The sequence below is a fragment of the Primulina tabacum genome, chromosome 6 (genome assembly GCF_025594145.1).
Source record: "Primulina tabacum isolate GXHZ01 chromosome 6, ASM2559414v2, whole genome shotgun sequence".
NCBI lineage: Eukaryota > Viridiplantae > Streptophyta > Magnoliopsida > Lamiales > Gesneriaceae > Primulina > Primulina tabacum.
The window spans coordinates 10667928-10740016 of NC_134555.1; the positions used below are offsets into that span (position 1 = coordinate 10667928).

General features: G+C 35.8%; 1 pseudogene; it reads left to right on the forward strand.

Moving 5' to 3' along the window:
• The first annotated feature begins 9426 nt into the window (after positions 1-9426).
• On the forward strand, positions 9427-51585 carry LOC142550039 (putative DNA glycosylase At3g47830; annotated as a pseudogene).
• Positions 51586-72089: the final 20504 nt, after the last annotated feature.

A 72089-nucleotide genomic window follows, 5' to 3' on the forward strand; every position in this document is an offset into this window, starting at 1 on the left:
GGATGTGAAAACAATGGCAATGAGAGAATCCAAAGATCTCAACAAAGTGGAGTTACACGTTCTATTTGTAGATCTAAAGGCATACAAATTTGAACTACAGACTAGAGAAGGAGAACCATCAACTCCACAAACCACAACTAATCTCAGTGCAATGAGACCTGAACCAATTGGTTCAGCTGAAAAATCTGTGGAACAGCTGAGCAATGACACTATGTCATTGTTCGTCAAGAAATTTTGAAGATTCATGAGAAGGAATCAAGGCTCATTTCAAGGACAATATCACAGGAACATCTCGAAAGAAGAACCAAATATTTGCTACAACTGTGTCAAAAATGGACACTTTATTGCTGATTGTCCTAAACCAAAGAAGGATAGTTGACGTTCAAATGAAAAAGGAAAGAAGCCATTTGAGCACAGGAGAAGTGAAAAGAATGATAAAAGATCATTCAAAAAGAAGCATGAAGTCCTGATAGCTGAAGAAAGCAAATCCAAATGGGCAGAAACTGATAGTGACGAATTAGATTCTGAGAGCTTGAGTAGCTCCAGTGATGAAGATGAAGCAAAATGTTTAATGGCAGAACTGGAGTCAAACAGTGAACATGTATTTGATTTTAGTTCAATTAATTTTACACGGGAAGAACTTATTTCAACACTCCATGACATGGTAAATGAGTATCATAAACTTGCTCTCTCTTTTGAGAAGGCCAATGCAAAGCAAACTGATCCCCAAGACAAAAAAACTGAAACGGATGAATCATTTGAATTGTTGAGTTATTTTTCAATATTTACTTGGGTTATTTCAAGATTTACTTGGGTTATTTTTCTCAAATCAAAAGACCAAACTGCTGCAAAACTGATTAAGCTTTTCAAAAGATTATTAAATAAAAAATCAGTTGAAATTGACAGAATTAGGTCTGATCCAGGGACTGAGTTTGGCAATCAAAATCTTTCTCAATTTTTATAAAATACCGGAATTAAGCATTAGTTCTTAGCAGCTAGAACACCTCAGCAAAATGGTGTATCTGAAAGAAGAAATAGTACTCATAAAGAAGCAGCTAGAACAATGCTTGCTGATTCCGGAATATCTTCAATATTTTGGGCAGAAGCAGTAAACATTGCGTGCTACACTCAGAACAGATCAATGATTAATAAAAATTATTTGAAAATGCCATATGAGATCTAGCATGGACAGAAAAGTGCGGTGTCTTATTTTGGATATTTGGTTGCAGTTGTTTTATCCACAATAATGGCAAAAATTATCTAGAAACATTTGATGCTAAATCTGATAAAGTAATATTTCTTGGATATCCTTCAGTTAGCAAGGCTTACAGAGTATTTAAAAGAATCAATTCATGTTGTATTTGATGAATATGCACTAACCAATAAGCCAACTGATCCAATTGAGCTAACTGATCGCTTAACAGAAATTAGCTTGGAAGATGATAGTGAAAAAGAGGTTCAAATCAATCGCAACATCTTTCAAACACCAGAACCAGAAGTCGTGGATCAAACAGTTGAACATGAAGCTCTTTCTAACAATCTGTTGGTTGAACAACACCATAATATTAAAATACCAATTGAAATTGTTACAACTGAAAGTGAAAGAAATGTTCAGTTACAAACTGAAACAACTGCTGTAATTGATCCAACTAGTTCCAACCACAGGTGGAATAAATCACATCCACAATATTTGGTGACAGGTAATCCATCTGATCTGATAAAAACTAGAAATCAAATGTTCAATTTATTTGTACACTCATCATTTGTTTCTAAAATTGAACCAAAGAAAACTGATGAAGCTCTAACTGATCCTAACTGGATAAATGCTATGCAAGAAGAGTTGAATCAATTTACCCATAACTATGTCTGGAATTTAGTTCTAAGACCACTCTAAAAAACAATTATAGGTACAAAATGAGTTTACAAAAACAAACTGAATGTAGATGGTTCAGTTGTGCACAACAAAGCAAGGTTGGTGGCTCAATGATACATGCAAGAGGAATGAATAGATTATGATGAAACTTATGCACCAGTTGCATGAATGGAAGCAATAAGAATGTTCCTAGCCTACGCCTCCTTCAAAGACTTCAAAGTATACCAGATGGATGTCAAAAGTGCATTCCTAAATAGTCAGTTACATGAAGACGTTTACGTCGAACAACCACCAGGTTTTGTAAATAACTTATTTCTTGATCATGTTTATCATTTGAACAAAGCAACATGGTCTAAAACAAGCTCCCAGAGCTTGGTATGAGACATTGTCAAAATTCTTAACTAATCATGATTTCATTGTTGGAACAGCTGATAAAACTGTTCAAATTTACCAAAAAAAATCATACATTACTCATGCAAATTTATTTTGATGATATTATTTTTGGGTCAACTATCCCCAAATTATGCGAGAAGTTTACTAAGTTTATGCAGGATAAATTCGAGATGAGTATGATGGGTGTGCTAACATTATTTCTTGGTCTGCAAGTGAAGCAACTGGAGACTGGTACATTTATCAGTCAAACTAAATATACAAAGGAACTGCTTAGGAAGTTTGGCAAAGAAACATGTTCAGCTGCAAATACTCCCATGAGTTCGTCAATCAAATTAGATAAAGATGAAGGGGGAATATCAGTTGAGATGACACTTTACAGAGGTTTGATAGGTTCTTTACTTTACCTAACTGCTAGTCATCCTGATATTGTATTTGTTGTTGGCATGTGTGCTAGATTTCAAGCAGATCCTAAACAATCGCACTTAATAGCTGCCAAACGAATTTTGAAATATCCTAAAGACACACAAAATGTGGGCTTATGGTATGCTAATGACTCATCTTTCAATTTAGTTGGTTATTCAGATGCAGATTATGCAAGATGTAAACTTGATAGAAAAAGCACCAGTGGATCAAGTCAGTTTCTGGGAGAACGACTGATTTACTAGTTTAGCAAAAAGCAAACATCTATAGCAACTTCCACAACTGAAGTAGAATATCTAGCTGCTAGAAGCCACTGCACTCAACTGCTATGGGTTCAACAACAACTGAAAGATTATGGAGTTGTTGCAGAAGAATCACCAATCTTCCTTGATAACACAAGCACCATTGCAGTCACATAAAACCACGTTCTTCACTCTAGGACTAAACATATCAATTTCAGACATCACTTCATCAGAGATCATGCTCTCAAGAAGGAGATTAGACTATAGTACATCTCAACTAAACAACAAGCAGCAGACATCTTCACCAAGCCATTACCTCAGACTAAGTTTTCTTATTTTCGAAATATTCTTGGTTTAATTGATTTGTCTTAGTCTTGTTAACATGTTGATATGTCAATTTGTTGTCAAGATTGCGTGTAGAAAATAATAAAAGCAGTAAAGGATAAACAAAATTGACTAAAATAAAAATTTTATTGATAAAAACGGGTTGCTATTACATTGTTTATTTACCTCTCAACAACATTCTACCATGAGGACATCCACACGGCTAACCTGCCAGTGGTGGTCCTTATGAATTCTTCTAAGAAGTCAATCCTTCCCAGAACCCTCTGCTCCTTGAGGAGCATCAGGAAGTAGACACCTTCATATGTGAAGGTGTCTAAAGTATGAGCGAAGCAGAGACGCCGATTATACTTGTTTTCAGTTGCCATTCGTTTCCTCGTTGCAACTAGTACCTATTTTTGGAAGGACTGCAGTTCCTAGATCTTGGTCCAGGTAGAAAATGTCTTATAAAAGAATAAATCTTCAATCTTCAGCTTTCTAGCAGTCTCTATGGACTGCTTAAACTCTGCCGCCAAATCTTGTTGCTGGGAACTGCTTGCCTCGTCCATCGGCTGCTGTCTTGTATTATCTTCTGAAATGATCCAGTGATTTTGTTACTAACTAGCTTGTTTTATTTATAGATAGATTTGAACCATCTGAAGAGACGCAATCATTACCTCCGACGATTCATCTTCTGAGGATAATATTTCTTTTATCTTATTTATTGAATATATTTAGGGGGAACATCGAATTATAATTGGTTAACTGATAAGACAATTATCAGTTGGTCTTAAACTAAACTGATTTTGTTTTCAACTGATCGTTCAGTTCTTGACCTAACTGATCTTATCATATGTGTAACTGATTCTCAATTTGCTTGGGACTCCACAATAAATTTTGTGACTTTAAAATACTGCATTAATCATGATATTCATTGTTTTTAATTGGACGTTTGATACCTAGCAGTTTAATCGACTCATTTTCCATATTTACATATGAAATACACGTCATATATTCAAATTAATCTCGGACTACCACGTGTCCAATATTTGAACAGTCACAAACATAAATAATTCTGCTGCCATTATTCAGTTTACTTTACTACTTTCTAACTCTCGAACATTCAAACTCTTTGAACAATCTCTGTTTACAGAAAATCAAAGCAAATGGCAAACCAAATTCCAGCCTTCATTCTCAACGTAATGACCATCGACTTTGACTATGTTCTATCTATATCAGATGAAGCTATTAGAAGCGTATTTCTAAAGCTTGAAGCTACTGGACTGAATAAATTCTTGGGAATTGCAACCCAAGTAATTTATCTGAAGGAAATTCAAGAAGTCTATACCAACAGCAAGATTTCTGATGATGGCAAGATTATAATGACATCAACAATCAAGTATTGACTATGGACGAAGAAACCTTCAACAATCTCTTCCAACTCCGAACTGAAGGTTTGTCTCATTTTTTTGAAGTTAAACTAGCAGATATTGAAGAAATGCAGACTCTATTGTCTGCTGATGGGAAGAAGATCAAAGTATCGGATCCCAATAAGATACTGAAGTCAGAAATCCAACTGCTGGCTGATATTGTTGCAAAGGGCGTCCTCGCCAAGGCAGGTTCATTCGCTGCCCTCACTTTGGAAAAATTTCAGATCGTGACTGCCATCATGAAAGGCATAATATTGAACTGGTCAACCATTATTTTCAATATCTTGAAGAACATGATTCAATCTTCCAAGCAGTCAAATGACTTCAATCTGCAGCTCAGCTATTTGCTGAAAAGCTCAGGCCTCGTTGATGACTCAGCTGACAAGTCATCAAAGTTCAAGGTCTTCAATGCCAAAAATGTTCGGCCACCCAGAACCAAGCTGGACATCTCCCCAGCGAAATTTGTGAAACTCAAAACTGAGATTGGGACGTTGGCTGCTCCAAAATCTATAAAGGCAGCCAAAGTCAAGCAGATGGCTAAGAAATTGACAATCAAAAGGAAATTGATTATCAGTGAAAGTGACTAAAAGAAGACACCTTCTCCAAAGATTGTGAAGAAACCAAGGTCACAGAAGACAAAGCCTATCATTCCTGAAGCCATACCAGCTGGTTGACTGATGTCTACTAGAACTGAAACACTGATAATTGCTATACCTATTCGGTCAGTTCCAGTTGCAACATCAGCTGAAGAGACCCAGCTAAAGAAGCCAACTGATCCTCCAAAGAGGATCGTCACCGAATCTGGTGAAAAATTAAAGCTTGTTGGAATTCGCACAACACCTATCACTATCATCAGACCAACTGTTCTACCTCTTGCGCGACCAAAAGGTGTGGTGATATGTGAAAGAGTGGATGCCACTACCACATGGCTTAGTATCTCTCATGCCCTAACTGATCCAAAAAGCAAGGGCAAAATGATTGAAGAGCCCAGGCCAACCAACCCAATTCAGACTCATTGATCTTATTTGGAATGAAATAAATGAAATTTCTGAGTCCAAGTTGGAAAACTTTGATGAATGGGTCAAATTTAGGACTGAGGTGTTTGTCAGGCGATTGAAGAAGAAATCAGTGTTAAATGAATTTATCGCTCTAGAAACAATGATCCTGAAGACATTCAAGGCTGTCAAAATAACTCAAGCACTGGAAAGGAGGATTTACTTCTTTGATCTCATGCGCATGAAGAAGCTGGCTGAAGTAACAGCTCATCTAAAACTGAACTACGATCCGATCAGTTCAACTGCTTATAATGACAGAGCTGTCTTCCAGCAACTGGACTCAGATCTTTTCTCTCTGCAACTAAAGATCAAATAATGGAAATGGATCAACAACTGTATATACCAGTTGATTCCCAAAGTCCAACATCAGCAGAGCAAGTTCAGCAAACTGGAGATCATTCAGAACCAATCAAAGAACCATTTGCTGAAGAATTTTTCAAACCAACAACTGAATATCTTCCTGAGTAGATTCAATCACTTTACTCTCTGCACCTTCATCATCTAAACCAGTTGGACAAACTCTATACACTGACTCTGAGTTGTCATTGACCAACATTGATGAAGTCATCCAATCAGTTGCCACTGACGTCCAGCTGAACTCTGAGCCAACTGAGACAGATATAAGTCAAAGCCCGCCAAAACAATTAGACGTGGAGGCTATGATAAAACAAGTTGAAGAAATGGTTCAGTCAGTTGATATGACTGAAAAACAAGAACAACAAGCTGATGTGGCACAGTTTCACTCTAAATCGATAGATAATTTGCAAGGGACAACTGATGTGCCATCTACCTCAACTGGTGCTCAACCTTCTACCTCAATTCCAAACACTCAGCAGGAAGCAGTTGAAGAAATTATTAGAGAATTAGAACAAACTGAGACTGATTCACAAAATTTAGCCATGGTAATTTTCAATAGAAAATACAAGGGCAAAGCACCTGCTGCATCTGAAATCTTATCTCTTGAAATACCAATAGCATTGATATCATGATTGAGGAAATTCAGTCGAGTTTTGATGGGATCGTATCAGGGCATCTCGAGGGTGCCTCATACACAATATTCTCAATGAACTGCAGTAGCTCGTGTTCTAAAAATGTAAGCACCGATGAATTAAATCGAGTTTGGTTTTAAACCAATCGGAAAATACTCGAAGTAATTCTTCATTAAGAAAACCGATCAGTTTAAAGCTTTTAGCTTGTGTAAACTGATCAACTGAAATACGGGGAATCAATTCTGGCTTATATCAGTTCAGTTATGGTGAGAACTGAATTGATCAAATCAGTTTAAAACAAAGTTAATAAGTTAATACACAAAATATGTTTATGGATGTTTGGAGACTTCAACTACTCCTACGTCACCCCTTCTACCACCTCGGGTAGGTTCCACTAGAAAACTTAGATTTATACAAATCCTTGTACAAACCCTACTCAGCTTAGGACTTATCCTACTACCTAAATGAACTCCTAGCATAGACTGAAGGCAGCACCTTCCAGCCAACACTTGTTTAACATCTATGTGTCAAAGAATACATACACAAGTTTATTGTCGTTGTGCAAGACTCACTCAGCTATTCAATAAGCTTAACCCTCTGTATATGTGAGTGATTATGTGAGAACTGATATATGAATACAACACGAAGGTGTTCTCACTCACTAAGGGAAATGTGCTTCTAATCTAAGCTGATAACACTTTATAGTGTTCTCTCAAATCTGGGCCGATTGCTTCTTGTAAGTTGATATGCAATATGCATGCCCTCTCTTCTGTTATTCTCTCTTGCACACACTTATTTTTGATGGTCTTGGTTTGTCACTACAAGAAAATACACATTCAACAACACTTCAAAGACAATGATTTTTATTAAAATCGTTGTGTTTTTACTTTTAACAACGATTTTAACAAAAATCGCTGTCGTAGCCTAAAAAAATCAGCTCATAGACAACAGTCTCTTTAAAAACCGTTGTCTATGAGCGTTTTTTTGGGGCTACGGCAACGGTTTTTAAAAACAGTTGTCTATATGTGTTTTGTAAAGGGTCAAAGACAACGGTTTGTTTAAACCGTTGTCTTTCAGCTGGTTTTTTAGTTCTACGACAATGGTTTTTGTGAACCGTTGTCTTTTTTTATTGTTTTATATGGTAAAAGACTGGGTTTTACAAAAACCATAGTCTTCATATTTTTTTAATTATATTTTGCGACGGTTTTAATTAGCGACGGTTCCGTACCACATCGTCGCAATTTTTAAATTAGCGATTGTTTTACTAAAACGGTGGCTCAATTTAGCGACAGTTTACAAGACCGTCGCTATATATAACGACGAATTTAAGCTAAACCATCGCAACTTTTAAATTAGTGACGGTTTGATAAATAACCGTCGCTAATAGCGACGGTTTTAATACCCGTCGCTATTGTTTAACTGTCACTAATAGCGACGATTTATGAAATTACCATCGCTATTAACGACGGTTACACAAAAAACCGTCGCAAACTATCTATAAATATCCGTATTGTCGGTCTATTTCCCTCCACACCACTTCACAACACTTAAAATTTTCTCTCTTACACGATTTTAGTTTCGATTTAAGGTAAATTTTTTCGCTTTAATTTTTGGTAAATTTTTAAGTATTAGTTAAGATTAGGAATATTGTTAGCATAGTAAGATTGTAAATTTTTTTATATTTATTAAATTATTAAAAAAAATTTTATTTTACTGAAAAAATTAGCGACGAAAAACATGCCAAACTGTCGCTAAAATTAACGACGAACTTTATAAAAAAACCGTCGCTAATTTTAGCAACAATTTACTTAACCGTCGCTAATTAGCGACGGTTTTGCATGAATACCGTCACTAATTTTAGCGAACCGTCGCAAATTGTAGCTACGAAAATGGTTTTTTACTGTTGTCTTTGAGCACAACCTTTAACCACATGGTCTTTAACAACGGTTTTATTTGACCTACGACAACGGTGAAAAACTGTTGTCTTTTGCCTTTTTTTTGTAGTGTGTATTTATAGCAGCAATGCGACCGTACACCAAGACTTATCACATGTGATCGTTGCAGCTTGAATGTGTTCCTTGAAATTTGTGTCTCTCAATTTTTCCAATAGCCATTCTAAACATTTTGGCTTTAAGCTTTGCTGTAACATTCATTATTGTATTATTGATAGTACAATTGCATTTTTTATTGTTGTACGTATCTGGATTCCATTAGATAAGCTTGTCGTGTTCTACAAACTGATTGATTCATAACTGATGCTCTGAATTGGTCAGTTGAACTGGTCTTGAATTGGTTTGGTGAAATCAGTTGGCTTGTCAGCTGAATTGATTTCACTGATTCAGTTGGGTTCTTAATCATTTGATCTCTTCATCAGCTGGCCGGGATTCTGAAGGTCTTCTGCTCAACCATCTATCAACTGAGCTGATCTTTGATATTTCAGTATGGTTCAGTTGGGAAATCAGTTGGCACTTTCAATTTGAAATGAAATCGACTCAGCTAATGCAAACAATTAAGATTGATTTTATGAAGGAGAATACAATGAAGAACCTCAAACAGGTCACTAAGGATATTAACTCAATATTTCTCCTCGTTGATCAACTGAAGAAGGATAGAGTGGCAGTTCCGGCTCTCTTTCAGACTCAAGACATGCTTATCAACATAATTGACTTTGTGCACACAAGTATGTCAAAGAGGATGGATTAGATGCAAGAACAGATGTTGAATGTTATATCTCAAGTCAGCTCGGAAGTCCGCGTTCTCTCTGCCCTTGCCGGTGTTGACAAAAAGAGGGAAGAGGATCAGCAGCATCAAACAAAGAGAAGATCAAGTCAACCAACTGATCAAGAACCTGCTGAAAAAAGAGCAAAGAAGTGAAAAGAAGCAAGATCAGCTAGATGACAGTTCTTTTATTCCTTCATTTTTTGATTTTTACGAATCTGTACAGATCAGTTAGATGACAGTTCTTTTATTCCTTCATTCTTTGATTTGTACAAATTTGTACAGATCAGTTAGATGAAAATTCTTTGATTTATTTTATCTACAATAATTCAGATTATTTTATCTACGATGGATTCAATCAGTTCCTAAATTCTATGTTTTTGCAAACACCAAAAAGGGGAAAATTCTTGAAATTAGAATTTCGGAGTTTGACAAACAAAGCTTTTGAAGATTGCAGAACTGATCGACTCAACTGAATGAATTCGATCTTAAACTGAAGTTACCCCAACTGATAATTAATGCGCTAAATAATCAAAGCTAACTGAACTATTAGTTAAGACTGATCAATTACACAGATCAGTTACACAGTCAACTCAACTGATCGGTTATACAGTCATTTAATAATCAGTTTAACACGTCATCAGTTAAGAGCGTAGCCAACAACATACAAACTGTACAAAAGCAGACTGTAACTCTTAGGTGGAGCGCTGTATATCAGAATGCCACAGTGTAGTATTGTCAAAAGAATGTTGACACATTCAGAAAAGACAAATCAACGGATATAAGTTATTTAAACGCATTCAATATTATCTTTGGAAGCAATGCTTATAAATAGCCGTGGATTTCAGCTGAGACAAGATCTTTTGCACAATTATTCTGAGTGAATTTTTCAAGCTTACAAGTTCAGCTACGATATTCAGACAAAAAAGCTCACAGAAGTATTCATAGCTTTCAAGATATAATCTGAGCAAAAACACTAGAACATTATATAGTTGTATTTGGTCTCGTAAGATCAGCTGTGCTAAGATAAGAAAATCAGTTGTATACTGATAAATTGTAAAGATACTAAGAGTTTCAATTTGGCAGTGTTAAGACCAAATTGAAGTGGGTTATTATAGTTTCTGTAATCAATCGAAGTATTTTAGTGAAAATCTTATCCTTGTGATAGAAGGGTGGCGTAGGAGCATTTGAAGTCTCTGAACATCTGTAAAATCTTTGTGTTCTTTATTTCAATTATTTCTTGAGTAATCAATCTATTAGTCAGTTTATTTTCGAACTTATATTAGTTAATTGACTGACATCGACAACAAGATTTTTGAATTCAATTTATTACTAAACTGATTCACTTTTATTGAAAAGAGTCAAATATATTTAAGTGTTTATTCAAACCCCCCTTCTAAACACTTAGACCCTTATAATTGATCCTAACACAGATATTACAGTGCACTTTTCTCAGATGCAGAAGCCATAAAATGGCATATCAACGAAAACAATTTTGTGCAGTAAAAAAGGCATTTGAAAAATGGCCATTATTTTTACTTGCAAGGAAATTTACTTTAAAAGTTGATGACACACAGGTAAAAGCTTTCTTAAGGAATAGAATGGAATCTAAACCCGAGAAGTACATATTATTAAGATGGCAAACGTTATGTAAAATTATATTTTTGATATTATGATTATTAAATCTCATGAAAATATTTTTGCAGATTTTTTAACAAGAGATGGACAGCGGTGATATCAATTCCATCATAAAAATGCAGAGGCATTTGAGGAAACACTTTGAAATGCTTCAAAACGAGTTCAATAAGCTTGTCCTAAATGCAAAAGTTGCGGGTAGGCTACAACAAACCGATAAGAGAATTGTCTCTGATCGAATTACATGATGTTTACAGGCTTATACTCAGCTAGGTCTGTAATACAAAGGCCTCTCCTCTAAGGTATTGAGAAGCCATTGGTTTCCCAAATGGAGAGTTTTCGAGTACGTGACTCTATACCTGGAGAAGGGGATTCAAATACCCCTAGCAAAAGCGTTAAGACGGGGGGATCATCTCCAGATGAGTCGGCTGAAACAAAAATTGAAACTCCAGATTCATATCTTGAGTCTTTAAGTCAATCCTTCACCTCGAGGATCGAAGAGGGAAAGATCAACCTTAGACTTAATCCAGATAAGGGAAAATCTAAAGTTTATACTAATGAAGCTACAATTTCTCCATTTCAAGTTTATCAACAAATTTGGGAGAAAATAAAAACAAGAGTAGGCATTAACCCTCCCACAATCAGGGTTGACGTTTCAGTAAAATATCCTAGGATAAGGATAAAACCAAATTCATATCCAAAGGAAGTAAAAGCTTGATATGAATTCCGGGCTCTTGCCTCGGTTAATACTACATCACCCAGCTTCCCCGAAATCTCAGGACTACCTGTATGGATTCAAGAAGCGGTTCATGAAACGTGGACAAATAACGACTATTTTTCCAGAGGAGACATTATGGAGCTATAATTTTTTAGTACAACACCAGTACCAATAGGAAAAGGCTCTCACGAAGCCTTTCATTTCATCAAGTTAAGGAATCCAGATATTAATGTTCAAAAATTCATCAAGGATCCTCAAATAGAAGAAACACCCATTGTTGCTTCAATAACTGAAGATGACTTTTCCACCAGAAGAGCATGAGGTTTATGGGTCTGTCTAACCGAGATGGACAAAGTCAAGTTTTTGTTTAAATTTTATCATAATTCGGTAAACAGAACATTATTGTTAAATATATGAGAGGAAAAACAACAAGTTTTGCAAAAGATTTATTTGAAAAGAAAATAAATATTTTCTAGAATATCAAGCTGCCGGAGAGTAAAGAAACTAGTCAGAAATTCTGCAACATGCCTCATGTAGGAAGATGGATAGAACAAATCTGCCTAGAATGCCCACATCAAAAGAGCCAGAATTTGGCAAGGGCTTCAAACCTCGGTCAGATAGGGAGCATATTGCAGAGACATGACCAAGTGGTGAAGGACCAAAACCACGTTTTTCTCGGAGACACAAAAAATTTAAGAATCCCCGACAAAAATAAGTTGACATGTGACCACAATCACTTTTCCTTAGGGATAACAAAAGATAAAGATTCCCCGACAAAAGCAAGTAGGCATGTAATTTGCCCACTAACTAAAAGACTTGGACCCAAATACACTTATAAATACAGAGTAAATAGGAACAAGAAAATCACACAAGAATTAAAACGAAGTTTGAAACCAAAGAAAATGTATTCTACATATTTCAAGGTTTTCAAAAGACGGATTAAGGCGATAAGAAAGCAACTGTTAATCTTCAAAGATCTATGCAAACTGTTAAAAGAAGCAGGGAATGAGATTTCAGCTGATATGATACATATATATATCTACTGGTTATGCAAGGAGATAAAAATGGAAGAACAAGCTGTTTCTAGATTAATGATCTAGAAAAAGACGACTCAAGAAAATATGGGGGGACCATTCAACCATCCACTCAATCCACTCAAGAGATAGTGCCAACCACAGCTGGAAGGCGTTAAAGAAAATCTAAAGAAAGTTCTGAAGTCTGAAATTCAAATCCGCAGAGGACTTCAATAAATAACAAGGCAGAAAGAAGATGAAGACATCATTCAACCTTTTCATTTTCTTTCAAAACATTGTAATATTTTCTCTTTCTATTTTATGTGTGTTTTAACTTCGGTTACTATAAGTAGCTAAGCAAGTTTCTCCTCTTATACATGAGGTTACTATGTAATAATAGTTTGTATGTTTGAATAAAAAGACCAAGGTTTTTGAAACGTCCACTACTAATTTTTCTTAAAAGTACTAGAAAAAATTTTTTCATCATACACTCGGCCGATATATATATATATATATATATATATATATATATACACTTTAAAATACTTTTCACCATTTTAAAAATAAAACAACTAACTATATTTGAAAATTTAAAGAAAATAGTTCAAAACATAAAATCGTCAAACGTTTTACCAATCCTAAACTTAGCAATATTTCATAATAAAGCTAACTCTAACAACCTCTCAAAAACCACTCAAAAAGCATCATAAAAGTCGTAAAAATCTTTAAACTTAAACTTAAAGGTAAATGCAGAAAAACTAGCTTTGGTCCACGGGTTATGTGCACCTTCAGTCCAGTGAGATCAACCATAAAGTCCCTCAACAAAATCACTATCATGATCACCTGCATCGATCACACCTAGTGAGTCTATTGAACCAACAAACCATAACCATAATTGTTAAGAGTAGCCGAGGGTTCACATTGAAACTCTATGTATAAACAATCTTTATTTTAATAATATTTGAAATTATTATTTTGGCACATCTTTATCTGTATACCCATGCTTGTTACATAGATAAAGTCCTTGAATATACAAATAGTACAAAGAATATGAGATGCTCATATGATGAATATCATGAAACTCATATTTGGAATACTGTATATTTTAAACAGTTCCTAGTCGATTCAGCCGCCGCTAAGAAAGATAAAGGCCGCTCGAGTTTGAGACTAGTATCTGCGATGTGAGTACCATGTTTTATTGGTAGGGGACATTGTGATGTCCGATCATGCAGATAGATGCTCCTTCTAGAGTGCACTGAACAACCCTCCATAAAGAACTTTCCAAGTGGTTCTCACTTATCGAGTGGAAACGTCCTAGTTTATGGTTGTACACCATTAGTCCTTATGACCCGGGACAACATTGAAACTCTATATGCTAGCATTGCACTTTGACTTGTTTACCGACTCATATAGGGTCATCAGGTGGCAAGGTTGGGTGTTTTGACAAAACTTATATGAGTCGATGCATTGTAGTCGGGGATTCACAGCTTACCTTCGGGTATGAATATCCTATGTGTATGTAGTTTGAAATCTTTTATCAGAGTGTTGGTGGTAATTAAGAAAGGGATTTCTTAGATTACACCATCGATGCAACTACGACATGACACATAGTATCGATTCTTTAACAGCCCTCGATATACCAATAGTTGTCGAATCGGTCGGGATATATGAGATGAAGGGACCATACTGTACGCTAACCATAATAGATTGGTTCTTGCAGGCACTATCATTTGATACCAAGGGAATCATGTAAGCGATGCTGCTAGGCGTTTAACATGATTGGTTGGGTACTATCAAACTTGAGTTCTTACGTTCTTATTATCAAGGAGTTGATAAATAAGAATGTAGCAACTGGGATATGCTCATATAAGGATATGTTTCGTCCCGAATCACATTAAGATGTGAACCCACAGCTAGTTGTATCATTGAACCATTGAGGTCACACAAGTGCTAGCTTGTTAGATCCCTTTGAGAAGTAAACTAGTTCAATGTGTTGAACGGCTTATAAAGGAGTTTATAAGCACAAAAAAAAAATAGAAGTATGAATTCTATAAGAGGATTATGGGGAATGTAATTTTTAATTTGAGGAAGTGTTCCTAAATTAAAAGATGGCTCAAATAAATAATGTGTTTGAAAATTGTGATTTTCATAAATATTATTATGAACTTAATTAAATTAATTCAAGTGTTGAATTAATTAAACACTAATGGACCTAGTAGAGTCCAAATAATTAAATTAATTCAAATGTTGAATTAATTAAATAATATTGGGTCTTGTAGAGCCCAATTGGAAATAATTATTCAACTAGTGGACTTAAGTAAATTCAAATAAGATTTAATTGGTTTCAAATTTTTTTGAGACATTAAAATTAAAGTCCATAGGCCTTGTAATTGTTACAAAGCCAAATAAAAGTGCATGCTTGGGAGGTGAAGGACTGTAGACAATTTTTCAATAAACAAGGCATGCCATGCCTTTGGAATTAACAACAAATTTTTGAAGCTCCAAGAAAACTCACCTTTCTCTCCTCAAGCACCCCATGGCCGAAATTTGAGCTTTCATTCTCTCCAATTTTTCTTCTTCGATTTATTGAAAAAAGTACATACTTCTCAAAGAAAAATACTCTAATTTTTCTAGTGTTAAATTAGAGTGGATCTACCTTGTTAGTGGTGGACCTAATTTGAAGAAAGGAGTCCATTTGAGCAAGGAATGTTCTTGGAAACTTGTAGATTGTCTACCATCAAGAGCCAAGTTGTTTACAACTTGGTTGGAGCCAATAATCAATCTTTGTGATTGATAGGTAAATTACTAAACACACTATAAATGTCATTTTTGTGTTTTATGGTATTTGTTACACACAATATGTTGAGGTGCTCGATTTTCTTGTATGAAATTTTTGAAACTTCCATTGCGCTTCTGGGCACTGTAACCGATCCCCTTTCAAGTGGTATCATGAGCTAAGTTTACTATTTTGTGTAGCAAATACATGATATTATACTGTGGTCAATTTCTAACCGCATGAGATAATCGTTACAACAAACTGAGGCCATTGTTGGGGAGGCATTTCGGGCAGCTAGTGCAGTCCAAGTGGCTGCCCGAACCCCTACATTTTTAAATAATTTTTTTTGTTTGTCGGAATCCGGCAACGACGATGACGACTAGGGTTTTCAAAAGTGTTTTGGAATATCAAAGTGTCATGGGCCTTGAGTTGTTGGGACATTGGATGGTTTAACATATTTTGTGAAATTTAAATAGGTCAAAATATTTTTGGTGAAAAATGTTTTTTTGGGCCCTTAAATTTAAATCTACAAAATTTCTATATATTTTTCATAAAATAAATAATTGAAGTTGGACTTTAATTATTTATAGTAAATCGTGATTTACAAGAAATTCGGTTATAAATAAATTAATTAGAAAGTGAACAAAGGAGTTTGTTTACTTTGTTGATTTAATTTATAATTGTGGCGGTTAGTGATTGGATCAAGATATATTATATTGGATCAATTGATTATTGTGATAATTAATTGATGGTGTATGATATGTGATATTATGCATGAAGGATGATCAAAAGCCCAAGCCCAATTTGCTATGTGTACGCTAAGATATTTTGTGTTGAATAATTGTAATAATTATCAATTTATAAGTGAGCTTGGTTTATAGCCCGTTCCCACATTATGAGATGCATCCGTATTTGCCATGGATATTTATTTGTAAATATTAGTATAGTGGAAGATCAAGATTGGAAGATGGTGGGCCAGGATGATTATGAAGATCGAAGACATGTAAATATTGGAGGCTTATGTAATTGTGCATTTGCATCCCATGCATTCCCTAGGATTTGACCTAGGCCCGTGTTTGACTCACACGAGCCATTAGTATTGGGGCGATTGATCATCCTTGTTTAGTTTACTGTTTATAATATATGCATGATATATTATAAATAATGAGTATGTGCGTTATTATTTTATAATAACAAAGTTGCATGAATCCGGCAAACATACGATCAAACATGGCGAGTTTTAAATAAAATTAATGATGAGACATTTCAAAATTAAAAACCCTCATTTTGAATAAGATTCAAAATTAATATCAAGCCCGAAAAGGGGAATTATAAAGGTGTTTATAATTTCTATGTCTTCCATCGACAATGGGTGCATGATGAACGCTACCCGTGCTCGGGGCTCGGCTCATATTATTGGGGGAGCCCTGGACGCCGGAAAGCTGTGACATCCATTAACATGGTGATGTGAACTACGTGGAACTCCCATGATTTCGGCTCATATTATTGAGGGAACTCATGACGACCGTCCATTAAAGTTCAATATCGATGGGTAAGGCTTGACACGTAAAGATGAATGACGTCATATTATTGGGTCATAATCAAACGTGAGACAAAAGTTTATGTAAAGGGTTGCATGGAGATGCAATTGGAAACTACCTTTTAGAAATTATGATTGGATGATATTATTCGGGATCATAATTTGCTAATTGGACCTTACGTACCTACTAAGGAAAAGAGCTCCCCATTTTCACTAGAGAGTAGTGAAAAATGTCAAAACAGTGAGAGTAAACATTTATGAAGTAAAAGTCCATACTTTATATCTTATGAAATATTTTAAAATAGTCATTAAAATTTATATGTTTTTACTTTTAAGTACAAATTTGATAATGTCTTCGATTAGAAATCCGTTATCTACTATACTCGACAAACACATTTTAACTGGACCTAATTACCTCAATTGGATAAGAAACTTGAAAATCATCTTGAATTCGGAAAGTATAGCATATACACTGACTGAGTTGCCCCTTGTTGAGGCTCCGACTAGCTGCATTCCTGAGGAATTGCATACTTACAAGGATTGGTGTGACCATTACTTGCGAGCCAAGTGTTATCTGTAGGCTTCTATGAATGATGAGCTGCAGAGGCGTTTTTAAGATGCAAAGAATGCTGCTGACATTCATATGCATCTCAAAGAGCTCTTTGGTGAGCAAACATGGCTTCTTAGGCATGCGACCGTCAAGGAGCTGATCACTTTACGAATGCGAGATGGGACTTCGGTCCATGAGCACGGCCTAAAGATGATTGGGCTTGTGGACAAGCTCATTGGCATGGATCTTGCATTGCCATCGGAGTTGACCACTGATGTGTTGCTTTTGTCACTGCCTAGTTCATTTGATCCTTTTGTGGTAAATTTCAACATGAACAAGCTAGAGCCTACCCTTGAGGAGTTGGTGAATATGCTTGTTATGTTTGAATCCACCATCATGAAAAAGAAGTCGGTTCTTTATGTGGGTTCTTCATCTGGTACGAAGATTGGTCCACATGGTAAGGGGAAGAAGCGTTCTTTCCAACGTCCGAAGAAGAATGTTCCCTTGAAGAGGCATGCTCTGAATCCCGTTGTGGCAGCCATACCAGTTAAGGCTGACAAGACTGCTGATGTTTGTCATCACTGCAAGAAGCCTGGATATTGGAGGCATAACTGCAGAGAATATCTTGCCCAGAAAGGTTCGGGAAATGGTATGTTCTATTTTGAAGTAAACATTTCAATTAACTCTACTTCTTGGATATTGGATACCGACTGTGGCTCACATCTCTGTAATGATTTACAGGTGATGAGAAGAAGTAGGAGACTAAGAGAAGGTGAGACATTCTTGAGGATGGGCACTGGAGAAAGAGTTGCTGTCAAAGCTATTGGAGATGTTTACTTGCTTTTGAACAATAATTTTAAGTTTATTTTGAGATATGTTATGTTTTTACTAGAGTTGGTGAAAAATATTGTTTCGATTTCTATGCTTGATAAAGATGGATATTCTTGTTTATATAGCAAATGTTTTTGCAACATTTACAAGAATGAATGTTTGATTGGTATGGGAGAACTTGAAAACAATCTCTAAAACTTAAAATTGAAAGATATTATACTAAAAAATGTCCAAGCAATAACAACAACAAGCAAGCAAAAACAAGATACTCTAAATTATGGCATGCTCGAATGGGACATATTTCCTTAAGAAGGATGAACAAGCTAGTGGGAGTAGGAATGTTTGAAATGTATGATATTAATTCTCTCCCAACTTGTGAATCTTGTCTAAAACGAAAGATGACCAAAATTCCCTTCAAGGGCCATGTGGAGCGAGCCAAAGGATTATTTGATTTGATCCATACCGATTTGTGCGGTCCGCTTAGCATCACCACTAAGCATGGACATGCCTACTTCATCACCTTTACCGATGACGAGGTATGGGTATGTGTATTTGATGAAATACAAATCTGAAGCTTTTGAAAGGTTCAAAGAATTCAGAAACGAAGTAGAGAAACAGTTGGGACGAAGCATCAAGTCACTTCGATCGAATCGAGGTGGTGAGTACTTGAGTGCCGAGTTCCAAGAGTATCTTAGGGAGAATGAGATTCTCTCACTGTGAATTGCTCCTGCTACACCACAGTTGAATGGTGTTTCAGAGCGTAGTAACCGGACTTTGATGGACATGGTTCGGTCTATGATGGGGTTCACGGAGTTGCCGCCATATTTTTGGGGATATGCGCTTGAGACAGTGGCACTGTTGTTGAACAATGTACATTCAAAGGCAGTTGATAAGACACCATATGAGATAAGGATGGGTAAGCCTCCCAAATATCCTTATTTTAGAATATGGGAATGCCCTGCTTATGTGAAGCAGCTAGTGGGAGATAAATTGGATAGTCGATCCATTTTATGTTACTTTGTGAGATATCACTAAAAAAAAGGCAAAAGACAACGCTTAAAAATCATTGTCGTAGGTCAAATAAAACCGTTGTTAAAGCCCATGTGGTTAAAGGGTGCCCTCAAAGACAACGGTGAAAAACCGTTGTCGTAGCATTGAAAAATCGTTGTAAAACTAAATTTTGCGATGGTTTTTCTAAAAAAAACCCTCGCTAATAGAGACGGTTTAATTTCCGTCGCTAATTAGCGACGATTTTTAATATGCTTTCCGTCGCTAATTAGACAACGGTTGTTAAAACCGTTGTTGTAGCCCAAAAAAAAAGCTCTTAGACAACGGTTTTTAAAAACTGTTGTTGTTGCCCAAAAAAACGCTCATAGACAACGGTTTTTATAAGCGGGTTTTTTAAGCTACGACAATGGTTTTCGTTAAAATCGTTGTTAAAAGAAAGAACACAACGGTTTTAATAAAAACCGTTGTCGTATGAGTGTTGTTGATTTGTATTTTTCTTGTAGTGTATCCAAGGAATTCAGTTGGATATTATTTCTATCATCCCCAACAAACAAATGTGTTTGTTTCTAGGAATGCAACCTTTTTGGAAAAGGAATTTCTATTGGATAGAAAAGAGGGGATGATAGAACTCGAAGAGATTCGAGAGATACCCACAATTGTAGAACCCACACCCGAAGAGCCAAGAGATGAGATACAAGCTCCTAGAAGATCAGAGAGAGTCTCGAGACCACCTATGAGGTATGGTCTGCTTCTTGAAGAGGGCCATGATGAGCCTAACCATGAATGTGATCCATTAACCTTCAAGGAAGCGTGATCTAATGTCGATTCATCCAAGTGGCTTGAAGCTACGGAATCTGAGATGAATTCCATGCATTCGAACCAAGTGTGAAATATTGTGGATCCACCTGAGGGAAGTGTTCCCATAGGGTGTAAATTAATTTACAAGAGGAAACTCGGGGAGGATGGGAAGGTATTGACCTTCAAGGCTCTAGCAAAAGGCTATAATTAAAGACAAGGAATTGACTTTGAGGAAACCTTTTCTCCAGTTGCAATGTTCAAGTCTAGAAGGTTATTGCTAGCCATAGCTGCATGGTATGACTATGAGATATGGCAGATGGATGTAAAGACAACCTTTCTTAATAGGGATACTAAGGAAGAAATTTACATGTCTCAACATGAAGGGTTTACATCTGTTGGAAATGAGCATACAGAGAACTATTTATGGTCTAAAGCAGGCATCTAGGAGTTGGAACCTCATATTCGACAGTACAATCAAAGAGTTTGGTTTTACTAAGAATATTGAGGAACCCTGTGTGTATAAGAAGGTCACTGGGAGTACTGTGACATTCCTGGTGCTTTATGTCGATGACATTCTACTCATTGAGAATGATTTAGGGATGTTGCAATCAACTAAAATATGGTTAGCGAGAAATTTCTTGATGCAGGACTTGGTTGAAGCATCTTTTGTATTGGGAAAACAGATCTATAGATATAGATCAAGAAGATTGCTTGGTCTCACCCAGTCCACATACATGGATACCATAGTTAAACGGTTCTTGATGGATGAGTCCAAGGGAGGACATCTACCAATGTGTCATAGCGTGTCCCTATCCAAGTCTATGTCTCCCAAGACTGATGCAGAGATAGCGGCGATGACAAGCATACCGTATGCATCTGCAATTGGTAGCATCATGTATGGGATGATATCTACACGTCCTGACGTGGCTTTTGCACTAAGTGTAGTGAGTATATATCAATCTAACCATGGTCTTCCACACTGGAAAGCTGTGAAAGACATCCTCAAGTATTTGAGAAGGACCAATAAGTTGTTCTTGGTCTATGGGAGTAGAGAACTGAAATTGGAAGGCTATACCGACTCTAGCTTCAAAAGCGATATCGATGACTCGAAGTCAACCTCTGGATTCGTATTCATGCTCAATGGTGCAGCTATCTCTTGGAAGAGTTCCAAGCAAGACAGTTCTGCGGATTCCACCACTAAGGCCGAATACATTGTTGCATCAGCTACAGCAAAGGAGGCTGTTTTGATAAGAAATTTCACCAAAGAGTTGGGCATCATTCCTAATAAAGTTGCTCCAGTCCCGGTGTTTTGTGACAACACGGGAGCCATAGCTCAGGCAAAGGAGCCAAGGTCTCATCAGAAATCCAAATATGTATTGAGAAAGTACCACATCCTCTGAGAGATTGTGGAAAGAGGAGAAGTGTATTGACAAAGTCGGCTCCGCAGATAATGTTTTTGATCCACTAACTAAGCCTTTACCTGGACCATTATTCAAGAAGCATCACGAATCAATGGGTTTGAAGCATATGGGTAGTTGGCTCTAGTGCAAGTGAGAGATTGTTAAAGTAGGTGGCCGTCGAGTCAAATGTTGGCCGAGGGTTCATATTGAAACTCTATGTATAAACAATCTTTATTTTAATAATATTTGAAATTATTTTTTTGGCACATCTTTATCTGTATACCCATGCTTGTTGCATAGATAAAGTCCTTGAATATACAAATAGTAGAAAGAATATGAGATGCTCATATGATGAGTATCATGAAACTCATATTTGGAATATTGTATATTCTAAACAGTTCCTAGTCGATTCAGCCGCCGCTAAGAAGGATAAAGGCCGCTCGAGTTTGAGACTAGTATCTGCGATGTGAGTACCGTGTTTCAATGGTAAGGGACATTGTGATGTCCGAGCATGCAGATAGGTGCTCCTTGTAGAGTGCACTGAACAACCCTCCATAAAGGACCGTCCAAGTGGTTCTCACTTATCGAGTGCAAACGTCCTAGTTTATGGTTGTACACCATTAGTCCTTATGACCCGGGACAACAATGAGACTCTATATGCTAGCATTGCACTTTGACTTGTTTACCGACTCATATGGGGTCATCAGGTGGCAAGGTTGAGAGTTTTGACAAAACATATAGGAGTCGATGCGTTGTAGTCGGGGATTCACCGCTTACCTCCAGGTATGGATATCCTATGTGTATGTAGTTTGAAATCTCTGATAAGAGTGTTGGTGATAATTAAGAAAGAGGTTTCTTAGATTACACAATCGATGCAACTACGACATGACAGATAGTATCGATTCTTTAATAGCTCTCGATATACCAATAATTGTCGAATCGGTCGGGATATATGAGATGAAGGGACCGTACTGTACACTAAGCATAATATAATGGTTCTTGCAGGCACTATCATTTGATACCTAGGGAATCATGTAAGCGATGCTGCTAGGCATTTAACATGATTGGTTGGGTACTATCAGACTTGAGTTATGACGTTCTTATTATCAAGGAGTTTATAAGTAAGAATGGAGCAACTGTGGTATGCTCATATAAGGACATGTTTAGTCCCGAATCACATAGAGATGTGAACCCACTGCTAGTTGTATCAATGAACCATTGAGGGTCACACAAGTGCTAACTTTCTAGATCCCGTTGAGAAGAAAAATAGTTCAATGTGTTGAACAACTTATAAAGGAGTTGATAAGCACAAAGAAAAATAGAAGTATGACTTCTCCAAGATGATTATGGGGAATGTAACTTTAATTTGAGGAAGTGTTCTTAAATTAAAAGATGGCTAAAATAAATAATGTGTTTGAAAATTTTGATTTTCATAAACATTATTGTGGACTTAATTAAATTAATTCAAGTGTTGAATTAATTAAACACTAGTGGACCTAGTAGAGTCTAAATAATTAAATTAATTTAAGTGTTTAATTAATTAAATAACATTGGGTCTTGTTAATTCCAAAGTGAATGCTTCGGAGGTGAAGGATTGGAGACAATTTTTTCAATAAACAAGGCATGACATTCCTTTGGAATTAACAACTTTTTCAAGCTCCGAGAAAACTTCCCTTTCTCTCCTCAAGCACCCCATGGCCGAAATTTGAGCTCCCATTCTCTCCAATTTTTCTTCTTCAATTTGTTGAGAAAAGTACATACTTCTCAAAGAAAAATACTCTAATTTTTCAAGTGCAAAATTAGAGTGGATCTACCTTGTTAGTGGTGGACCTAATTTGAAGAAAGGAGTCCATTTGAGCAAGGAGTGTTTTTGGAAGCTCGTAGATTGTCTACCATCAAGAGCCAAGTTGTTTACAACTTGGTTGGAGCCAATAATCAATCTTTGTAATTGATAAGTAAATTACTAAACACACTATGAATGTCATTTTTGTATTTTATGGTATTTGCTGCACAAAATATGTTGAGGTGCTCGATTTTCTTGAATGAAAATTTTTTATACTTCCATTGTGCCTCCGAGCACTGTAACCGATCTTCTTTCAATAATAGCAAGTAATACGTATACATCCACATGAAACAATGAAAATATTTTTAACATTTTATGAACATGCATAAATATAAACATTTTCCTTTCATCATAAACACATTCATTTTCATCATATACGTATATGTTTTCATTTTTCGTTGAATTCAGATCGTTAATTGTGACTTTCGTATTAGCTGAAGATTGATGGATCCATCTACGTATTACCACAGTACTGGGCGGCGGGGACATCAGTGACACTCTCACCCGTCAACTGAGCCTTGGCCTTATTGGATCTCGGTTTTCTTGTGCTCAAAAGCAGCGGAAGTTTAAAAATTTTCTTTTATTTTGACAATCAAAATATATTTGTTAGAGTACTCGTATGGTTTTATGATTAAACATTCATAGGGCGTTATAAATTTATACCTTTGGTGAATTAAATCACTTGGCTCCAACTAATCCGGTATAGGCGGATTTAGCTCTTGATGAATCCCTACGAACTTTCTTCAAGAACTCCTTCCTTCAATTTTCAAATCAGGTCCACGACTAGAAGATTTGTCCATCTTCTAATTTGCACTAGAAAAATTAGAAGAAGTTTTTACGTAGGAGATCAAAATTTGAGAGGTGGCTCAAACTCTTTTTCACGAGAGGGTGGCCGAAATTCTTTGAGAGCAGAGGGGAGAGTTTTCGAAAATCTGGTGTCAATTGGAGGCTAGGGTTATGGCTTGATTACTATCTTTTATAATTAAGTCATGATCTAATACACATAATTAACTTTAATGGGCTTGATTAATTAATTGGGCTAGTCCAATTACTTTAGTTAATTAATCAAAGTCTATAAGAACTTTAATTATTAGTATGTTGGACTTGTATTCCTACAAGCCCATTAAACTCACTTCCCACTATATTAAATTTAATTTAATATAAACTCAACTTTTGAGTTTAATAAATTAAATTCATTATAAATTCAATATTTGAATTTAATATTTAAATTATAAATTCAACTCCTTGAATTTATCACATTCAAAAATTTAGTATTTAATAAACTCAACTTTTGAGTTTCATAAATTAAATTCTCAAATTTTAAAAATTCAACTCATTGAATTTATTCTCTCCAAATTTTCATAAATTCAATTTCTTGAATTTACTATCTGATAAATTCAAATCCTTGAATTTATTTTCTCAAAATTAAGTTATCATAAATTCAATTCCTTGAATTTACTATAGCGTAATATAATATCAACTCCTTGAATTTATTCTCTCAACGGGAGCAAATGATCCAGTGCTTGTGTGACCCTCAATGGTTCAGGGATACAACTAGCCGTGGGTTCACAACTCCTTGTGATTCAGGACATAATCTTTTATTCGGACTTACCCTAATTTGCCCCATTCTATGCATAAAAAATTGATCATGAGAATGTCAGAAATCATATTTCTGATTAAACCCATCGAACCATGGTAAGAGCGTCAAGTAGCATCGCCCCATGATTTCTTAGGTATCACTGATAGTGCCTGCATGAACTAGTCGATTATGATTAACGTACACTACGGTCCCTTCATCTCATATATCCCGATCGAATCTGCAACCATTGGTTCATAGAGGGTTGCATATTAATGCGATAACTATGTGACACATATAAATAGTGTCATCGCATGTACTATTGGAGAACTCGTTCTCCAACGTACATCTCATACTCTGGCCAGAGATTCCACGCACTAGTATTTCATCAGATCACATAGGATATCCACACCCGTAGGTGAACGGTAAATCCCCGACTACAATGCATTGGCTCCTACATGTGTCGCAACTGTACCCAATCTCGCCACCTGATGACTCTTCTAGAGCCGTTAAACGAGTCATAGCACGGCCCTAGCATATACAGCCGTAGTGTTGTCCCGGGTCTTAAGAACTAATGGTGTACAATCATAACCACAGACTTATCCTCTCGATGAATGATAACCACTTGAAAAGTCCGAGGGAGGGTTGTTCGGTATAATCATCCTATGACTACCCATCTGCATGTATGGACATCTCTATGCCCTTACCAAGAAACGCGTACACAACATCACAGATGATAGTCTCGAGCTGAAGCGACTTTTATCCATGTTTTTGGCGACTGAATCGATTAGGAACGAATTTAGAATATGCAATGTTTACAAATGAGTTTCAACATCGAATTACGATTCATTTGTATTAAAGTATAATCAAGTACTTTATCTATGCTGATTGCATGTGTATACAGATAAAGTAAAACAAAATCATGAACAAATAAATTATATTAAAACAAAGATTGTTTATTACGCTTGAGTCAATAAATTCCCTAGCAAACAGTTGGCTTGCAGGGCATCTACTCCAACAGGTCTTACATTTCATCGTATCATCATAATCATTATATCATCGTATTAGTCACAATTATTTCACTACCTTCAACATTTCATATTTTCATCACTTTATAAAAATTAAAGCATGCATAAATCATTTTTCTTTTAAACCAAACATGCAACATATCTTTTAGCATTAATGTTTCATCATAAAATTCCATAAATATTTAAAATAAACATATTAACACATATTATAGCATTCGGGGCAATGCCATGACGTCTATTAATTTTTAGGTGTAAAATGACCGTTTTACCCTTAAACGTGAAATTTCTCGATTTTGACGTTTTCTTACTTTCATTGACTCTAGACAATCCCAAATAATTATTTAAGCTTAAATTAAATTTCTCATATTTTTATTTAGCTTAAATTCGATGCTCTCTATTTATTTCCTAATTATTATTTCGTAGCGCGTATAATTCCCGAATTAATTCAAACTTTAATATTAAATTCCCAAATTTTAAACATAGACTTTTTATTGCCTAAAATACCCTTGCGAGCCATGAGCCACCTCCGTGGACCCACAGTTCAATCCTTTAGATTTTAAACCAATTAATCGAACCATTCCTAGGCACCTTCGAACCAACTTACGTTTTCTTCGAGCTGAGCCCGAGCCACCCCAAGTCAACCCTTACCCAGCCCATCTAGGAACCCACTTGAACCCCCTGGAATCGACCTAACCCACTGCAGCCCCATGCGCGATGCACAGGAGTCGCGCGAGCCTAGCAGCAAATCCTAGGAGTCTTCGCAAATTGGCTAGGACCCTTACCCTCGAGCCACCACCAAGCCCTCACTCTCTGGACCCTCACAGGACCCTGTCAGACCTAGCCCAGTCCCTGGCCAAGCCGCGATCCCCCTGCACACGGCTGTCATCCTCGGTTGGCTTGGGAAGAGTCCTAGCTCGCTTGGTCTCTTCCCTAGCCGCTGTGCTTGAGTCCTAGCATGGCTAGGACTCTCCCACACACCCAATCACGTCCAGCCCCAGCTCGGGTCAACCCCTGGCCGAGCCATGCAATGGTTTCCCCTATAACCGAACCCTTGTGCCAACAATCAATAATTTTTGTTCCAGCTTGGTTCCTAGCATGTGCAGCCCTTAACTATGCACCTTACGGCCCTTAGACTCATGTAAAAACGTCCATCTATGATTCTTTAACATGGCAGCCCCTTCACGCTAATATATATCAAATTTTGGAACAAGAATCATGAATTAATCACATGTCTATCTATTAAAACAAAAATATTAATATAAAAATCATGTTTTTCATGCAAACGTAATTCAAAACAATAATATGGTATGATATATGATAAAAGATAGTTAAGGCGTGCCTTTGCGTATATTACACATGAATTCCATCTAAAACCGTGGCTTTCCCTTTGCTGAAATTACGTGTGTGCTTGTGTTTTGAGGGGAGGGGAGAGTTTGTGTGTGTGAGGTGTGTGAGGCGTGAGTATTGAATGGTTTGGGGTAGGGTTTGTAGGCTTTTTATTGATAAATAAACATGTGTGCAAGCTAGGACCCATTAATCTAGTATAATAGGTCCAATAAACCCATTGGTGCATATTTAAAATATTGCGTTTAGGAAAGTTCGTGAAAATATTAGCCGAGTTCTCGAAAAATTCATATTTTGGTCAAGAATCAAATACAATTAAAAATTACGTCTCGACGTATAAAATCACATCAAAACCCCTTATTCTTAAAAATATTATAAAGCATCAACCTTATTTTAAATAATTAAAAACTATTATTTAATAAAAATATTTTCCATTTTTCAGCCATCGATCTCCGTACCTCGATCGCATCTCGAATAACCTTTAAAAATACAGTTTTATGCATTCAAGTAGAAAACTATTTCCTAACCATATAAACATATCTAACATAATCAATTTAAGCAATTAAAATCATTTAATTAGCTATTTTCCATTTTCATAGATTTGCCTGCAGTTGAATTACGTCATCTTAATTTTGGACCTTACAATTCCTCCCTCCCTTAAATAAAATTTCGTCCTCGAAATTAGAACTTGCAGAATAACTCCGGGTAGCGACTCCTCATGTCTCTCTCGGTTTCCCAAGTAGATTCTTCCTCCAAATGATTTGCCCATTTGACCTTGATCATTGGTATGACTTTGTTTCAGAGTCTTCTTTCTTGCATTCCCAAGATTTGTATAGGTCTTTACTCATAAGTCATGTTTGGAGTCAATTGCAGTGGTTCATAATCCTCTCCAAAATGCCACTCTATAGGCTTGTTTTACAATCCTCTCCAAAACTTCAAATGGCCTTATGAATCTTGGACTAAATTTGCATTTCTTGCCAAATTGCATCACACCCTTCATAGGTGATATTTTCACAAACACATGATCACCCACTGCAAACTCTAGCTCTATTCGTCGCTTGTCGGCATAGCTTTTTTATCGGCTTTGTGCAATCTTCATTCTATCTCGAATCATGACTAGTAGCTCTGCTGTTTTCTTGATCAAGTCCAGACCAAATTCTCTTCGTTCACCAACCTCGTCCCAATGTATGGGTAATCTACACTTCCTCCCATATAGTGTCTCGTAAGGAGTCATCCCTATAGATGATTGATAGCTATTATTATAGGTGAACTCCACTAGAGGTAACTTTGGTTCCCAACTTCCTTGAAAATCGATCACACAAACTCGAAGTAGATCCTCCAAAATTTTAATCACTCTTTCAGACTGACCATTGGTTTGAGGATGTAATGCTGTGCTGAATAATAATTTAGTTCCCATCGCTGCATGTAGACTCTTCCAGAAAGATGACGTAAATCTTGAATCTCTATCAAAAACAATAGATACGGGAATCCCATGCAGACGAACTATCTTTCGAATATACAAATCGGCATACTATGTCATGGTGAATGTCATCTTGATAGGTAGAAAATGCGCCGATTTCGTCAGACGATCAAATATCACCCAAATGAAATTGTATCCCTTGATAGTCCTCGGCAATCCCACAACAAAGTCCATAGTAATATTTTCTCATTTCCACTCCCGCTGGCCTATGATTCTCGGCTTTAAATTGTAGACATGTCAAAGACTCGGATACAAATCACATGATGTCTCGCTTCATGCCCAGCCACCAATATAATAATTGAAGATCTTTGTACATCTCCATGCTTCTAGGATTAACGGAATAAGGAGTGTCATGAGCTTCCTTCATAATGACCTCCCTCAAAGAGTCGCCACTAAGAACCCATAGTCGATCTCGATAACGAACTAAACCATCCACCTCAGAATACAGCTTCCGGCCCTTGGCTTCGTCTCTCACACTCCACTTTTGCAATTGCTCATCACTAGACTGTCTCTCACGGATTCTATATCTCAAAGTCGATAGTACTGTCATGGTGGCAAGATTAGGGGCCTCGTGCCTAGCATACACTGTAAGCTCAAATCGATGTATCTCGGACTGCAGAGGTCTCTGAAGTGATAATTGAGTAATAATTGTTGTCTTCCTACTCAATGCGTCCTCTACTACATTAGCTTTTCCCTGATGGTAGCTACACTAATAGAATTTTTTGTTTTTACTTCGACACTAGTTACTTCGACGATTATTAATTATGAAGTAGTATATACCAATCAACTTCGGTAATAACACCGGCGAAGTAAAACATTATTTTTTACTTCACAATTTAAAAAAAAAACGGGCTTAGCTTCTAATTTTTTGTAACATTTTACTTCGACATAGTAGTTTGATGAAGTAAAAAGTTAAAAAAACTGAAATTTATATTTAGTGAAGTAAAAAATGAACCATAATTTCAATTTATTTCCCTTAAATTATCTCTTAATTTAATGATGAATTAATAAAATAAAAAATAACTCGTCATATTAATTACTTCACTACAATACAAATGAAGTCTTTTAAATCTACTACTAAATTAAATGATGAAGTAATAAAATACAAAATAACTCGTCATATTAAAATTATGTCGAAGTTAAAGAAAAATTTACTTCACCACAACTCAATAATTGTGAAGTCGTCCTCTATTAATTACTTCACTACAATACAAAAAAAATGAAGTCTTTTAAATCTAATACTAAATTAAATGATGAAGTAATAAAATACAAAATAACTCGTTATATTAAAATTGTGTCGAACTTAAAGAAAGATTTTTACTTCACCACAACTCAATAATTGTGAAGTCGTTCTCTATTAATTACTTCACTACAATACAAAACAATAAGTGTCTTTTAAATCTACTAATTCGTCGTTAATTTTAATTGTGAAGCAACAAAAGATCAAATATTTTAACAAACAAAAAATCAAATCTGTTAGCGACGGTTTTTAAGAAATCGTCGCAAATATTTGCGACGGTTTTCACCAAAATCGTCGACATTTAAAATTTTGCGACTGTTTTAAACAACCGTCGTCAAAATAGTCGCTCATTAGCGACGGTTCTCCTACAATTTGCGACGGTTTTGCGAGAACCTCACTAAAATAAATCGGCGACGGTTTAATTAAACTGTCACTGATTAGCGATGCTTTAATTAAAACCGTCGCAAATTAGCGATAGTTTTTAAACCACCGTCGCTAATTAGCGATAGTTTAACTACAACAGTCACAAAGTGCCTATAAATATCCGCCTCTTCCCTCCTTTTTTCTCCGCACCGCTTCACATCTTCTGTCCATTTTTCTCTCTTGGGCGATTTTAATTCGCTTTAGGGTAAAAATTTTTGCTTCAATTTTTAATTTATGATCATGAATTTAATTTTGTTGTTCATTTATTTCATGTTAAATCGTTTTATAAATTATTTACAAATTTAAAAATATGATATTTAGATGATTTGAGGAGATTATTTAAATATGTACAAATAATTATAAAATTAAATATTTTTATTAAATTATAAAACTAATTTTTTTAAAAAAAATTATAAATAGCGATGGTTTTTGCCAAAATCGTCGCTAATTAACGACAATATTTGTTTAAAACGTCGCTAATTAGAGACAATTTTTATATTTAACCGTCGCTAATTAGCGAAAATTTTTTGTTAGACCGACGCTAATTAGAGACGATTTGTGTCTTAAACCGTCGCTAATTAGCGACGGTGTTACTCGATAACCGTAACTAATTGGGTAATTTAGCAAGGTCATTCACATCAATTACTTCACAAAATACAAAACCTGTGAAATTATACAACACATTTACTCTGTCATTCAATGTAAGCTATACAATTATAAATAAGATATTACTTATGCACTTTACGAAATCGAAGACGTAGAAGACGTTGGTTTACTTCGGCATCTGTCTAATTTTGGACCGGTTTTCCCTCATTGAACCGGCCAAAGACTTCGCTAATTTCTTGAATATGACTTCGGTGATAATGCAAAGTAAAATGGTACCATATTACTTCACGTGCGTCTACTTCGGCAATTATCTACCTATGACTTCATTGAATATGCGAAGTAAATAAACGAAATTCTACTAGTGCTAATGTCACCGTCATAGTCTTTTACCAACTCTAGCCATCTTCTTTGCCTCATATTCATCTCTTTTTGTGTGAATAAGTATTTCAAACTTTTATGGTCGGTGAAAATCTTGCACTTCTCCCCATGCAAATAATGTCTCCAAATATTCAGTTCAAATACCACTGCTGCAAGCTCAAGATCATGAGTGGGTAATTTTTCTCGTGAAATTTCAACTATCTCAACGCATAGGCTATAACTCGGTCATTTTGCATCAAAACTGCACCCAAACCAAGTTTCTAAGTGTCGGTATAAAGAACATACTCTCCTTCCGATGGCATCGATAATACTGGCACAGAAATCAAAGCTTGCTTCAACTTGTCGAAACTGTCTTGGCATTCGGATCCCCATAAAAACTGTGCATTCTTCTTTATCAGGCGGTCATGGGTACCGCAATAGATGAGAATCCTTGAATAAACTTTCGATAATAGCCAGCTAGTCCCAAGAAACTTCGGATCTCGGTTACGCTCTTCGGTACAAGCCATTCTTTCACTGCCTCTACTTTACTCGAATCAACCTCAACTCCATCTCTAGAAATGATGTGGCCTAAAAACGCCACTCTATCAAGCCAAAACTCACACTTACTAAACTTTGTGAATAATTTCCTATCTTGTAGTACTTGCAGTGCTATCCTCAAATGCCGACTATGCTCCTCTTTACTCTTCGAATAGATCAAAATATCATCGATGAAAACTATAACAAATTGATCCAGATACGGCTGAAATACAAGATTCATGAGATCCATGAAGATCGCTGGAACATTGGTCAACCCAAATGTCATGACCATAAACTCGTAGTGCCCATATCTAGTCCTAAACACTGTCTTATGAACATCGGACTCTTTCACTTTCAACTGATGGTATCCAAAACAAAGATCTATACTTGAGAATATCGATGCTCCTTGCAATTAATCAAATAAATCTTCAATTCTTGATAGAGGATATTTATTTTTGATGACAACTCTATTCAGCTCTCGATAATGAATGCAGAGTCGCATACTACCATCTTTTTCTTCACAAACAATACCGGTGCACCCCACAGAGAACAACTAGGATGAATAAAATCCTTGTCCAGCAATTCTTGAATTTGATCTTTTAATTCTTTCATTTCAGCAAGTGCTAGAAGACAAGGTACTTTAGAAATGGGTACAGTGCCCGGCATCAACTCAATAGAAAATTTCACCTCACGGTCAGGTGGAATGCCAGAAACGTCCTCAGGAAAGACACTAGGAAAGTCTCTGACGTTATCAACATCCACTAGCTTCTGACTGGTAGGGGCATGTGCTGTAGTAACACATGATAGAAAAGCTTGGCATCTTCATCTCATAAGCTTCCTCGCACACATACAAGAGATAATGTGCAGCATTTGCTTGTTTCTTGCCGCCTCAAAGACAAAAGATTTCCCATTAGGCGGTCGAATAGACACTGATCTCTGCCAAAAATCTATCGAAGCTCCATTCAATGGTAGTCAATCCATGCTAAGTATGATGTCGAATTCAGGCATAAGGAACACGATAAGATCTGCCCGAACCACATCTTTTTGCAAACAGAGCTCCGGATTATTTTACAATGCTCGGCGTGATCATTTGATCACCAGAAGGAATAAAAACTTTGAAACCCAATCCCATATTCTCAGGTATAATATTTAGTTGCTTGACGAAAGTCTCGGATATGAAAGAGTGTGTAGCTCCCGATTCCATTCCTTTAAATCTATTCATGTTGAAGCTTAAGGAATTTCTATCATTATTTTCCAAATGTTTGATGGTATTTCTTGAAAAATTGCATTTTAGTCCTTCAATTTTTTGAAATTTACATTTTAGTCCCCGAGATTTTTGAAATTACGTTTTTGGTCCCCTTAAATTTCGGAAATTGCATTTTGGTCCATACATTTTTCAAAAATGGTGATTTTGACCCCAAAAAAGCTTCGGAAATTTTGATTTTGGTCTCTTGAATTTCGGAAATTTCATTTTTTGTCCTTAATCTTTTCGAAAATTACACTTTAGCCCCTTACGTTTCAGTTAATTGCACTTAGTCCCTCAAATTTTGGTTAATTGCAATTTAGTCCTCATAATTTTTGAAATTACCATGATAAATATGCTACCAGTTGTATCTTTATTCCATTCTATCACATTATTACCATTCATACCATAACGTAAAGCCATAAACCATCATCATATAATACCATAAATCATTAATAAAAGAAGAGAAACGATCGACTATTACATTAACCGATTTCATAAGAGATGATCTTGTCATTGAACTTCATGAGATGGTAAATTAGTACCAAAGATTTTCTCTATCATTCGAGGAAGTTAAAGTTAAGAAAATTTATCTGCTAGACAACAAAACTGAACCTGACTCGAAACAATCTAGTGAAATATTGAGCCTAAAAGCAGAGGTTTTCAATCTTTAAACTTAGAATGACATGTACAAGGTTAAAATGTGAAGTTAAAATATGAGAATATGAAGTAACTGAACTAGTTTCATCCTGGAACAAATCTTCAGTTTTCTTAACTGAAATGCTAGAGTTGCAAAAATCATTTGGAGACAAAACTGATATTAATTTTAATAGAAATAAAAACATTTTTGAGTCTAGTACTCAACCGAATCTAAACATGTGCAAAGGGAAGTACATTCACTTTGTGAGATCTAGTTTGGTATATGAACACAATGAACTCATCCCTCAAGTTGCAAAGCCTGTTAAAGATTTGAGTAAAGGCAGAAAGTTTGGTATTGGTTATGCGCTTGAGAGTTCCAATGCTAAGCCAAAATGGAAACCTAACCGATCCAGTTTAGCTATGCATAACTCGATGAAATGCAAGCCTAACCGATACTTTATCAGCAAGCCTGTTCAGAAAAGATACATGCAAATCAATGAAGTTGGAAGAGCTAAACAACATTTTGTATCTAATATATACATAACACATGCACAGCCTCTTGAACACAATAAGTGGTAGTCTAATCCAAGTTTGGGTTCCAAAAGGACTAATCCCGTGTGGACCCAAATAGATATGGGAACCAAGAGTTATTCTTCATTTATGATTGTAGGAAACATGAACTGAACTAATCAAGAAGTTAATTTGATACTTGGACAATGGATGTTCAAGGAACATGACTGGTAAAGCAAAAATACTATCTAAACTGATTCGGTTTACTAGACCTAATATTACTTTTGGAGATGCTTCTCAAGGTAGAACCATGAGCAAGAATAAGCTTATACATTGTTACATTTTTATTGAAGATATACTACTTATTGAAAATTTAAATACAATTTAATTACCATAAGCCAACTATGTGATCATGACTATTTAAACATATTTTTATTGTTTTTTGGACGCATTATAATGATAGATGGCAGATGTAGTTTGCATACCATAAATAGATCTATGAAGTTTGCATATCATATGCTCACTTCCGATAGATGTAAGCCCTTCAGATTGAGACATGTAAATTTCTTCCTTAATATCCACATTAAGAAAGGCTGTCTTTACATCCATCCGCCATATCTCATAGTCATACCATGCAGCTATGACTAGCAATATCATTATAGACTTGAACATTGCAACTAAGAAAAGGTTTTCTCAAAGTCAACTCCCTGCTTTTGAGTATAGCCTTTTCCTACCAATCGCGCCTTAAAGGTCAATACCCTCCCATCCATCCCAAGTTTCCTCTTATAAATCCATTTACATCCTATGGGAACACTTCCCTCAGGTGGATCGACAAGATTCCACACGAGGTTCGAATGCATAGAATTCATCTCAGATTCCATAGCTTCAAGCCACTTGGATAAATTGGCATCAGATAAAGCTTCATTGAAGGTCATTGGATCACATCCATTATTAGGCTCATCATGGCCCTCTTCAAGAAGCAAACCATACCTCATAGGTGGTTTCGAGACTCTCTCGGATCTTCTAGGAGCTTGTATCTCCTCTCTTGGCTCTTCGGGAGTGGGTTCTACAAATGTGGGTGTCTCTTGAACCTCTTCGAGTTCTATCATCTCCCCTTTTCTATCCAACAGAAATTTCTTTTCCAAAAAGGTTGCATTCTTAGAAACAAACATCCTCCGTTTCTTCGGGATGATAGAAATAGTATCCAACTGAATTCCTTGGATATCCCACAAAGTAACATAAAATAGATCGACTATCCAATTTATCTCTCACTACCTGATTCACATAAGCAGGGCATCCGCATATTCTAAGATAAGAATATTTGGGAGGCTTACCCATCCATATCTCATATGGTGTCTGATCAACTACCTTTTAATGGACATTGTTCAACAACAGTGCCGCTGTCTCAAGCGCATATCCCCAAAAGGATGATGGCAACTCCGTGAACCCCATAATAGACCGAACCATGTTCATCAAAGTCCCGTTACGACGCTCTGAAACACCATTCAACTGCGGTGTAGAAGGCGAAGTCCACTGCGAGAGAATCTCTTTCTCCCTAAGATACTCTTGGAACTCGGCACTCAAGTACTCACCACCTCGATCCGATCGAAGTGACTTGATGCTTTATCCCAACTGTTTCTCTACTTCATTTCTGAATTCTTTGAACCTTTCAAAGGCTTCATATTTGTATTTCATCAAATACACATACCCATACCTCGAAAAGGCATCGGTAAAGGTGATGAAATAGGCATGTCCATTCTTAGTGGTGATACTAAGTGGACCGCACACATCGATATGGATCAAATCCAATAATCATTTGGCTCGCTCCACGTGGCTCTTAAAGGGAATTTTGGTCATCTTTCTTTTTAGACAGGATTCACAAGTTGTGAGATAATTAATATCAGACATATCAAACATGCCTACTCCTACTAGCTTGTTCATCCTTCTTAGGGAAATATGTCCTAATCGAGCATACCATAATTGTGCCAAATTTAGAGTATCTTGTTTTTGCTTGTTTGTTATTGTTATTGCTTGGACATTTTTTAGTGGAATATCTTTCAATTTTAAGTTGTAGAAATTGTTTTCAAGTTCTCCCGTACCAATCAAACATTCATTCTTGTAAATGTTGCAAACATCTTTGCTAAATAAACAAGAATATCCATCTTTATCAAGCATAGAAATGGAAACAATGTTTTTCACCAAATCTGGTACAAACAAAAGATCTCTCAAAATTAACTTAAAATCATTGTTCAACAATAAGTAAACATCTCCTATGACCTTGGCAACAAATCTTGCTTCATTTCCCATCCTCAAGAAGGTTTCACCTTCCCTAAGTCTTCAACTTCTTCCCATCATCTGTAAATTATTACAGAGATGTGAGCCACAGCCGGTATCTAATATCCAAGAAGTAGAGTTAATTGAAATGTTTACTTCGATGTAGAACATACCATTTCCAGAACCTTTATGTGCAAGATATTCTCTGCAGTTACGCCTCCAATGTTCAGGCTTCTTGCATTGATGACATACATCAACAGTCTTGTCAGCCTTCAGTGGTATGGCTACCACAGCGGGACTCGGAGATTGCCTCTTCAAGGGCACGTTCTTCTTGGGACGTTGGAAAGATCGCTTTTTTTCCTTCCCATGTGGACCAGTTTTCGTACCAGATGAAAAACCCACATAAAGAACCGACTTCTATTTCTTGATAGTTGACTCAAACGTAACAAGAATATTCACCAACTCCTCAAGGGTAGGCTAGCTTTTTCATGTTGAAATTCATCACAAAAAGATCAAATGAGCTAGGCAGTGACAAAAGCAACACATCAGTGGTCAACTCCGATGGCAATGCCAGATCCATGCCAATGAGCTTGTCCACAAGCCCAATCATCTTTAGGCCATGCTCATGGACCGAAGCCCCATCTCGCATGCGTAAAGTGATTAGCTCCTTGATGGTCGCATGCCTAAGAGGCCGTGTTTTCTCACCAAAGAGCTCCTTGAGATGCAAATTAATGTCAACAGCACTCTTTGCAACCTCAAAACGCCTTTGCAGCTCATCATTCATAGAAGCCTGCATATAACACTTAGCTTTCAAGTCATGGTCACACCAATCCTTGTAAGTCTGCAATTCCTCAGGAGTGCAGCTAGTCAGAGCCTCAACAGGGGGCGACTCAGTAAGTGTATATGCTATCCTTTTCGAATTCAAGACGATTTTCAAGTTTCTTAGCCAATTGAGGTAATTAGGTCTGGTTAGTATGTGTTTGTCGAGTATTGCAGATAACGGGTTGCGTATCGAAGACATTGTCAAAATTTTTTACTGAAAAGTAAGAACAGATAAATGTTAATGACTATTTTAAAATATTTAGTAAGATATAAAGTATAGAATTTTACTTCATAAATGTTTACTCCCACTATTTTGTCATCTTTCACTACCCTCAAGTGAAAACAGGAAACTCCTTTCCTCAGTAGGTACGTAAGGTCCAATTAGCAAATTATGATCCCGAATAATATCAGCCAATTATAATTTCTAAAAGATAGTTTCTCGTTACGTGTCAAGCCTTATCCATCGATATTGAACCTTAATGGACGGTCGCCATGAGTTCCCTCAATAATATGAGCCGAAATCATAGGAGTTCCACGTAGTTCACATCACCATGTCAATGGATATCACAGCTTTCCGACGTCCAGAGCTCCCTCAATAATATGAGTCGAGCCCCGAACATGGGTAGCATTCATCATGCACCCATTGTCGATGGAAGACGTGGAAATTATAAAAACATTTATAATTCCACTTTTTGTGCTTGATATTAATTTTGAATCTTATTTAAAATGAGGGTTTTTTAATTTTGAAAGGTCTCATCATTAATTTTATTTAAAAGCTCGTCATGTTTGATCGTATGTTTGTCGGATTCATACAACTTTGTTATTATAAAATAATAACGCACATACTCATTATTTATAATATATCATGCATATATTATAAACAGTAAACCAGCAAAGATGATCAATTTCCCCAATACTAATGGCCCGTGTGAGCCAAACACGGGCCTAGGTCCAATCCAAGGGAATGCATGGGATGCAAATACATAATTACATAAAACTCCAATATTTACATGTCTTCGATCTTCATAATCATCAAGGTCCACCATCTTCCAATCATGGTCTTCCACTATACTAATATTTACAAATAAATATCAATGAAAAATAGGGATACATCTCATGGGTGGGAACGGGCTATAAACCAAGCCCACTTATAATTTAATAATTATTGCAATCATCCAACATAAAATATCCTAGCATACACTGAGCCAATTGGGGTTGGGCTTTTGATCATTCTTCATGCATAATATCACATATCATACACCATCAATTAATTATCACAATAATCAATTGATCCAATATTATATATCTTGATCCAATCACTAACCACCACGATTATAAATTAAATCATCAAAATAAACAAACTCCTTTGTCTAATTTCTAATTGATTTATTTATAACCGAATTTCTTGTAAATCACCATTTACTATAAATAATTAAAGTCCAACTTGAATTATTTATTTTATTAGAAAATATATACAAATTTTTTAGATTTAAACATAAGGGCCCAAAAAGATATTTTTCTCCAAAAATATTTTGGCCCAATTAAATTTCACAAAATATGTCAACCATCTAATGGCCCAAAAACTCAAGGCCCATGACACTTTGATATTCCAAAACACTTTTGGAAATCCTAATTTTCATGGCTGTTTCCGGAGCTCTGTCGCTAGATTCCGGCCAACTCACAAAAAAAATTTATTATAAAGTGGAGGGTCGTTTCGGGCAGCCCATGGGGACCGAAATACTCCCCAACAAGGCCCTCAATTCATTGCGACAATTATCTCATGCGGGTAGAAATTGACCTCAATATAATATCATGTATTTGCTACTCAAAATAGTAACCTTAGCTCTGATACCACTTGAAAGGAGATCGGTTACGGTGCCCGATGCGCAACGGAAATTTCAAAAAATCATATTTTCAAGCAAGATAACCGAGCACCCACTATGATGTTTAGCAAATAATATAAAACACAAAATGACATTTATAGTGTGTTTAGAAATGTACCTATCAATCACAAAGATTGATTATTGGCTCTAACTAAGTTGTAAACAACTTAGCTCTGGAAGGTAGACAATCTACAAGCTTTCCTTGAGCCCTCGTTGCTCAAATTCCTTCTTTCCTTCAAATTAAGTCCACCACTAACTAGGAAGATCTACTCTAATTTTGCACTAAAAATAATTAGAGCATTTTTCTTTGAGAAGTTTGTGCAATCCTCAACAAAAGATGAAGCAAAAATTGAGAGGAACGTGGATTGAAAAATTCGGCCATCACATGAGGAAAGAAGGGGAGGAAAAAATTTTATTGGTTGTGTAAAATGTTAAAGTGCGTGTGAGACACATGCTTTGTTTATTGAAAAAGTTTTCTTCAACCCTTCACCTTCTAAGCACGCAATTTTATTTGGGCATGTAACAATTACAAAGCTCATATACTTTTATTTAAATATATCAAACACATTTAGGACCAATTAAACTTTACTTGAATTTACTCAACCTCAATAGTTAAATAATTATTTCCATTTGGGCTCTACAAGACCCAATGTTATTTAATTAATTCAACACTTGAATTAATTTAAATATTTAGACTCTACTAGGTCCACTAGTGTTTAATTAATTGAACACTTGAATTAATTTAATTTAGTCCATAATAATGTTTATTAAAATCACAATTTTCAAAGCTATTATTTATTTGGCCAACTTTTAATTTAGGAACACTTCCACAAATTAAAAGTCACATTTCTCTTATAGAAGTCATACTTCTATTTTTCTTTGTGCTTATCAACTCTTTTATAAGTTGTTCAACACATTGAACTATTTTTTTCTCAACGGGATCTAGAAAGTTAGCACTTGTGTGACCCTCAATGGTTCATTGATACAACTAGCAGTGGGTTCACAATCTCTATGTTATTCGGGACTAAACATGTCCTTATATGAGCATATCATAGTTGCTCCATTCTTACTTATCAACTCCTTGATAATAAGAACGTCATAACTCAAGTCTGATAGTACCCAACCAATCATGTTAAACGCCTAGCAGCATCGCTTACATGATTCCCTAGGTATCAAATGATAGTGCCTGCAAGAACCATTCTATTATGCTTAGTGTACAGTACGGTCCCTTCATCTCATATATCTCGACCGATTCGACAACTATTGGTATATCGAGAGCTATTAAAGAATCGATACTATGTGTCATGTCGTAGTTGCATCGATGGTGTAATCTAAGAAACCCCTTTCTTAATTACCACCAACACTCTGATCAGAGATTTCAAACTACATACACATAGGATATCCATACATGGAGGTAAGCGGTGAATCCCCGACTACAACGCATCGACTCTTAATGTTTTGTCAAAACTCCCAACCTTGCCACCTGATGACCCCATATGAGTCGGTAAACAAGTCAAAGTGTAATGCTAGCATATAGAGTCTCAATGTTGTCACGGGTCATAAGCACAAATGGTGTACAACCATAAACAAGGACGTTTCCACTCGATAAGTGAGAACCACTTGGAAAGTTCTTTATAGAGGGTTGTTCAGTGCACTCTACAAGGAGCACATATCTGGATGCTCGAACATCACAATGTCCCCTAGCAATGAAACACGGTACTCACATCGCAGATACTAGTATCAAACTAGAGCGGCCTTTATCCTTCTTAGTGGCGGCTGAATCGACTAGGAACTGTTTAGAATATACAGTATTCCAAATATGAGTTTCATGATACTCATCATATGAGCATTTCATATTCTTTCTACTATTTATATATTCAAGGACTTTATCTATGCAACAAGCATGTGTATATAGATAAAGATGTGTCAAAACAATAATTTCAAATATTATTAAAATAAATATTGTTTATACATAGAGTTTCAATGTGAACCCTCGGCCAACACTTGGCTTGACGGGCACCTACTCTAACATCTTCATCAGTTGAACTCTTCATCAGCTGGCCGGGCTTTTAAAGGTCTTCTGTTGAACCACCTATCAACTGGACAATCAATTGAACTGCTCTTTTGCATTTCAGTTGGACTGATTCAGTTTTGCGCAATCAGTTAGCTTTTGTTCAGTTTACGTCTTCGATAGCTTCAGTTTAGGCTTGTAAAATGATCTTTTCAGTTTCAGTTTCATGCGCACCTGGTAAATCATTAGAAAAAAATAAACAAGTTTTATTAACATCAAAATCAAGATTGCGAACATAAAATGTTTCAACGATCTCCCACTTTTTGATGATCACAAAACTTGAGTAAATGAAGAGATTTTAAAATAAAAATTTAAACAGTTAGTAATTCTCTCCCTTTGTGAGAATAAAAAACGCTTAAAATTAATTAAGCGAATTTTTTTTAAAGAATATTCAGTTCGAGGGTAACAAAAGGAAAAGCTCACCCTCAACAACTGAATAAAAAGATTTAAAGACATTTTTCAGTTAAAGGGATAGCAAATTTAAAAACAGTTTTAAAAACTCCCCCTCAAGAACTGAATCAAAAACTCTCCCTCAAATATATAATTTTTTGCGCGATAAAAAGAATTTTAAGCAACAATTAACATTCAAGCAGTTAGACAACATATAACTGGAAATACCAGTTCAGTTACATAGAAACTAACTTGATAAACATGATGTTAATTTAATCAGATAAGCGTCCCTTGTATCATATATTAATCACACCATCATGTGTAAGGGAAATTGCTACAGACTAGCAGATATTAAACAACATCAAATATCAGTCAGTTTATGCATAATAAAACTGAATATACCAACAGTTGGTCGCCTTGAATGCTTGGAATGCTGCATCGATTTTGAGTTTCTTTTGCTAGAAGAACAATTAATTTCCTTGGACTTGATCTCTGTGCTAGCCAACTAATCTAGCTGATGCAAACTGAAAGCAATTGATGTTGAACCGCATTGATCATCTACTCTGATCTGATATGGCAATGAAGCGGCGGCACTTCTGATGATTAAGCTCCACTTAACTCATCAGTTTCAGCTGGTAGTTGGGTTTCGTCTGTTGATCAGTTGGCTAGTAGGCTGGCAACTGAAATCTTATCCGCTGAACAGTTAAACTATTATGCTGTCAGTTTGAGCTCGAAAATCCTGCAAGCTGCTAAACATTAAAACAACACGACAAACATATATGAAAATTATAAGAGGATTTTGAAAATCATTTTAAAACAAATTTAAAAAGAATATCAGTTTTCAAATGTCATTCTTAGAAGAGTTAGCTTTGATACCAATTGAAAGATCGTGTGATGGGCACCTTCGAGGTGCTTCAAACATAATATTCTCAATGAGCTGCAATAGCTCGTGTTCTAAGAATGTATGCTCCTATGAATTAAATTGAGTTTGGTTTTAAACCAAGTGGAAAATACTCGAAGTAATCCTTCGTTAAGAAAGTCGATCAGATGAAACTTTTAATCTCGTGTAACTGATTAACTTAAAATAAGGGGTGATCAGTTCTCGTTTGTATCAGTTCAGTTATGGTGAGAACTGAACTGATAGCTACTCGAACTCATCAAATTAGTTTAAAGCAAGGGGTTAACACTTAAGTACACAAGATATGTTTATGGATGTTCGGAGACTCAACTGCTCCTACGTCACTCCTCTACCTCCTCGGGTAGGTACCACTAGAAGATTTTGATTAATTACAGCAACTGAATAACCCACCCAACTTAGCACTTACCCACTACCTAACTGAACTTCTAGTCTAGACTGAAGGCAGCACCTTCCAGCCAACACTTGTTTAACGTCCGTGGGTCAAAAACTACATACACAAGTTTATTATCTTTGTGCAAGACTGTATTTGAGTGGTGGTGCGTTGGAACATTTCGTGTTCGCAATCTTGATTTTTATGTTAACAAAACTTGTTTTTTTGTTTATAATGATTTATCGTAGTGCGCAGGATACTGGAACTGATCAGAAGTTGAATTGATCAATTATCACTCTATAACTGAAGCTATCGAGAAACAAACTGAAAGCACCAACTCACCAATCAAATTAAATCAGTTCAACTGATGTATCAAAATCAGTTCAACTGATTGTTCAATTGATAGGTGGTTCAGCAGAAGACCTTCAAAAGCCCGGCCAGCTGATGAAGAGCTCAACTGATGAATAGCCCAACTGACCAGTTCAACTGAATCAATGAATCAGTTCAGCTGACGAGCCAACTAATTTCACCCAACCAGTTCAAGACCAGTTCAAAGTATCATTTAGGAACCAATCAGTTTGCAGAATAGGATAAGCTTACTCAATAGAGTCCAGCTACGCACAACAATATAAAAGCAATTGTACTATCAAAGGTGAAACTACCTCGATTTTTTTTTCATAATCATAAATCATAACTTGAAAATACTATCTAAATAAAATAACTTAACAATTCTAACAATCATAATAATTTAACAATTTAAATCTCAAGTGCATAAAATAAATCATAAATCATTGACTAACCAAAACTCCTAAATCGACCTTTGAAAAGATCACAAACAACAAAAAAAGCATAAAAATATCTCTAATAAAATCATTAAATAATCTTTAAATCATTTATCTAACAAGCTAGTGCGGAAACATAAAGGCCCTCGGGTGTGTACTGCTGCACTCGATCCACTCAATCGTCACCGCCTCCCATAAATCATATAATCATGCATCATACAAACCTAGTGACTCTAAAGACTCAGCACGTTCTAAACATGGATAGCAAATAATACATATACAATCACATATATTAAAATCATACTTTTATTTAAAATAACTTTTGATCATAAATAAATCATTTAAGCTTAATTAAATCATAAATAGTAAAATCATTTTAAAATAACTTTAAACATAATTAAATCCTTTAAAATAATTTAAAAATAGCTTTAATCATGATCATAAATCATATATCATAAATTCATTTTAATCGTAAAGCTTTCAATCATATATCATTTTGGGTGAAGTTTGATCCTTGAAAGTGACTAGCTTTTATCCTTTGATCGGCTTATCAGTCTTCAGCTCCACATGGCCCATGGGGGTGTACACTAGGCTCCATCGTGGAAATACGATCGTCGGAGTCTCTCTGGAGCTTTTTCACATACACGGGGTCCCTCTGGGGCCTAAGCCCGTATATGGGTTCCCTCTGGGGCCTTGGCCCTCATGTCATCCCCACAAAATTGTAAGTTCATCGTCCTCACATAAACGGATCTCCCACAAATCATATATCATAAGTCACAGTCAATTCACATCCCTCAAAATATTTTTCCTTTTCTTTAAAAATCATAAAATAACATAAATTTTCAAAAATATCATTTTTAAACGGTACAAATTACACAGCTTTACCATAAATCATAAAAATACATATTATCATCAAAAATCATCATTTTAAATCATAAAATATCATTTTACAAGCATTATGATCCTTCAGGACGCTGCCAAGCGTTTACGTATTTTCTTAAGTGTAAAATTATCGTTTTTCATCTGGACATAAAAATTCTCGAATTTATCTTTTTCACTTTTAATGACATGGGCTTATTCTAAATAATTATTTAAGCTTAAATACAATTTTTCATAATTTTATACAGTTCAAAACTAGGCTTTTCAATTAATTCTTTAATTAACCTTTCGTGAGGCGATTAAATTCCGGATCAATCCAAAACTCATTATTTTGATCCCAAATTTAAACATAGTATTTTTATTATTTATTCTACCCTTGTGACCGGTGAAAACACCCGTGGACCCATGGTTCTAATTTTCCTTTTAATTTTAGAAATAATGACCCTAACTCGAACACACCGAGCCATCTCCCAATTTACTCAAGCCACGTCCGAGCTACCTCAAGTCAAACCCAAGCCAACCCATCTAGGGACCCTCCTGACCCAAGCCAAGCCCTTTACCAGCCCTTTAAACCCTCGAAATCCTGTTGCACCCTAACCCGATTGCATGTGTGTGTGTGAGTCTCCTAGGTGCACTAGGACTCCTTACCCCTCTAGGAACCTTACAGCCCCTGAACCATCAACCAGTACTGACCCTCACCAAGCCTAGACCATTCTTAGACTCTACCCAGACCAGCCCTACCACTTGAACTCACGCACAAACCACCTGAAGTAAATAGAAGCTGCACTCATGGTTGCCACTCATGCTACAAGGCTCCTAGCCACCCTAGGACTCCTCTAGCCACTTAACCAGAGATCACATCGGACCCTCACCAACCTTAGACCACGCCCAGACCCAACCTAGATCAGCCCAAGCCCTTGGACCCGCGCGCGAACCCCTTCCATGAAGACAGCAGCAGCGTGCCTCCATTGAGCTTCCCTGACGTTTCTCTCGTTTGGCTCAAGCCACAGTGCACCCAGCCGCTACCAGCCCCTAGCCCGACCCCTGCCCATCACCCTAGGCCCTGATGGACCACCTAGTCCAGCCCCAAACTGAGCCACCCTCTGAAACTCTCCGCCACACCAGAAATTTCCTTCGAGAAGTGTCCTATCAACCGAGGACTCTTCTCCACCCACTAGCGCGTGCCCTAGCCCTCCTAGGACTCTTCCTAGGACCTAACCATGACCCTCGGGACCCAACCTCTAGACCTGGTCGAGCCACCTACCCACATTCATACATAGCCGAGCCCTTGACTTTGCACAAACCCAACAAAACTCACACTTCTTACCTGAATTTCCCACGGTTGATCCAGCCTTTGTTTCATCTATTATTTATCATGTTTTGACTATATTACAATCATATTTTATCATGTTTTGGCAGCATGTCCGTTGGGTTCACAACGATTCTTTTAAAACAAGCGTAAAATCATAAAAACGTTGAAAATACGAATCATATCGTAAAATAATCGAACCCACGTATTTTTCATGAATAATCAATTAAAACACACATATTATGATTTGTATGATATTTAAAAAGGTTTAGGAACGTGTCTTTGCATTTATAAAGCTCGAATATACGATCTTCAGTGAGGGTGCGACGTTGGACGACCGGACGACGAAGAACACAAGCTCTTTCTTCCTCCATTTTTTTCGAAAATTATGTGTGTGCTTTGATGTGTGTTTCACGGCTGATGGAGGCTGAATTGTGGGGGTGAAAAAGCCCTAGGTAACTTATTTATAATTTAATTTGCAAGTTAAATGAGTTTTGGTTTTGGGCTTGTAATCTTAAGGGTAATTGGGCTTACTTAAATTAATAAATTGATCCCAATAATACTTAATTAATTAAATAATAAAAGTTTATAAAATAAATTTTCATAAAATAATATTTTTGATCTTTTAAAACTCCTTGTTTGCCCAAAACCGGCTTCCCAGGAAAAATCGAGCTCGACTCGTAAAATAATTCGAACTCTAACATTTTTAGAAAAATTAAATCAAATTTAAATCTTATTAGGAAGTCTTGACATCATTTAAATAAAAATACATATTCTTGTCTTGGTTATCCCCGGTCTCCTTTCCCCTGCCTATTATCGAATATTCGGGTAAAATCCTTAATTTTCATGTAATCATGTCATATTATCATGTAATAATAAAATCATACATTTAATTATATAATAAATATCATGCTAGCAATAAAAATCAATTAAAATAATTTTGCATGCATGTGGTTTACGTGGACTGATTTTTCGGACGTTACAAAAGGTACAATAATGGACGTTGCAGCAAAGCATAAAGACAAAATGTTCCAGAAGAGTTGTCGGAAAAGTCGAGACACAAAGTTCAAGGAACGCATTCAAACTACAACGATCACATGTGATGAGTCTTGGTATACGCTCATCTTGCTGCTATAAATACAGACCAAGACCATCAGCAAGAAGAGTGAGAACATAGAGACGAGAGTGTGGAAAAATAAAGGACACGCCTATTGCTTATCAGCTTTACAAGAAGCAATCAGCCCAGAGGGATTACTCAAAATCTATCAGCTTAGTTTAGAAGCTTAATCCCTCAGTGTGTGAGAACACCTTTCTCGGTGTATTCATTGTTCAGTTCTCACACACACGCACACACTCTACCACCACTCAAATACAGTATTGCACAAAGACATTAAACTTGTGTATGTAGTCTTTGACACATAAACGTTAAACAGGTGTTGGCTAGAAGATGTTGCCTTCAGTCTAAACTAGGAGTTCAGTTAGGCAGTGGGTAAGTCCTAAGCTGGGTGGATTTGTACAATCGGTTATATAGATCAAAGTCTTCTAGTGGAGCTACCCGATATGGTAGAAAGTGTGACGTAGGAGCAGTTGAACTCTCCGAACATCCATAAACATATCTTGTGTATTTAACTGATTAACTATTGTTTTCAAACTGATTTAATCAGTTCAGCAGGTGTCAGTTCAGTTCTCACCATAACGGAACTGATACATGCCAGAACTGATTTCCTGCTTTTTAGTTATTCAGTTTTACATAAGTTAAAAGACTTTTAAATTTAACAGCTTTCTCCACGAAGGATTACTTCGGGTTTCTTCCGCTTGGTGTTTAACTAAACCCGATTTAATTCATCGGTGTTAACATTCTTAGAACACGAGCTATTGCAGCTCTTGGAGAATATTGTGTTTGAAGCACCAGTTGGTGCCCAGCACACGATCCTACAATTGGTATTAGAGCCAAGGTCAAGGATTCGATTTTCATTGATTGCAAAGAGTGCAATTATTGGGAGGGAGATTGTTGTGTGCAATAATTGTCCCTACTAGAAGAGCAATTAAACCGTGGTACTTGAGCTGATGTGTGGTTTAAAAGATTTGAGTTGCACCATTACCATCAGCTATATCTTTTGGTAAAGCGGCAAATGCTCGGTCCTACATGGTGTGTGAGTGTGTGAGAACTGATCTCTGAGAATAAAACGAAATTGTTCTCACACACTGAGAGAAAAGTGCTTCTAATCTAAGCTGATAACACGTTGAAGTGTTTCCTCAAATCTGAGCTAATTGCTTCTTCAAGCTGATAAGCATTATGCGTGCCCTTGTTCTTTTTATCTTCACACATCACCGTCTTCATTGAACTTCATCTTCTATTTATAAGATAAATGCTTGATCGTACAGTGAGACTCAATGGTTATATCCGTTGCATTTTGAATTTGTTCCTCGAAGTTTGTCTTGTATCGATCTGGAACAATTTGTCTTTAAGCTCTGCTGCAACGACTACTATTGCAATATGATCGTACAATGCTTTTGTTCCTTTGTGCACATATGGATTAAGCTTGTCGTATCTACAAACTGGTCGATTCCTAACTGATGTTCTGAACTGGTTTGGTGAAATCAGTTGACTCGTCAGCTGAACTGATTTCACTGATTCAGTTGTACTAGTCAGTTGGGCTCTTCATCAGTTGAACTCTTCATCAGCTGGCCGGGTTTCTGAAGGTCTTCTGTTGAACCACCTATCAACTGGACAATCAGTGGAACAGCTCTTTTGCATTTCAGTTGAACTGATTCAGTTTTGCGCAATCAGTTGGCTTTTTAGTTTACGTCTTCGATAGCTTCAGTTTAGGCTCGTAAGCTGATCTTTTCAGTTTCAGTTTCCTGCGCACTTGGTAAATCATTAGAAACAAATAAACAAGTTTTGTTAACATCAAAATCAAGATTGCGAAAATGAAATGTTTCAACATAATATATGATATTTGAGCATTAAATGGTTAGATATGATACAAAATTGCGATCTTGAGTTTAAATTTTGAAAAACTTTATTAATATCAACATTTGTAATACATGTTTGGATTCTAAAAGATCATATAATAGTATCAAATCTTAAACAGTTAATATTTAAATATCATTTATTAGTATCATATTTTCAATATTTTGTATCGATTTTTTTTCAAATAAGATAAATGTCTCATTAATAACAATATTTGCATACACATTTGAGTACACAAAAATCATATATTAGTAATATATTTGAAACAATTTGTGCTTCAATATCATATATTAATATAATATTTTCAATGTTATATATCGATTTTTATCCGAGAAAAAATTTATGAACTTCGAGAGTGCAAAAATATTTTCGTCTGATGAGTGAAAATATCCATATATATTATTTTCACGTGGGCTGAAATTAAAGTTAAGTTAGTAATTTAATTTAAGTGCTGAAATGCGCAAGAGTTGAAAGTGTGGATTGAAGTGCAGAAAATATGCAGCCGCAAGAGAAAACAAATCAGCGGCCGATCCTCCATCAAACCACCCAGGACCACCGCGAGCTGCCGCAGGAGGACCACCTCGAGATCCTTATTCTGATTACCCGCGACCCACCGCCGAGGAATGCCGCTCCGTGCGAGACGATCTATTTTCTCTCCGCGGATTTCCCCAGGAGTTCGTTAAATATCGTGAGCAAAGATTACAGATGGCTTTGAGGGAGTCTCATTTTTTTACTAATGGCGGAGATTGTAGTGAAAAGGAGAGTGTTTTGGATGGTTTGATTAGGACTGTACTGTCACAGAACACTACCGAAGTTAATTCGGAAAGGGCTTTTGGTAATCTCAAATGTGCTTTCCCTACCTGGGAACAGGTAAAGATTCTCTTTTCTCATTTTTTGGTTGCGTTGTTCGAATTTTATTTTTTTGTATGTTTCTTTGTGTACATGCATTTGAGATGATTTTGATTAATCGGCTTTCTGTGGGTCGTTGATCAGTGTTGATATAGCTGAATATTTCTGGTGTTGTTTATCTATCTTTCTTGTTTATCTTGTTCGAGGTTGTATTTCATTGGTTTTCAAACTGTTCTGTGAGCTCTAATTCATGTGCATTAAATAAGATGTATAGTGTCAGTCCATATGAAATTCGACTTTAAAGATGTTGGTTTGCTAAACTCACCAAGCGATCTCAAATTTCCTTATGTAAGTCAATTGATTATTCAGGAATGATTTATCTGTGGACAAACCAATGAAGAAGTGCACAGTTAAATATACGCACTTTATATATGATCTTATGCACTGTATCTAGATTTGAACTTGATTATCTGAATTCATAGATTTGTTGTAAGCTTATGTGAATTGTTAATTGATTGATCTCGTGTATGTAACCTCCTGTTATGCATGGTCCGACAAATATTTAAGGTTCTTGCAGCTGAGTCAAAAGGCATCGAGGATGCTATAAGATGTGGAGGTTTAGCGCCTACAAAGTCTTCTTGTATTAAGAATTTGTTGAGTTGCTTGCTTCAGAAGAAAGGAAAGTTGTGCATGGAGTACTTGAGAGAATTGTCAGTCGAAGCAATCAAGGCAGAACTCTCTCATTTCAAAGGAATAGGTCCCAAGACGGTAAACTTATGAAATCCGTATTCTTATTTTTTCCTTTTTATGTTATTTAATTGAATTTTGCTGATTGAGTAGACTGAATGGGAGTTTTGTTCGTGGCAAGGTGGGAGTACTGGTGGGGGTTGCTCCCCTCTATCTTACATTTCTCTAGATACATTCAAGCTTTTCTGTAGTATATAACAAAAAAAGTGATATTTTGTTCCCCAATTTCTGAAAGACTTGTAGTTTTTGAATTTCAACCCCTCTTCTAACCTAAAGGCATAAACTTTCCCCGGCTTCTGCAGATACCAAGAAAACATATCTCCATCTCAATCAACGGATCCCAGATGAACTGAAATTCGACCTCAACTGTCTTCTATACACTCACGGTAAGGCTTGTAAGAGATGCTCGAACAGGAACGTGGGTGGACTCGAAAACGAAACTGGCGAAGGCCGTTGCCCTTTATTAGCTTATCACACGCATCATGCCCCTGAAAAGTGAATGATCAAAACTGGTTAACATGATTGAAATAGTGTTGTGTGTGTTCAGATATATATATATATATATATATATATGAGACAAAAGGTGCATAAGGACATGGTGGGTTGAACTCAAAACTGGATGAGATTTATGCTGTTAAATATAGTTGGATTGCAATATGTGAGATTTTACACCCGGTGTAGCATCCACCGTTCATCCCCACACCAATTGAATGGTGCAGATCCACCGGGTGTGTTAAATACAAGATTTTAGATGATATGTGGTGGGTGTTGAAAAATAATATTTAAAATGTGTGTATTGAATATTTGAATGTTGAATATTTGAATGTTGAAAATAAGAAGTTGTAAATATTGAAAATCAGTGTGTGATGATGTAGGTAATGATGAATTTATTTTTGGATATTTGTAAAGATTTTCTATAAATAGATCTCTCATCTGTGAAGAAAATCACAATTGAGTTGAGAGAAAAATATTATAAAGTGTGTAGTTTGTTAATTTTGAGAGTTTGAGATTTTTACTTTTTAACATAAATTTTTACTTTTTCACTACAAGTTATCAGCACGAAGCTCTAAAAGTCCTCCATACTTTTCCTAGCTCCAAACAGAAGAAAAAGGTAACAAAAGTAATAATATTTATTTTATTGTTATTTATTTATTGTGTATATATTGAATATATAATATAATGTTATTATATAAAAAAAATTAGAAATAATAATAATAATTTTTTCGAAAACTTGTTATAAATCCTGGGAGGATGTTAAGACGACATTCCACACTCCCGGCAAGAGATACGACAAGTATAAAAGCATATAAGTTTTTAAACAAAATAACTTATGACATCTCATTATAATAATGTGATATGATATACATAATTATTTAAACATGACTAATATTATATACATTATATTATTACCATAAAATTGTACAAATACATACATTTATTTTTTGTACACCAACGATCATAAACGGTAAAAAAACGGCTAGTTTTTGCCCTATAAATATGATATCACAAACACATTCAATCACTCCAACTTTCTCTTCTTCTCTAAACAATTATTCTTCATCAAATTTTCGAAGAAAAAAGAAGATGATTTTCTCAAGGTTATTTTTAATTATTTTGGTTATCATACTCACGAGTCTTGTATTTATCGGATAATATCCTACTCGTGTGTTCTTTATTTTTACGAATGCTTGTACTTGTTGTTTATCCATTACTTTGTATTGCAATATTCATTAACTAATAAAAAGCATCGTAATTTTTTTTAGTACCACCATGTCAAACTTGACAAAGCTCGAATTCATTGCTCTTGATATTACGGGGAAAAATTATATGCCATGGACTCTCGATGTAGAAATGCATCTTGAGTCATTGGGTCTAAGTGAGACCATAAAAGAAAATGGCATATCGACATCACAAGGAAAGGACAAAAGCCATGATATTTTTGCGTCGACATCTCGACGATGGATTGAAATGTGAATATCTAATTGAAAAAGATCTCATGACTTTGTGGAAGGAATTAAAAGAAAGATTCGAACATATAAGGGAAGTTATACTTCCGACCGCCCGAGATGAATGAAATACGTTGAGATTCCAAGATTTTAAAAAAAAGTCAGTGATTACAACTCGGCGATGTATAGAATAATCTCGCAATTGAAATTTTGTGGACACGAGATTACTGAATTGGAAATGCTTGAAAAAACATTTTCCACTTTTCACGCATCGAATATAACTCTACAACAACAATATAGAGTGAGTGGATTTTCGAGATATTCTGAACTTATCGCCTGTCTCCTTGTGGCGGAAAAGTATAATGAGCCGTTAATGAGAAATCATCAGGCACGACCAACTGGTTCAACGGCATTTCCTGAAGTAAATGTCATAAACAAAAATGAATTTAAATCTGGAAACCAAAATCAAAGTTATAGACAAGATTTTGGTCGAGGACGAAATCGAGGTCGTGGTCGTGGACGTGGACGTGGAAGTGGTCATGGTCGTGGACGCGGCTGTGGTTTTGAAAATAATCGAGATAGTTACTTCCATAACTCATCTCAAAAGAGTATCCCAAATCATCCACAGAAAAGGCATCATGAAAATATGAGTGTTAATGAGAATCATTCAAAAAGATTTGAAAGTTCTTGTTTCAGATGTGGTACTCCAGGACTATTGGTCCCGTATTTGTCGAGCCCCTGAGCACCTTTGTAAACTTTATAAAGAATCAATAAAGGGGAAAGAAAAGGAGACCAACTTCACTGAACAGAGTGAACCTTTGAGTGATTCAACTCATTTTGATGCCTGAGATTTTCTGATTGATTTCTCAGACAATGATCAATTTGCTGGTGGAATAAATATGTAAAATAGACCCGTATGATAATGTTTTATCGTGTGCTATTGATAGGATCGATTAACGTATCAAGAGTGTTTAGAAGGGGGGTTGAATAAACACTCACAATTAAAACTGATCTTTTTGAATTTTGAGTTCAGTTTGGTGACAAACTGATTCTCGGAATCTTGCTGGTCAATGACAATCAGTTAAACTAAAGTAGTTGCAGAAGTAACTGACTGAAAGATAGAATACAAAACTGAAATAAAATACACAAGGATTGTTTCTAGATGTTCGGAGATTTCAATTACTCCTACGTCACCCTTCTATCTCAAGGATAGGATTTCCACTAAAAAACTTTGATCGAATACAAGATTTGTACTGACCCACTTCAGTTTGGACTTATCACTGCCAAAAGCTGAAACTTTTAGTATTACAAAATGTTCTCAGTGCGTAACTGATCTTAGCACTATCGAATTTAACGATTGTTACAAAGTGCTAGTGAGCTCAAATTGTAGCCTTGACTGCTACGAATAAACCAAGTAAGAGTGAGCTAAGATTTTGGCAGAGTAACAGCAAACTTTGAATAGATTGATCTTCTTTTTTCTTTAGCTGTTCTTCTGTCATATTTATAAGCTTCCCTTCCAACGGTAACTTGAGATAAATTTGAATCTTTGTATCCGTTGATTGCCACTTCATTATTTCTTGGGCATTGTTTGCTTCATTTATTGTAATGCGGCGTCTTAACTGCTTTAGCCGGAGTGCATTGTTTTAAGCTGTATTGATTGAAGTGCGGCGTTTCATATTCAGTTACAGTCTTCTATGTCTCTTTGTCGGTTGAATGTTCTTTCCCGAGACATGTTCAGTTGAAGGATACTTAGCTTAAAAGCATACGGCTGAATGTATCAACTGATCGGTTTCCAACTGATCAGTTTTCTTTATTAGATCAGCTGATTTCAGTTGTTAAGTCAAGTTGCTGAATATAATTGCGCGTATCAGTTGGTTCATATTTTGTCAAACGCCAGAATTTAGTTTCCAACAATTTCCCCCTTTATGGTGTTTGACAAAACTAAGTAAATAATAACTGAACGTCTGAACTCATTGTAGATAAAATAAGAGATTGATCAACTGAATAATGGACTACACGAATCTGTAGAGATTTTTATTCAACGAGAAGATTTCTTTTGTTGTTCTAGAATCTCTTTCATCTCTTCCCCTTTTTTGTCAAACAACTCCATCTTCAATGAGAATTTCCGAACATCTGTTGATAAAACATTGACAGTAGTGGATATGCTAGAGACAACAGAGAGCATTGTGTTTTGCAAAGAGTCTATTTTTCTTGTTACAAGCGTCTCTAGATTTTCAACTCGTTTGCTGATAACGTCTTGAGTGATGGAGAGACTCTCAGCCAAACCTTTGTTCTTCTTAATTGCTTCCATTGATTGAAACAGAGAGTTTAAGGCTTCTTGAATTGCTTTCAGTTTCTCTGAGTTGAATGCCTCAGAATGTTCTAGCTTCAGAGAATGTTCTAATTGAGTATGCTGAATCTTGTACAGATCATTAATCACTCTATGTATATCATGCTGAATTTCCTGAATTTCTGCAAGAACAAAATCAAGATCTTTGGCGGAGTTAAGATTTGGCTGATCCGACGCTCCAGCTTCCTGTGAGATTTGATCAAAAACCACGAGGGTTCTTTCAGATATCATTGTTTCAGCAATATTTGATTCTGGAACATCTGTTTCAGTTACTGCCACTTGGACCAGATGAGGTGAAGACTGATGTTGTTCAGCATTTGAGCTTTCCTGCTGAATGTGAGAGTTTGTAGGATCTTCACCTAGTGAGTCATGAACTGATGCTTCTGCTTGATAGTCATCTGAGATTCGAGCTGACTCTTTAGTTGGAGGATTGTCAGAAGTAGGCAACAGAGCCTCCAGATTCTCAGCAATTTGGTGATTTGGTGATTGAGCAGACATCATTTTTGGATCATTTGGTTCAGAAATGGCGGCCTTAACTGGCTCTTCAGTTAAGATGGTATTCTCTTCAGCTGCTTGATCAGCGGAGTGATCAACTGATAAAGGTCCATTAATAACAGATTCTGTCACCACTGCTTGAATAATTTCATCAATGTTGGCAAAATTCAACTCGGCTTCAGAGTACAGCTGATGTTCCACAGCAGATGATTGTGGCACATCCTGAACTATTTCTTCAGTTGTAACAATAGTTTGTTCTGAGGGTGGCTCTTTCTACTGAGATAAGGGTTCTTCTTCTTCTTCTTCAGAGGCTTCCTCAGGAAGAACTAACTCCTAATCCATTTCCCACACTTTTATCTGAGCTTGCAAGCTAGTAAGATCTGTATCTAGCTGAGTGATCACACCTCGATCATTATAAGCAGTTGGATTGGTGGGAATGTAGTTTGCCTTCAATTTCTCAAGCAGTTGAGATAGCTTCTTAGCTCGAATTTGGTCAAAAAAATAGGTTTTTCTCTCCAAAGCCTGAACAATTGTGGCAGCTTTGACCATCTTGAGGACAATTGCTTCCAGTTTGATAAACTTGTTCAGCTGAGATTTCTTTTTCAGCTGCTTAGCAAAAATCTGAGTTCTGTAAGCGGTCCAGGCATCATAGGATTGAAGTTTTGATGCTGCAAAATTATTAACCTGTTCCCAAACAAGGTCAATATGAGTTTGAATGGGATTGGATGGCCTGGGCTCTTTAATCAATTTGCCCTTGCCTTTTTCAGTACTGAGGATGTGTGGAATTTCCAATCCAGTACGAGTAGTATCCACCAGTTCTATAATCTTTATACCTTTGGGTTTGGCAGGTGCTAGAACAGCAGGGCGATTGATATGGATTAGAGGAGCTTTGATCCTAGCTGTTTCCTTTGTTGCACCAGCTGAGATTTCTGGTGGGATGATCTTCAGATGAACTGCTTTGATAGACTGTTGGGCATCCGAAGATTTCAGCCTTTCAGTAGGAATAGATTCTACTGTGGTTGGTAATTTTGTCCTTTGTGTTCTTGGTTTCTTGGCAACTTTTGGAGAGGGAGTATTCTCGGAATCGGATTCACTGATAATCAGTTTTCTTTTAACTGTCTTCAGTTGAGCCAATGTCTTGGTCTGTTTAACTGATTTTGGAGCAGCCTGTTGCGTTCCAATCTCCTTTTTGATCTTCACGAACTGATCAGGAGAGATATCTAATTTAGTCTTGGGTGGCAGAACATTCTTCCCATTGAAAATTTTGAATTTATATAATCGCTCCGAATCATCAGCCACCAATCCCTTTAACTTTCATTAAATAGCTCAGCGGCACTGCAAATCCTTTGGATTGCTTGGTGGAGGAAAACATATTCTTCAAGATACTGAAAATAAGTTGCTTCCAGTTGAATTTTCTTCCAGCCAAAATAACCGTAATAGCTTGAAACTTTTCCAAAGTCAGGGCGGCACACGATCCTGCCTTAGCCAGTAGCCCTTTGGCTACGATATCAGCCAGCAACTGGACCTCATGCTTCAGTTCCTTCTTAGGATCGGAAACTTTGATTTTTCGTCCATCAGCAGAGAATGCAGTTTGCATTTCTTCAATATCTGATGCTTTAACATCAGCAAGGTGTACCAGTCCATCAGAAGGTAATGAAAAGATTTCTCAGAAAGAATCTTCAGAAATGGTCACCAACTGACCATTAATAGCGGAAATGATACTTCCATCAGAGTTGATATATCCATTTGAGTAGAGGTCCTGGAGTTCTTTTGGGTAAATCTCCTGCGAGTATTGCCCCAAGAATATCCTCAGCCCAGCTGATTCAAGCTTCAGAAATACATTTTTCACATCGACTTCTTCGACTGATAAAGATGATTCAAAGTTGATAGCCATAGCATTCAATATATGAGCAGGGATCTGATTTGTCATTGCTGAGAGTAAGGAAACCTGAGATTTTGCGAAATTCAAGCTCTGAGTGTATGAGTTTGCTCTGAGAGATGATGTACGCGTAAGAAAGAAACTGAATTGAAGCGGGGAATTATTTATATGTATGTGACTGTTTAAATTCTGGACACGTGTCAGTCCATCAAAATTTTGAATAAAAACGTGTGCTGTAAGCGTGTGTACAATTTAAACGGTTCAAATGCTTCCACGTTTTTTAAAATAAGATTTATCATTAGATAGCAGACAGTCACGTCACTTGATTTGGAATATAATATGATTAATTAGTTAACTTATGTGAGAAGATTAGTGAAATACCCAACTAAACGATCAGTTGTAAAACTGTGTCCTTTTAGTTGAGAGTTTACTAACATTTGTCTTCTCAGTTAACCTCTTAAAAACTGATATTCCCCCTTAATCGATGCATAGAATAATTAAAGTGACGATATAAAAATAAATTTAAAGGTCAGAAAGATTATCGTTTGCTGAAACGTTGACGGCCCTTCAGCTTCCATGATTTATCCTGCAAATGATAAATTTCATCAGTTGTTATATATGAATTGCGAACTTAAACAGATGAACTGATGAAAGACTAACTTATATAAGTTGACTATGAACTGAAATCAGTTAAGCATTAAGTAATAAATGACAAACTGATATCAGTTGATAATGAACAACTGATAAATAAGAAGCCTGGGTAAATGAGAAAAACGCTTCGGTTGACTTAAGACTCTTTGGTTTCTTCAACATTTAATGTCATCTGTCTATAAATAAGACGAGAGAGATAAAATGTGAGACAATAACAGTTCAATATGTCGGATTCAAGTAATTCTGATGCATGCAGCAGTACGCATATTCAAGTGATTGAACAATTAAGTCCTTATTTAGAAGAGTTGAAGAAAACGATGGAGGAATATGTCTTGACGAAAGTGATGTCATCGTGGTTCAAAAATCATGATTTGCAGAGGATAAGTAGTAGTGGTGCTGCTCCTTCTCGTGCTCAAGCAGCAACAACAAGAAAATACATTGATCGTTTTGAAGTCAGGCATGTTACAGACCTGATTGATGACAATGTTCTGTTACAAGCAATGCTATGGAAGGAATGGACATGTGATTGAGAAGATTTCTACAACTGAATCATTTTCTAGAATCCGAATTTATGAGTTGAATAATTGGATTACAGAATGGCAAGATTCAGTTGGTCCTAAGTTATCTTCTGTAAGATGGAATCGATTTTATTCTTAATAAAGTATCATTTACAATTTGTTGTTGTGTTCTTATTTTTTGCAAAGAATTTTATTAGTAAAACATCATCAATAATAATTTTAAGACAAGTCAATTAAACCAAGAATATTGCGAAAGTAAGAAAACTTAGCCTCGGGTAATGGTTTGGTGAAGATGTCAGCTGCTTGTTGCTCAGTTGAAATATACTCCAGTCTAATGTTCTTCTTCAAAGCATGATCTCTAATGAAGTGGTGCCTGACATCTATATGCTTGGTCCTTGAGTGAAGAACTGGATTATAGGTGATGGCAATTGTGCTCGTATTGTCACAAAATATGGGCGATTCATTTGTAATTACTCCATAATCTCTCAGTTGTTGCTGGATCCAGATCAGTTGTGCACAACAACTACCATCAGCAAGGTATTCTGCTTCAGTTGTTGAGGTAGCTATGGATGTCTGCTTTTTGCTGAACCAAGAGATCAGTCTGTCTCCTAGAAACTGACAAGATCCACTTGTACTTTTACGATCAAGCTTATATCCTGCATAATCTGCATCTGAATATCCAACTAAGTTGAAAGTAGAGTCTTTAGAATACCATAACCCAACATTTTGTGTATCCCTTAAGATATTTCAAAATTCTTTTAGCAGCTGAGAAATGTGATTGCTTAGGATTTGCTCGAAATCTAGCACACATACAGACAACAAATACAATATCAGGACGACTGGCAGTTAAGTACAACAATGAACCTATTAAACCTCGATATAATGTCGCCTCAACTGATATTCCCCCTTGATCAGTGTCCAATTTTACTGATGAGCTCATGGGAGTATTTGCAGCTGAACATGATTCCATGCCAAATTTCTTCAGCAGCTCCTTTGTATATTTAGTTTGACTGATGAATATACTAGTCTCCAGCTGCTTCACTTGCAGTCCAAGAAAGAATGTTAGTTCACCCATCATGCTCATTTCAAACTTATCCTGCATTAGCTTAGCAAACTTTTCGCATAATTTGGGATTAGTTGACCCAAATATGATATCATCAATATAAATTTGAACTAATAAAATGTGATCATTCTTAGCAAATTTGAACAAGGTCTTATCAACTGATCCAACAGAAAAATCATGATTAGTTAGAAATTTTGAAAGAGTTTCGTACCAAGCTCTGGGAGCTTGTTTAAGACCATATAAGGCTTTGTTCAAATAATATACATGATCAGGAAAGTTGTGATTTACAAAACCTGGGGGTTGTTCAACATATACTTCCTCTTGTAGTTGACCGTTCAGGAATGCACTCTTTACATCTATCTGATAGACCTTGAAGTTCTTGTGTGATGCATAAGCAAGAAAAATTCTGATTGCTTCCAGTCTTGCAATTGGAGCATATGTCTCATCATAGTCAATTCCTTCTTCTTGCCTATATCCTTGTGCCACTAATCTTGCTTTGTTGCGTCCAACTGAACCATCCTCGTTCAGTTTATTTCTGTATACCCATTTTGTACCTATAATAGTTTTTGAAATTGGTCTTGTAACTAAGTTCCAAACATTGTTATAAGTGAACTGATTTAGCTCTTCTTGCATTGCATTTACCCAGTTAGGATCTGCAAGAGCTTCATCAGTTTTCTTCGGTTCTAGTTGTGAAACAAAAGCTGAAGAGATAAATAAATTTATCATTTGATTGCGAGTTCTTACTAAATCAGATGGATTTCCTATTACCAGTTCAGGTGGATGTGATTTTCTCCATCTGTACTCAGTATTTGTTGTATCAGCAATTTCTTCAGTTGGTAACTGAACACAATTTTCAGTCTCAATTGGTTCTTCGTCAACTGTTATTTGAATGTTATCATTATGCTCTATCAACTGATCATCAGGGACGACTTCCTGCACATTTGATTGGTCCAGTACTTCTGGTTCAGGTGTTTGAAGTATGTTTTGATTGCCATGACTTTCATTTTTTGTCATCATCTTCCAAACTGATATCTGTAAATCGTTCAACTAGCTCAACTTGATCAGTTGGCTTATCAGTTAGTTCAGTTTCATCGAAATCAACATGAGCAGATTCTTCAATATTTAGGGTTTTCTTGTTGAAGACTCTATAAGCTATACTAACTTATGAGTATCCAAGAAATATTCCTTCTGCAGATTTAGCATCAAACGCTTTTAAATAATTTTTACCATTATCAAGAATAAAACATCTGCAGCCGAATATTTTGAAATAAGTAATTATACTTTTTCTTCCATGCCAGATCTCATATGGTGTTTTCATATGATTTTTATTAATCATTGATCTGTTCTGAGTGTAACACGGAGTGTTTACTGCCTCTGCCCAAAATCTTTGAGAAATACCAGAATCAGCAAGCATCGTTCTAGTAGCTTCTTTAAGGGTCCGATTTCTCCTCTCAGCTACACCATTTTGCTGAGGAGTTCTGGCTGCTCAGAGCTCATGCTTAATTCCAGCATTTTCTAGGAAATTTGAAAGAGTTTGATTGATGAATTCAGCTCCTCGATCAGATCTGATTCGATCAATTCCAACTGATTTTTCATTAAAAGTCTTTTGAAGAGCTTTATTAGTTGCGAAGCAGTATGGTCTTTAGATTTGAGAAAAATAACCCAAGTAAATCTTGAAAAATCATCTACAACTACCAAGGTGTCTTTCATTCCTCCTAAGCTCATGACTGGTATAGGACCAAAGAGATCCATGTGCAACAGTTCTAAGCATCGGGATGAAGATTTACAGCCCTTGTTTTTAAAAGAGGATTGTACTTGTTTACCATACCGACATGCTGAGCAAAGTTTTTCTTTTGAAAAGTCTATTTTGGGCAAACCAGTTACAAGTTCATGTTTACTCAGATAGGCAATGGTTTTAAAGTTTAAATGATTTAGTCTCTTATGCCACAACCAGTTTTTAGACGATTTAGAAGCAATAAAATAAACTGGTGCATAAGTTTGATCATTCCAACTAACTTTATATGTGTTTCCACAACGTTTGCCAGTTAGTATGATTTCATTAGTTGAAGTTTTGACTGAACATGAGTTTTTGTCAAATTGTACTGAGAATCCACTGTCGCATAACTGACTGATGCTAATCAAGTTATACTTCAGCTTTTCTACTAATAGAACATATTTAAAAGTAAAGTTACCATGGATAAGCTTACCCTTACCCATAGTTTTACCTTTGGAATTGTCCCCGAAACTGATGTTTGGATCACTGTATTTGATCAGTTGAGATAACGCACTTGCATCTCTTGTCATATGTCGCGAACATCCACTGTCCAAATACCATATTGAGTTCTTGTTTGTACCTGTTACCTGCAATCATACACATAATATAACTTGGTACCCATATCTATTTGGGTCCTGAACTGATTAGTCCCTTAGGAACCCACACTTGGATTAGTCTAACAGACTTTTCAGTAGCTGTATTCCAAATGGTTTTTCTCGGCTTTTGTGTGCTTGGTGTGTAGTGTACAGATGATACAATATGTGTTTTAGCTTTATTCAACTGATTGTTCAGTCTATATCTCTTCTGAACTGGCTTGCAGTTATAGTAATTGAAATAGCTATTCGAATAGTTCTTGTGAAACCTCTTTGATGACTGACTTTGTGAATCAGTTGAGAATTTTTGATTATAACCAATCCCATATCTTCTAGCCTTGTTCATATTCTCAGTAGGTTGCTCAATCAGTTTACTGGGCTCAATTTGTTCTTGTACCACTGTTGTTTTGACAAAGTGAATGTATTTCCCTTTGTCTGTTTTTAGCTTTGGTTGAGTATCATTTGGATACATTTCTCCTCGAGTGTTGAATCCTAAACCAGTTTTATCAGAAACTGATTTTTGTGAATTCTGCATCTCATTCAGTGCAGTAGATGACTTGTTCCAAGACTGAATGAGCTCAGTCTGTTTTGAGTTTTCAAGAATCAACTTCTGATTTTTGTTTCTCTCTGCTTTTAACTCAGCAATTTCCCTTTTTAGACTCAACCCATCAACTGATTCATCAGTTTTGGTCTTATTGTCTGTGGGATCAGTTTGCTTTGCTTTGATTTTTTCAAATGATGATGCAAGCTTTTGATACTCATTTACCATGTCATGTAGTGTTAGAATGAGTTCTTCTCGTGTGAAATCAGTTGAGCTGAAATCAAATACCTGTTGGCTAGATGATTCTTCTTCTGCATCATTAGCCATCAAGCACTTGACTTCCTCATCATCACTAGAGCTGCATGAGCTTTCTGGTTCTGACTCCTCACTGTCAGTTTCTGCCCATTTAGATTTGTTTTCTTCAGCTAAGAGTACCTCATGTTTCTTTCTGAATGACTTCTTATCTTCCTTGGGTCTTCTTTTGTGTTCATATGATTTCTTTCTTCTATCAGTTGAGCCTTGACTGTCCTTCTTGGGTTTAGGACAATCAGCAATAAAGTGACCTGATTTGCCACAGTTGTAGCAGGCATTTGATTCATCTTTGGAGTTGTTCCTTTGGTATGGCTTCTGGAAGTTTCCTTGATTCTTTCTCATGAACCTTCCAAATTTTTTGATGAACAATGACATAGCATCACTGCTCAACTGATCAGCAGATTTCTCGACTGAATTGATTGGTTCTGTTCTGACAGCAGCTAGAGCAGTTGTGGCTGCACGGGTAGATGGTTCTCCTTCTCTGGTCTGCAGCTCAAATTCATAAGCCTTTAAATCAGCAAACAGATAATGAAGTTCAATCTGGTTCAGATCTTTGGACTCCTTCATTGCCATGGTCTTGACATCCCATTCCTTGGGAAGACCTCTCATTACCTTCAGTGCAATCTCTTTGTTGGTATACACTTTTCCAAGTGCATTTAACTCATTGATGATACTACTTACTCTTTCATCATACTCGTGCATTGATTTTCCTGCTTTCATTTTGATGTTATCAAACTTTTGAACAGCAACAGAAAGTTTATTTTCTGTTGTTTGATCATTTCCTTCACACAGCTGGATCAACTTTTCCCAAATTTCTTTGGTTGTCTTACACATCTTTATTTTGCTGAAGGTTACTTTGTCCAGCGTTTTGTACAGAATGTCTTTAGCCACATTATCAAGATTTTCTTTTCTCTTATCTTTAGTTGTCCATTCATCTCTGGGCTTTTCTATTCTTTGTGGTGCCCCTTCTGTTATGGCAACTGCTGTATTTGTTTTTAGAATCTTCATGGGTCCATCAGTTATGACATACCACATGTCATCATCTTGTGCAACAAAATGAGCCTGCATTCTGATTTTTCAATCATCAAATTCTTCTCTGGAGAACATAGGAATTTTGTTGAATGAAGTCATGCTAGCAAGTTTATAGATCAAAAGTATTCAAGAACAAGATTCAACCGCTCTGATACCACTTGATAGGATCGATTAACGTATCAAGAGTGTTTAGAAGGGGGGGGGGGGGGGGGGGTTGAATAAACACTCACAATTAAAACTGATCTTTTTGAATTTTGAGTTCAGTTTGGTGACAAACTGATTCTCGGAATCTTGCTGGTCAATGACAATCAGTTAAATTAAAGTAGTTGCGGAAAGTAACTAACTGAAAGATAGAATACAAAACTGAAATAAAATACACAAGGATTGTTTCTGGATGTTCGGAGATTTCAATTACTCCTACGTCACCCCTTCTATCTCAAGGATAGGATTTCCACTAAAAGACTTTGATCGAATACAATATTTGTACTGACCCACTTCAGTTTGGACTTATCACTGCCAAAAGCTGAAACTCTTAGTATTACAAAATGTTCTCAGTACGTAACTGATCTTAGCACTATCGAATTTAACGATTATTACAAAGTGCTAGTGAGCTCAAATTGTAGCCTTGACTGCTACGAATAAACCAAGTAAGAGTGAGCTAAGATTTTGGCAGAGTAACAGCAAGCTTTGAATAGAGTGATCTTCTTTTTTCTTTAGCTGTTTTTCTGTCATTTTAATTAGGAAATCTTCCCAATGTTAGGGGGAGATAAGAAACATACCGAAAAGGAAATTACATGGTATGTATCATCATTGTTACATCTGGATCCAAGAACAAAACAATGTGAAAAAGATGTACATCAAATTGTGCACTTGCAAAGAATAGCAAATCAAATACCAGATGCATTTGCAGACACAAAAGGGGTAACTAAATCATATATACATGCTGCAAATGCCCCTGCTCGAATTGAAATTCCGAAGAAACAAATTGAAGATACTCATAATGTCATTAAACGCCTGAAGCGTGGAAGACCAGTCGGTTCCAAGGATAAAAATCATCGAAAAAAAAATTCATAGAGAAACACGATGATCACAAAATAGAGAATGATGTTCCTGAAGAAACATATGATGATCACAAAATAGAGAATGATGTTCCTGAAGAAACACATGATGATGAAAATGTTCTGTCAGAACCACAAACTGACGAGAATCGTAAAATCTCTATCAATTATATTAATACTGGAAAAATATGGAACCGAAAAGATATAGAAGAAATTGATGATATATTTTCTTATAATGTGGCAATTGACATCATAAATGATAATGAAGATCATGAACCAAAATCTTTTGGTGAATGTAAAAATCGGCAGGATTGAATAAAATGGAAAGATGCCATCCAGGTTGAATTGGATTCGCTAAATAAACGTAATGTTTTTGGACCTATAGTCCTTACACCTGAAGATGTAAAACCTGTTGGATACAAATGAGTTTTTATTCGAAAGCGAAATGAGAAAAATGAAATTGTAAGATATAAAGCTCGACTTGTTGCACAAGCTTTTTCTCAAAGGCCTGGAATTGATTATGAAGAAAAGTATTCTCCCGTGATGGATGCAATTACGTTTCGGTATTTGATTAGCTTGGCGGTATCTGAAAATTTAGAAATGCGTCTTATGGATGTTGTTACAGCTTACTTATATGGATCACTTGATAGTAATATATATATATGAAAATCCCTGAAGGATTTAAGATGCCTGAAGCACAAAGTTCAAAACCCAGAGAATGTTATTCTGTGAAATTACAAAGATCATTATATGGGTTAAAGCAATCCGGTCGAATGTGGTATAATCGGCTAAGTGATCACTTGATGAAAAAGAGATATGTAAATAATTCAATATTCCCTTGTGTTTTCATTAAGAAAACGACATCCAGATGCGTAATTATTGATGTATATGCTGATGATTTAAACATCATTGGAACGAATAAGGAAATTCAAGAAGTTGTGTCATATTTGAAGGAAGAATTTGAAATGAAGGATCTTGGAAAAACCAAGTATTGTCTGGGTTTACAAATTGAACAAAAAGAATGTGGAATGTTTGTTCACCAGACAAATTATACAGAAAAGATCCTTAAAAGTTTTAATATGGATAAATCAAATCCTTTAAGTACTCCAATGGTTGTTAGATCATTAAACATAGAAAAGGATCCATTCCGTCCATGTGAAGATGATGAAGATATTCTTGGTCCAGAAGTACCATAACTAAGTGCTATCGGTGCCCTTATGTATCTTACAAATTGTACAAAGCCTGATATATCTTTTACCGTAAATTTATTGGCAAGATTTAGCACATATCCAACAAAGAGACACTTGAACGGAATTAAACATATATTCCGTTATCTACGAGAAACGACAGACTGTATTCAAAAGATGCTAATCTAAGTATAATTGGTTATGCTGATGCTGGATACTAATCTGATCCACACAATGCATGTTCCAAAACTTGATATGTATTTACTCGTGGAGGCACTGCAATTTCTTGGCATTCACAGAAACAAACACTCGTAACAACTTCATCAAATTATGTCGAGATTATTGCACTACATGAAGCAAGCCGTGAATGTGTGTGGTTAAAATCAATGACCCAACATATCCAAATCTCATGCGGATTATCATTTGACGAGAAGCATGTGATACTATATGAAGATAATGCTGCATGTGTTGCTCAAATGAAAGAAGGATACATAAAAAGCGACATAACTAAACATATTCCTCCTAAGTTCTTCGCATTCACCAAGGAGCTTGAGAAGAATAAATATATTGATGTTCGTCACATTCAATCAAGTGAAAACTCATCAGATCTCTTCACAAAGGCACTTCCTACGACAATATTCAGAAAGCACATATATAATATTGGGATGCGCAATCTACGAAATTTGTGAAGAATTGTTCGTGTCAACATGAGAGGGAGTTTACGTGACTGCACTCTTTTTCCCTTACTATGGTTTTTATCCCAATGGATTTTTCCTAGTAAGGTTTTTAACGAGGCAGTATAAAAACACGTAATGAAGACAATCATTATGATCATCATCACAAGGGGGAGTGTTGAAAAATAATATTTAAAATGTGTGTATTGAATATTTGAATATTGAATATTTGAATGTTGAACATAAGAGTTGTAAATATTGAAAATTAGTGTGTGATGATGTAGATAATGATGAATTTATTTTTGGATTATTTGTAAAGATTTTCTATAAATAGAGATCTCTCATTTGTGAAGAAAATCACAATTGAGTTGAGAGAAAAATATTATAAAGTGTGTAGTTTGATAATTTTGAGAGTTTGAGATTTTTACTTTTTACCATAAATTTTTACTTTTTCACAACAGTATGGACTTTTTTTTGAGAAAATATTGCTTTATATTATTATACTGTTGATTGGTGTCATTAAGAGATTGTCGACTTAGTCACATTACATAATGTGTATTTAACGTCATATTGTTGTTTAAAATATCTAAAAATCAATGTTCTAAAATGCGTTTTAGGCGCTCGCCTAGGCGATAGGCGGCGACCTACCGCACCGTTAAGGCGCTCCTGGGCACGCTTATGCGGGCCTGGACACCCTTAAATAGGCCCGATTTGTTTTGAAAAAAATTGTTTGGGGTTTTAATATTTTAAAGCCCAATTAAAAGTTGAAAAGGGACTGCCTTAAATCTAATGCAACACCAAAGAAATCGAGAAGCCTGATGGGAAATATTTACATCTCCCGTCTTGTGGAGTAGAAATGATGTCTTTCTTTTACCTCTTTTTTCTTTCGGTTTCTTGCATTTCTTGATATATCTGCCTTTGTTACCTCAAGTACATGAAACAGATTTGAAGAATTTTCATCACTGATTCTTGTACCATTTTATTAAGCAACTTCCTTTGGTTTTATCGTTATCTCAATCTCCTCATTTCAATCGTCCGTGCATCGCATGAGTTAAATACTAATTATGCATAATATGTTACGACTCTTAATGTATATGTGGATGTTGGGCAGTACTAATATATGGCTCTTGATATATTACGGCTCTTAATGCATAATTTTTTCTCTTTATTTTGCTTCTTGGAATCAAACAGATTTGGAGAATAACAATGAAAAGCAATCCATCTGAATTCTTTCTTATTTTATTGAGATGACACAATAGATTATGTAGGGAATATTTTGAACGCATTTTAAATTTGATTCTATTGTGTTGAAGTTATAGTATGTGATTTGTTTATTATGTTGATATCGTAGAATCCGATCAGCGACGTCTAGTCCCTGCTTAGGCGGCCTAGGCGTTAGGCGCTTGTCGGACACCTGACTAGCGGCTAGCGAATTTTAGAACCTTGCTAAAAATGTAAGTTAAAATATATTGAGTAAAAAGTAATATGATAACAAATGATTTTCAGGAAACTATGAAATATTGTCTCAAAAAATAAAATTTATATTATTATAATAAACTAGTTTCCAATATTCTTATATTTTCAGGCTTAATAATGTTAACGAAAACTTATTATGAATTTTCGATAATATTGTAGATGTCCATATTTCGGATACTGGCATGATATAATCATTTTAAATTATATATAAACGTAATAATAAATATAAATTGATTCATTATCGATAAAATTCATACTTTGCCCAATATTTGTACCATTCAGAACATTAGTTAACGTCGAAAATTCTAGGTTAGGTCTTCAAATTTTTATATTATTATTGGTATCATTATTATTATATAATACAACAAAATTTTGTAAAGAGAGATTGAAAGTTTTTTAATATATAGTTTTTTATTTCGTTTCCAATTCAGTCTAAGGTTGTCACTTTTTTTTATTTATTTATTTTATTTCAATCAACAGGCCTCCTTAAATTGGGGTTTAGTTATTGTCTTAATCCCAGTACTGGGTGAGGTTAATTATTTTTAGATAACACATATATTTATGTTACTGCATCGACCGACTGTCCCGTTTCTGTTTTTTCCCGCCCATTTCCGACAAAAGCTCGCCTGACCCCAAAACTTCAGACCAACATGATCGACTACGACCCTTTCGACTGTAATTCACCACCTCCACATGATATGAATTGTGTCTTTTTGTTAATGGTTCTTTATTTTTATTTTTTTATTGATTGGAGTTTGTATTTTTTTATCATCTTTTCCATTATTTTGCATTTCCAACATGCTTAATTCGTATATTTTTATATTATTTTCTTGTAGGAAGAATTTTTATTATCTTGCAGCAAATTTGAGCTAAATAGTTGATTTTTATCACATTTGAAATTGTCAAGATAAAGCCGTGAAAGAAAGATAAAAAAACAAAAGAAGTCCTGGAACAAAACGTGACCACACCTTACTACAGTTCTTCTGCTGTATGTGAAACTAAAGCTGACAAAATTTCAAGGGATGAATCTCGAAATTTGTGATAATAATGCCAAAATTTTAGAGTTTTAACTATGGTGTTTGACTTATAAATAATTATTGGAGAGAGAAGTTGTTGGGAGAAAATTACTAGATATAATTTTATTCCATAAAAACTTTATATTCTCTTTTTATATATTTTCTACATTAGGTTTTCTCTTGATTGATTTGTTTTTCTCTTGGCCCAATTGATCATTATACGTGAAAAGTAAAGAGACACAAAAAAATCATAGAAAATTCATCTTTTATATTTTCAACATGAAACACAAGGATGTGTAGGATTTTCATTTCTTCTCAAGAACTCTATGCTAAGTTTTTATTTATGATTCAAGAGATATTTCTATTATTTTAATATTATTACTATGGGGTTTTTTGCGCTTTAATTTAATATTCTTGTTTTTTTCAAGTATTTGTTGATTTATGATTTGTTTAGATGAAAATATTATGTTGATTAATCTGAAATTTTAATTCGATATATAATTTTTTACTACTATCCATGAATTCAATTATTTGTATTTGTTATGAACGATTGGAACATGAGTAGAGATAGATTAGATGTGTTATCATAACATATTTACTCTAAATAAATTGACGAAACTAAATTTATCAATTGCAGCTATCTTGGTTGTTAGATTTTAGGATTGACTATTTTCGCAAAACAAAAATGCTATCTTTAATTAATATGGAACTCTATCGTACTTAGTTAGTTACTGATAAATTTTGATTGAATGCTGTATTTGGTCAATTAAATTAGGAAAACACAAGGGTTTTAACGGTTATCTCTATAATTCTAAGGTTAGTTACTTGTAACTACATGAATAAAATAATACGTTAACTGATGAAAAGTGATACAATTGAATAGTGTAACCTCTTGAATCAGAACTTGATAATATTAAATTTTACATTTCATTAGTTATTCTTCTTGATTGTTTATTTCTTCTTGCATGCTAAATTATTTGTAGTATTTTATTTATTTATAATCAAATAAACTCCCTTTTAATTGTCTTCAGTAGATTCGACCTTACTCACCGTTATATTAATTTTACTTAGAGGGTAAGAATTTAAGTTTGGTGGCTCAACGACACACCATTACGCATATTTTACATACCTTGCAATCAAGGGCAACTTAGTATGGAAGCTACCACTTACTTTATGCTTAGCGAAAAGTGTTGCACAATATATCGAACGATAAATTACTGTATACTTTCGTAAAACCAGTGAACTAAATGGTAAAAAAAAAAAACAGTAGAGCAAAGCTTAAATTAAACCAAACCGAGGCTTGTACGAAGTACAGTGTCCTTAAAATATATTCGTCTCCTCTTGTATGTACTTCTAGGATTGTCTTGGACGTCTGTTTTCCAGGATACAATAAAACAACCAGCAGTGACTTAGCACGAGGCTTTACTACGGCGAACCGAAAACGTACCTTTACTTTATCATCGAGATTTAACGGAGGTCAAATAGAAAGCTAACAATATGAAATGCAAGAGAATACTTGAAAGAGATAAGATTTTCATGTATTTGAAATGAAGAAATGAACACACTATTTATAAGCTCCAAAATGCACACCAAGAGTCATGCAAGATTAATTAACTCAATTAATCTTCCCATTATCTCAAGAATATGAAGAGCCAAAAGTTTTCAATTAACTCAAGAATGTGGAAAGTCAAAAGACACTTCCACAATAATGAGCCACAACTAACTCAAGAATGTGGAGAACCAAAAGACACTCCCACATTCATGAGACATAATTTTTATTCAAACTCTAAATTTGATTCAAATTTCCAACAATCCTCCACATGAATTAAAATTGATACAAATTTTGTTGACAAAGTTCTACAGTTGAATCCTGCATAGGATAGGTAGGTGTTACCCTTTGAACCTTCCCTTATGAAATATATTTGCTTTACTAGCTGACCAGTAGACATGTTGTCCTTGAACTATTATGTCGTTTATGTAAATAAGATATACTTCACACAAGACTCTCCCTGTTACTATTCAGTTCTCATGATCGTGTTCGTTTTGGCCATGAACATATTCCTGTTTATGCAAGAGGGTCTAGAATTGAGCCTTGCAATTCCTTTGAAGCGGCCTCACTTCTCTCTTACATAGGTGATCCTCTATTGCTTCTCATCAGAATCATTAGAAGCCGTACGCTTATCCTTTACATTCACTGTTTCATAATATGAATGAGCTAGGTATAACCCCCACAGTGATCCACCAAATCAGTGCGATTAGGTTGTCCCATTGAACCTATTTCTTGGGATCTCCAGTCAGCGTAGGTTGAGTTTTCCTTCACACCAATTTATTCTATAGGCTTGAGCCCCATTCCCCTTGACATTTTCGCAACTAAATCTCTGTTTAATCCCTTGGTTAGAGGATCCGCTATATTATCCTTTGACTTTACATAGTCAACATAGATAACTCTATTTGACAGTAGTTGTCTAATGGTATTGTGTCTACGATGTATATGCCTAGACTTACCATTATACATTTTATTGTGTGCCCTTCCAATCGCAGATTGGCTATCACAATATATGCATATAGCTGACACTGATTTTTCCCATCCTAGAACATCTTCTACGAAGTGAAGCAGCCATTCAGCCTCTTCAGCACACTTGTCAAGAGCTATAAACTCAAATTCCATCGTGGATATGGCTATTACAGTTTGTTTAGAAGATTTCCACGCAATTGCTGC